The sequence below is a fragment of the Cryptomeria japonica genome, chromosome 8 (genome assembly GCF_030272615.1).
Source record: "Cryptomeria japonica chromosome 8, Sugi_1.0, whole genome shotgun sequence".
Lineage (NCBI taxonomy): Eukaryota > Viridiplantae > Streptophyta > Pinopsida > Cupressales > Cupressaceae > Cryptomeria > Cryptomeria japonica.
The window spans coordinates 508550500-508622588 of record NC_081412.1 but is presented as its reverse complement, the minus strand read 5'-3'; the positions used below and the strand labels follow the sequence as shown (position 1 = coordinate 508622588).

General features: G+C 32.4%; 4 protein-coding genes across 4 annotated transcripts; 1 reads left to right on the top strand and 3 right to left on the bottom strand.

The window, feature by feature from the left end:
- Nucleotides 1-7484: 7484 nt before the first annotated feature.
- Nucleotides 7485-8758, top strand: LOC131857754 (2-oxoglutarate-dependent dioxygenase DAO-like). The gene is made up of 4 exons (XM_059210467.1): nt 7485-7522; nt 7735-7995; nt 8087-8318; nt 8507-8758. Exons 1-4 carry the CDS (start codon nt 7485-7487, stop codon nt 8756-8758), a joined length of 783 nt encoding a protein of 260 aa, XP_059066450.1.
- A 39318-nt stretch (nt 8759-48076) lies between these two features.
- Nucleotides 48077-49244, bottom strand: LOC131057221 (jasmonate-induced oxygenase 1-like). The gene is made up of 3 exons (XM_059210466.1): nt 48841-49244; nt 48423-48696; nt 48077-48328 (listed from the first exon to the last, which is right to left on the bottom strand). Exons 1-3 carry the CDS (start codon nt 49242-49244, stop codon nt 48077-48079), a joined length of 930 nt encoding a protein of 309 aa, XP_059066449.1.
- Nucleotides 49245-52549: 3305 nt separating this feature from the next.
- LOC131057222 (2-oxoglutarate-dependent dioxygenase DAO-like) lies at nt 52550-53722 on the bottom strand. The gene is made up of 3 exons (XM_057991408.2): nt 53319-53722; nt 52897-53224; nt 52550-52801 (listed from the first exon to the last, which is right to left on the bottom strand). The coding sequence occupies exons 1-3, from the start codon at nt 53720-53722 to the stop codon at nt 52550-52552; spliced, it is 984 nt and encodes a 327-aa protein (XP_057847391.2).
- Nucleotides 53723-70482: 16760 nt separating this feature from the next.
- On the bottom strand, nt 70483-71149 carry LOC131057212 (2-oxoglutarate-dependent dioxygenase DAO-like). Its single transcript, XM_057991398.2, has 2 exons — nt 70829-71149; nt 70483-70734 (listed from the first exon to the last, which is right to left on the bottom strand). Exons 1-2 carry the CDS (start codon nt 71147-71149, stop codon nt 70483-70485), a joined length of 573 nt encoding a protein of 190 aa, XP_057847381.2.
- Nucleotides 71150-72089: the final 940 nt, after the last annotated feature.

The following is a 72089-nucleotide window of genomic DNA, read 5'->3' as shown; positions in this document are numbered from 1 at the left end:
TGCCCAATGTATGAACATAAGATAATACTTTAAGAAGATAGATTAACCAATATACAAATATAAGATAATGCTTTAATAAGATAAACAAAACACTATATGAACATACATGTAAAGCAAATAGTCTTGAACATCATAAGATAGAACAAAGATTAAAGTATAAGACATAAATCATTATGGGAAATTAGTCTAGTTACTAATAAAGATTAGATAATGTAAAAATAGGAAATAATTTACACATGAAGTAAAAGTAGGATTAAAAAAGGAAATCAAGTGAGAAAATATTAAACATGCCCTACAAGTGGGGTAATAGAATACATGCAGAAATTCACGGAAGTATAAGGATCTAAAGTGATAATAGGATCTAAAGTGATAATAGAATGCATGCACTAAAAGTGGGGTAATAGGATCTAAAGTGATAAATTACCCAATGTATGAACATAAGATAATACTTTAAGAAGATCGATTAACCAATATACAAACATAAGATAATGGTTTAATAAGATTAAAAAAACACTATATGAACATACATGTGAAGCAAATAGTCTTAAGAATCAGAAGATAGAACAAAGATTAAAGTATAAAACATAAGTCATTATGGGAAATTAGTCTAGTTACTAACAAAGATTAGATAATGTAAAAATAGGAGATAATTTACACATGAAGTAAAAGTACAATAAAAAAAGGAAATCAAGTGAGAAAATATTAAACATGCCCTACAAGTGGGGTAATAGAATACATGCACAAATTCACGGAACTATAAGGTTCTAAAGTGATAATAGGATCTAAAGTGATAAATTTCCCAATGTATGAACATAAGATAATACTTTAAGAAAATAGATTAACCAATATACAAACATAAGATAATGCTTTAATAAGATTAAAAAAAACACTATATGGACATACATGTGAAGCAAATAATGTTGAAGATCATAAGATAGAACAAAGATTAAAGTATAAGACATAAATCATTATGGGAAATTAGTCTAGTTACTAATAAAGATTAGATAATGTAAAAATAGGAGATAATTTACACATGAAGTAAAAGTAGGATTAAAAAAGAAAGTCAAGTGAGAAAATATTAAACATGCCCTACAAGTGGGGTAATAGAATACATGCAGAAATTCGTGGAAGTATAAGGATCTAAAGTGATAATAGGATCTAAAGTGATAATAGAATGCATGCCCTACAAGTGGGGTTATAGGATCTAAAGTGATAAATTTCCCAATGTATGAACATAAGATAATACTTTAAGAAGATAGATTAACCAATATACAAACATAAGATAATGGTTTAATAAGATAAAAAACCCACTATATCAAGATGCATGTGAAGCAAATAGTCTTGAAGATGATAAGATAGAACAAAGATTAAAGTATAAGACATAAATCATTGTGGGAAATTAGTCTAGTTACTAATAAAGATTAGATAATGTAAAAATAGGACATAATTTACACATGAAGTAAAAGTAGGATTAAAAAAGGAAATCAAGTGAGAAAATATTAAACATGCCCTACAAGTGGGGTAATATAATGCATGCACAAATTCGTGGAAGTATAAGGATCTAAAGTGATAATAGAATACATGCCCTACAAGTGGGGTAATATGATCTAAAGTTTTAAATTTCCCAATGTATGAACATAAGATAATACTTTAAGAAGATAGATTAACCAATATACAAACATAAGATAACGCTTTAATAAGATAAAAAAAACACTATATGAACATATATGTGAAGCAAATAGTCTTTAAGATCATAAGCTAGAACAAAGATTAAAGTATAAAACATAAATCATTATGGGAAATTAGTCTAGTTACTAATAAACATTAGATAATGTAAAAATAGGAGATAATTTACACATGAAGTAAAAGTAGGATTAAAAAAGGAAATCAAGTGAGAAAATATTAAACATGCCCTACAAGTGGGGTAATAGAATACATGCACAAATTCGTGGAAGTATATGGATCTAAAGTGATTAATAGGATCTAAAGTGATAATAGAATACATGCCCTAAAAGTGGGGTAATAGGATCTAAAGTGATAAATTGCCCAATGTATGAACATAAGATAATACTTTAAGAAGATAGATTAACCAATATACAAACATAAGATAATGCTTTAATAAGATTAAAAAAACACTATATGGACATACATGTGAAGCAAATAGTCTTGAAGATCATAAGATAGAACAAAGATTAAAGTATAAGACATAACATTATGGGAAATTAGTCTAGTTACTAATAAAGATTAGATAATGTAAAAATAGGAGATAATTTACACATGAAGTAAAAGTAAGATTAAAAAATAAAATCAAGTGAGAAAATATTAAACATGCGCTACAAGTGAGGTAATAGAATATGAAGTAAACATAAAAGATTAAATTATGTGATATCTAGTGATTTCTCTTTTATGTTATGTGTCACCTCAATGTGTACATTCACTTTGTTGGTTCATCATTATTTTCTTGCATATAGCTAACTATTGTATTGCATATTTGCACCTAGAGGATAGGGTAAGATTACTTGGGTAGATATCTACCTAGGTAGGAATCACATGTTCAACTCATACTCCCTACTTTGGTAGAGATGTGGATATATGTTACTCATCTTCCCAATTTTTTTGTAAGAGTTCTGTATAAATAAGATTTTATATATTAGAATTTTCCTAAAACATGTCTCAAAATGATTAAAACACTTGAATCAAGTTCAAAAACTAGGAATGTGAGATACATGAATGGATGTTGACAAGGATGGTTGTGAATAAAGATAATTTGAATGGATTATGGTATACTCCTAAGTGTAGGGTACTTTTTAAAAAAAATTATACATGATGCCAAGGTACTTGTCCAAGGTGTCATAAGAATGGTTTTCACCCATGAATAAAAAATTATGTTTACTTTTCTCTCTTTATTAATTTTAATGTAAGACCAAATCCTTTAGGTGTGGATATGTTAAATGATACACAAGATATTTAAAAGTTTTTAAAAATCCAATAATAGGACCAACTATGGACCTATTATGCAATGTCATGATGGCTTAATAGGTCCATAATTGGTCCTATCATACTAAGTAAACATGTCTAATTAGTATAGTTTAAGTGTTGGAGATGAATTAGATGATGAAGTTGGCAATTCAAGAAAATCATGTCATGTTGTGGCTTAATAGGTCATATTATGGACCTGTTATGCCATGATGGCATAATAGGTGGACTATTATGAAATGTCATGGCATAATAGGACCTATTATACCATAATAGGTCCTATTATGCCATAATAGGTCCTATTATGCCATAATAGGTCCTATTATGCCATAATAGGTCCTATTATGCCATAATAGGTCCTATTATTCCATGACATGATATAAGAGGACCAACTATGGATCCATTATGCAATGCCATGACATAATAGGACATATTATGCCATCATGGCATAATGTGTCCTATTATGCCATGACATGACATAATGTGTCCATAATTGGTCCTTTTATACCACCACATGATATAATAGGACCATAATAGGACCTTTATGCCATGACATGGCATAAACCTAAGCCTAAACTTTGATATCTAAAATTTGAAGAGTAATGTTAATTACTTATAAGGTTATACTAATAGTGGTAAGTTTTGTATTGCCTAATGAGGATTAAGAACAATTTTGGTACATATGTTCGGTTTTGTTTTGAATGAATTAAGAACAATTTTGGTACATATGTTCGGTTTTTTTTAAATTTCCTTTTCGTTTTTGTTTTTGTTTCGATTTTGTTTTCATTTTTATTTTTTTCGATTTCGTTTTCGTTTTTGTTTTTGTTTTGATTTTGTTTTCGTTTTTGTTTTTGTTTTGATTTCATTTTCGTTTTTTTTTTGTTTCGATTTCATTTTCATTTTTTTTTAAATTTCTATTTCGTTTTCGTTTTGATGTTTCTGAGATATCTAATTTGATATTTTGTTTTGTTAACTATCTAGGTTTGGTTTTGATTTGTAAATTTGTTGATTAGGGTTTAGGGATAACTATTGAATAATATTTTAGATCAAAATCAAGAATTTAAAAATATAAAAACTAATTTATTTATAGGCTACTTAAACAAAAAATTAAACTAATACAAAAAAAACTAAATAATACACAAAAAACAGGAAAAATATACAAGAAAATTATGAAATGTGAAAATAGATGACTGAATGTGTACTTGGGATAGTGGTGGAGGCTTGAAATCGAATCCACAGCATGGGGGCCCATTTTTATCTCCTCTTCTCAATTTACTGTCACGGTGAAAATGAAAAAATTCACCCAAAAAAGGGTAAAAATACAATTTAAAAATGGGGGCCCGTTTACTTTAGCTTCAAGCCCCAATCACCTTTCGGCTCAGGAGCCCGAACCATTAACGGGCCTACATTTTTTTGAAATGGGTAAAATATGGGGGCTGGTTTTGAGGAGCATGTTTTCCAATGCGCAGACTTCCGCGAATTTGTGACTCATTAGCTTGCACTTGCCCTACACATTCAAATGAAGTTGTATAATACTCATTCCTTTTTCAAGGCTTCAAAATGTATCAATTCTTCTCATGGCATGCTTGAAAGTGGACAAGGGTTTAGCTTATAATAAATAAGAAGAGGTGTGAGTCGATCAATAACATATCACAATGGGAGGTTAATATAAGAAGTAATAGGTAAAACAAATATTATTTCAAAATTTTAAATTATTCTTCATATTTTAGGAAGTGTCATAGAGAGTTTGATTAATAAGGAAAAAACACCATAATAAATTTGAAATTTAATAGGATTTCTTGAGAAATACAAAGAGGAAGTTTTGCTAAAAATGTAATTGTATGCTTTGTACTATTAAGAAAAATTAAGGAAGTATAAATAATTCTATATATTGTATACAAGAGTGATTTTAGTTAAGCCTAACACATTATAATAATATTTATACTATATACTTGCAATCTTCAAACCATCCACAAATCCTGACAAAGAATTGAAAAATTTGGTGTTGGTACTTTTGGAGAATCTAATGCAATGTCAAATTGATAGTGTAAAATAAGAAACACTGGAGGTTGGAGAAAATAGAGAATGGAGAATATTTATCATCTCAATCTAACTTCTCACTAAAAAATGATATACAACATGTGAAGCACCATGTCACATTTGTGTCCCTTCATGGAGTGAGTGCGCGCATTTGATATATCTACGTTAGTTCGAGTTCTTTGGTATAGTGTAGGAAGATTAGTTTAATAGCATCATAGGAAGGATATTGACACAATTGGAGAAGAAGTGGGCTCTTGGAGGAGAGTTTTTCTTAGTGTCCAACACTAGTAGAGGGATTTTGAGACACTTGGAGGAAATGTTGAAATTTGGACAAAATATATTCTCTTATTTTGCAAGGAGGATGGATAAAATTTATGTTGTATCATGTTATACGTATGCTTTTTGTAGGGTTTGCAATTAGGAGATCCACTATCAGAGTCAAATTTGTGGTTATTAGGTGCGTGACGAGGATTGACGAAGCTACTTCATCAAAGTTGACAAAAGGATTGTTGTGATCAACTCTTGTAGTAATTTCTTCTTTGTTTGTACAAGAATTGTATGGCTTTATATGCAAATAATTTTTAATGTAGATTATCCCATGAAAGTCAATATTATATTTTATGTTTTTAATATGACTATGTAACAATCATGTAATTGTGTTATATTTGTTCTAGATATCCAATTTTTCAACAAACCAATCATACCATATAGACATGTTGAGCTCATAAATTATATGGATGCCATTATGATAAAAATCTAAGAAACTTATATATATTTTTAGCCTACATCAACAAGAACCATGAAATGATTGATTTCTATAAAGGACAATTAAAATAAAAATCATGGTACTTGAATGTAATTATATTTCATCATTACCTTTTGCATCATAAAATAATCAATAAATACCCATAGGCCCCCATGATTTCTACAACATATCCCCAAGAAATCATAGTGATGATCTAGATCCTCTATAACCAATGACATAATTTCCAACTAGTATAATTGAATCGAGCTTATTGGAGATGAATATATCATACAATCTATCTTGATCAAATATGCCATAATTAAAAGATTAAATAGAAACTTCTTGAGAGTAAAAATCTAGAAGCATGTCAATTTTATTTTTGCTAATCTCATTACACAATAATCATCTATGGTCTCACCACTAAAGGTATGCACCAAATAGATATATTTGCTTGACATCATTATTAATGCATAATAGTAGAATGAAGTGATGGTTTCAATATAAGCAATATAGATAATAGACAATAAATATAACAATGTAAACATAACCATACATAATAGCTTATAATTGTATATGGTATCTAGTGCAACATAAGAGAGATACAAAGCTCCAACAAAAATATTGGGATGTGCTAACCATGCAATACTTAATGTCATCTTAAGATATAGTGAAACCATAACTACCTCCGTAGCTCATATGCCTCACAAGAATTCTCCACATTAAGAACATAAGATAGACCAAGAATGAACCTTGATACATTTTTAGATTGTGCTAACTATATTATCTACAATATCAAGATTATGATCAATGGTCCACTAGTGATCTAAAAATGGCCAACTACATAAAGGAAACGACCTTAATATTGAAAAAGTTAATGCCAACTACTCAATGGTGGAATATGGTTTGATTGTTGGGATAATAGTATCACATTATGATTCATAGATACAAGATCATTTAAAATATTAAATCAAAATGAAACAAAATTACATATTGAGCTCATTATTTTCAATATGTATACTATTAGCACATACAATAGATTACCTCATTAACCTTTTAGCACACATGAAAACTAACCATGATATGATTTATTAGTGTAAAGGACCCAAAACGAAAAGAAGAGAAGAAGAAGAAGAAAAAAAATGAATGTAAATAATGATAGCTAGATACCATTATATTCGATCTTATCCTCCTACACTATAAAATACTCATTATAGTACAAAACCAATTCTAGTAGAGATTCTCTACCAATTAATAAGTATCATCTAGATGCTCCGTAACCAATAGGGCAACTTTTTATTACCATAATCGAATAGATCATCATAGGAGGTATAGAATTAAGATATCTCCAAAAGGTAGTAATCCTAAGATCAAACAAACACTAACAAACCACAAGATTATTATAAAATCGGACCATATAGCAATCAGCACAACTAAACACTGACGACCATACATAACCCTAACGACCATAAAGGAATCGGCATCAAACAAACACTAAAGACCATACATAATCCTCCACAAGAATAGAAAGATTAACCAGAAGGCATGGCAATTGCAGATCCGGTAGAACAAGCCTAGATTCCCCACTTATCCAATGTATGATTGCTTCTTAAATTCCATCGCCTCAATAGCACCTAACGAAAATTTCAAGAAAACTGGTTAAACCATCTGTTCTTAGAGATAACCGTTCTCTTCAATTTTAGACGTAGTCATTATTTTTAACGAAATGTCGAAGCTACGCAAAAATACCATACCAGGGAGAACGTTATTAAATGGAAGGAACTTGAATATGAATTGATAAAGCACTGCCCATTCTTCTACCTTGTTATTGCAGCAACACACATAATGTCTTTACCCCTTGAAGCCACAGTATCTGAAGTGGTTCTTCCTCTCATCGACATTTCCAAATTTCCAAGAGACTTGGATACTCAGGAACTGGACTAACTTCAATATCATCCTGAGCTCGCCAAACTCAGAGAGGCCTGCAAAGAATGGGGATTTTTCCAACTTGTCAATCATGGAATTCCAGTAGATCTTCTACAAAAGGCTGAGAATGGTGGCCGGAATTTATTATCCATGCCTAACGAGGTCAAAGACAAAACCTCAGCTGGTAAGCCATTCGATACTTACTTCCGAAGAGGAAACTATGAGACCTTTCACCTTCGAGACTCGACCAGTCCAGGTTCCTTTGAGCAAATGTATGCAAAACTGTGCCCTGAAAAGAACCCCAATTTATGGTATATTATTCATCTTTCATTTTCCTTCCTCTAATGCCACTTGATTCGGCTATGTCTAATTATTTGAAATTCATGTATTATATTTTGGCAGCGAAGCGATGGCAGCATACGCTTCGTGTGTCTCAGATCTTGCACACAAAATCACAAAAATAATTCTTGCAGGCCTAGGATTGGATGCCCAGAATTTCTACCACAATTACTTTGAAAACTGTGCAAAAGTTTTGCGTATAAACGGTTATTCACTGGAAAACATGTCCATCGGGGAGGAGGCGCTTGTCTCCCATACAGATACTGGGTGCCTCACAATTCTTTATTCAGATGATGTAAGAGGTCTTCAGATTCGATCTGGTAAGGGTGAATGGTTCAACGTCAAACATCTGTCTCATTCATTTGTAGTCAATATGGGGGACTCCCTTAAGGCACGAAATTTTCTTTCCGCCTACCATTATAATTAATTATTTTCTTATTAGTAATGATAAGAGATAGAGATGAAAGATGATTATTTTTGCAGGCGTGGATTAATGGCCGCTACCGCAGCGCAGAGCATCGTGTTATTTGTACAGGTTGCAGAAAGCGCATGTCAATTGTCGTTCTCACCACTTTTCCTGAAGAGACGGAAATCTGGGCGCCTGAGGAGCTTGTGGACGACAACCACCCAAGGCGTTACAAGCCTTTCGTATTCTCAGATTTAATGCGTGAAAAACTTAGTAATAAAGGTGATAATGTAATAAGTAGTGCTCTTGAACGGTTCGCGGGTATATAAAGATTTGTGCGTTCCTGCGGTTTCGCAGTTTTGAGAACGCATTCATGTTGTAAATTGTGTGGTGGTTTTTAGCAACGATATTTAAAAGTCGTCTATTAAAATTAGCATACATATATTATATAATAATATGTATAAAATGTATCAAGAGATGTCAAGCAGATTATATTTCTATCAAAATTATTTCAGGTAAATTTTAATCTATTTTTTCGTATTATTGAAATTTTATTATTTTGTAGTCTATTATCAATTTAGATATTAAATATGATAATAATAATTTCATTATCTATCTTATTCTATTTTTCATTACCTATCTTTTATAATTTAGATATTGGATGAATCTCAAGAGATTCTATAATAAAGGAGGATAGATCATGTAAGAGATTGTGCTTGAACCATTAATCATTCTAGTGGTCACTTATTATAATCGAATTAACTTAATGGACGCTAAGATAATAAACTCAAATCAATTTTATAAAAGATAATTGTAAATGATCACATGCCTCTCTTCTTTGCATTCTGACTTCCACAAATATATAATTGTCCCAACTTTCTTTTTTTATGTACCCACACTCATTGAATCCTTTTGCAGTTGTAGAAGATGCTTCTCAGTGTAATAAATGATTTTTCGACTGTTTATGTAATAAAGAAGCCAAATATGCACATGACTAAAATTATATAAATGGCTAAAATGCAGTTTTCTATATAAAGAAATAAGAATACATGGCAGTTTAGTCACTCCCTAAAGTTGTATGCTTAATTTATTTGAGTTAAATGCTTTTTTTTTTTATAAATTGGACACAAATTGTGTAAAAAAATTTGCATTAAAAAGTGTGTGCTTAGGGAGTAGTTTTGTGGGTGAGACAATGTCAAGACTAGATCAATAACCACTTCTACTTTAAGGAAAAAGCCATATCTTTAAAGAAAGAATATTTCTAAATTTTAGTCCAATCTTAAACTTTTTTATTATAATTCTTTTTAGTTAAAATCAAAGTAATTTTTTAGTTTGGTTGAGTAAAAGAATTTTCAATAGAAATATTATTTTCATTTTTTATTGAGTTTATAGTGTCAATAGATATTCATTTTTATTTATAGGTTTGAATAATGAGATGTAAAGTTTAATTATGTGTGTGGTACTTGTATATTATATTAAACAATGTCCTAACATCGTAGGAAAATTGATGTTCATGTTTAGTGAGAAATAGTCTAGCACATATTTGGATCCATCTTTCTCAATTTTAAGAGATTATAAAAAATAAAGAAGAGGTAATTCTTGTTTTGAACAAAGTCTTTTCTAAAATGCTGTGTATTCATGTGATTGTGTCCTTGTGTTGATGAATTTTACTTTTTTCTCCTCCCTTAAGTGTTTGAGTCATAGGTCATGCTAAGTGCTAAACACAAGCACAAATGTCTAATTAGAATTAGCCAAACAATCTATATTATGAAATATAATGATGTTTATGAAAGGGAACTGATATTTGATGACCTATATTATTATATGGTCAACATGAACATCATCTGTGCACATGATATATTATTATAGCTAATATGTATTCAAGATACATTATTCAACCAACATCTATATTAATCTATGAATGTGGTGACCTCTTATTAAAGAGAGTGGTGGTAAGTTAAAACTCTACAATCAAGACTCCTAACTAGGCTTGATTTCATATGTATATACATGTGTATGTTTAACATATACAATAAGAAAACCCATTCCTTTTATGATTTGTAGTCAATGCCACTCATAGATGTATTAGACATGAATATTTATCAACATTATATACTTTAGGTGAACCGTAAGGTGTTTTAGGTACTAGTTCATTCTTGTATGAGAATAATATTTCTAGATCATTTTAGATTTGTTAAATAATGTTGAAATAATAAGGGAGCATTATGTTATATAATTGAGATACATATATTTATTATGTATACTTACATTTGTATATATGCAAATGGTTAAATGTTTACCCTATTTTCTAACTATTGACTTACTACTTGATTTCCATTACATATATGATTTGCATATACCACAATTAAATATGCATTCTTTCTTTTTCTTTTTAATATCTATATGTTTATGGTAAAAATGGAAACAACAATATAGAATGGCTAAAATGAATTCAACCACAAAGCACTACCCTAACAACAACAAAGATCCACCATAACATATGAAGATTAGCTAAGACAAATCCAAATCAACAAAATCACAAAGATTATATAATCACATGTCCAATAGGGTTTGAATCTCCATTCTTCCTATCTCCATTGATCTTGCTTGATATATTTGTTCTCAGAGTTTATGTGTGCACAAGAGCTCAAGAAAGAAAAAAAATGTGGTTGATAGCTTGATCACATATGAAAGTTCAAATGCTAGTCCAAGAGGCTTGATAATGAAGGAAACATCCTCTTATATAGAAGACACTGTAAGAAATGAAGGGATAAGATTAAGAGGTGTAAAAGATAAATGGTCGGCTAGGATTAGAGGGTAGGTAGAGAAAATAAGAAAATAATGAGGGGGTAGGTAGTGTAGGAATTAAGAGATGAATGCCATGTGTCATAGGTAGAAAAGGTTAATGAATTAATTAAATAAATAAAGATTCATTTAATTAATAGAAGAAGTGAGATTAATTAAATAAATAAAGTATTTATTTAATATAGGAAAAAAGGATAATTTAAATAAATAAAATTATTTATTTAAAAAAGAAATAAGGTTAGAAAAGGATAAATGAATTAATTAAATAAATAAGAATTTATTCAATTAATAGAATAATTAGGCTAGAATAATTAAATAAATAAAAATATTTATTTAATTAGACAGGACAATTTTAGGTGTCTACATTTTGCCTTTAAGACAATGTAGCTTGTCACATTGTTTCAATGAAGATAAGATGAACTAATACAAAGTTTCCCTAAGATGGGAATGATATGCCCCCTTGAGAGATTGGATGAAAATGTTTGAAAAGATTGCAGACAATCTCTCGATAAGAAAGAAAGGCGAGAAAGGACTGACCAGATAGGATAGAGTGACAGAGTCATGAGATAAAGAAGACTGACTTGGGAGACTAGGGCTAGGGTAATCTATAAGATAGACTATGAGGGAAAACATTCTCATTGTCATCCACACACCTAAGAGATCAGAGTGTAGAGAGAGTAAAGAGAAGTCAACATTGATGGCATTGGTGCACAGATTCGATCGCGTTTGCTGATATCAGAGGCCAACAGATGTAGGAGAGCCAATGAGTACCACAAAACCTCCTTGTACCTTGTTGCATTAATTGTTGTCATAAATGCATGCTAGGTAGGGTAATAAATGCACATTAGGCATGTCATAGAAATTTTCAAGTGGGGTAAAAGACGAGAAAATGCATCTACGTTGGTGCCAGGCACGTCTGGGTAGGTTAGGTGTGTCTGCATCGAGTGTAAACGTGTCTATGGTTCTAAAAGTGTCTATGCCAAATGTGAGCATGTTTGTGCAATGCAGGCACGTTTGCATAGGGTAGGCACGTATATGCATGACAGAGGCATGTCTGTGTGTTTCAGGCATACCTGTGGAATGTAGGAATGTCTGTGAAGTATGTAAGTTGGTTTGTGTCATGAATGCGTGTTTATGTCTTCAAGGTCAAATCAGCAGTTCTGTGATAAACATACGCTATCGATTGGATAAGTTGTTGAGAGGATACACTCAAATAGGTCCTCTAGGGAAGACTAGGATAACATATAGGGTTGGGATTCACAATTCTATGATAGAACATATGTTGCCAATCAGGAACCTACTCAAAACAATACACTCAAGAAGAGGCCCTAGGATAGGATAGAATGAGGCATTTTGTGATGAACAGGACGTACCATAGAAATTGACAGTTCTGTGATAGAACATATGTTGTAAATTTGATAAGATACTCAAGAGGATACACTCAAGTAGGTGCCCTAAAAAAAAGGATAAAAGCAACACTTTGTGATGAACAGGGAGTACTACTAGGCTAGAGTGCCATATGATAGATATAAGCACTAGGATAAAAAGAAGCACTTTGTGATGAACAGGGAGTACCACTAGGATAGAGTGTCATATGATAGATATAAGCACTAGGATAAAAAGTAACACTTTGTGATGAACAGGGAGTACTACTAGGATTGACACAGTTGAGTTGCTTGACTGCAGGAGGACCTATCAATGTTGGAGTCATGAAAGAGATTTCCTTCAACTTAGAGTTTGTGAGTAGAGCTGACATTCGAGGCTAGAGTAGCAGTTGAGGCTATGGGCTTTTGATACATTGTGTATGTGCCGAAGTTTTAGGTGAATATAGGATTGCTGACTACATTAACTGAGAGATGGCACTCAAAGACATGCACTTTTCATTTGCCAATGGGTGAGATGACAGTCACCTTAGAGGATATATACAGAATACTGAGGATACCGATCATTGGGGAGTTAGTTCCTTACGATCGAGAGGGAGATTGAGATGCACTAAGACAAGTGTTCCAGGATCCAAGACTAGGGATGAGGGTAGGACATGTGGCTTGGGACACCATGACAATGACAAGATTAGTACTACTGGTGGTGCTGGTAGGATTTATCAGTGGGTTCCTCTATCTGGATAGGGCAACACGAGGGTTGGCGGTGGGATGGGGGAGGACTCTGGAGACATTGGTGATTGAGCACACCAGGTTTGCATGTGGAGCATGTCTGTTGGCACACCTGTATTATGAGTTGCATTAGTTTGTATATCATGGATTAGTAGGATTGGGGTGAAAAGGATGGATTATTATGAATGGCTAACCAATATTAGGTAGATCAATAACAAGCCATGATGGGAATGGGTATGTTTATTATGAATGGATAGGTTGTGAGTGTGTGCAAAGTGAAGGAATGAGATTGAATCCTGAAGGAGGGAGGAGAAATGTCTCTACACATGGTGCCAGTAACCTGGTTTTCACCATGGTACTTGCCCAGGGTGCCACCAGAGTGGTTTCCACCATTGGACGAATTTATTTCTCTTTACTTTTCTTTTTTTTTTCAATTTTTTTTTTATTTTTTTAATTTTTATTTATTTTTATTTTTTTGTATTTTTGTATTTTTATTTATTTATTTTGTTTTGTATCACAAGCTGCCTGTTTACCAAGTTTTCACCAAGTAATGATTTTTTATTTTTATGATTTTTTTGGATTTTTGATATTTTGAATTTTTTTTTATTTTGATATATTTTTTGTATTTTTTTGTATTTTTGAATTAGGATATTTTGATGAGCTATGTGTAAAACCTGCGAAGGTGCATGTTGTTGATTGGATCTTCCAAAGGTTCTCTGTCTGGTTTTGAGCGCTAATATGCATCGGATCCATAGACTTTTGTAATGATGTAAGGACTAAGCCAATTTGGTTCGAACTTTCCCTTCTTCTCCCTGTCTTGCTGAATTTTAGGATTTTCCTTGAGAACTAAGTCACCCACCTCAAGTGTATGAGGCTTTACCTTATGATTGTAGCTGCATCATTCTTTGATTGAATGATGTGTAGCTCGATTGACTGTCTTCCTTGAAAAAGGAATTGAGATAGAATTACTAATGTACAGACTACGTTTTCCCATATGAATGTCACCTAAAGAAGTTTGGGCATCCTTGATAACAAAGTCCCTCGAGGAAGCTCCATTAAAGGTCCATGATGTATTGCCAGAAGGGAAAGATGTGTAGAACAAGTGGATGAGTTATGAAGGTTTATGACTGCAAAAAGAAGTGAAAGTAGGATGACATGATGGAGACTTAAGATCAAGAAGTATGTATTTTGACTTGAAAATGTAGAACTTTTGCCTCGAGTTATTTTGATATTAGGGAAGACCAACTCTTGTTCTTTTTTTTTATAGGATTTTTATCCTTGACTTTGATTTTTGTAGAGTCCAATAGCTTTTGATTTTGATTTGGACTAAAGGCCTTTTCTTTATTTTTGACTTTTGGATTTTTCTTTTCAAAGCTTAATTTTTTATCCCCAATGAGTAAGGGATTTTCTGATTCTTATTGATTCAAGTCTGGGAGAGGAGTGGAAATGGAATGAGTGGATGATATGGTAAATATATGTGAGTTCTCAAGAGGTCATTAACATAATCTTTTACAGTTATGTGAATAAGATCATGAAAGATAGTAGTCACGGCTCGTTGGTATGCAGCGCCTGCATTGTTTATACTGAAGGGCATGACATTATAGCAAAAAGTCCCCCAGGGACAAGTAAAGGTTGTTTTGTGTTGATCTTTGGATGGAATTTTTATTTTATTGTAGCCAGAGAATTCATCCATCAAAGATAACATCGCATGACCTACTGTGAGTTCTACAATCAAGTCGATGTTTGGCAATGGAAAGTCATCTTGAGGACAAGCTTTGTTGATGTCTCTGAAATTTGTACATATTCTGATGTTGCAATCTAGTTTACTGACTGGTACTAAGTTGGAGATCCATTCAGGATAATCAATTGGTCATATGAATCTGATATCCAACAATTTTTCAAGCTCCACCTTTACTAATAATGCCACTATGGATGCATCTTTCTTAATTTCTATTTCACTAGCTTTGCTCCTAGTTTAACTATCAAATGATGCATTACTAAATCCGGATCCAGTCCAGGCAAATTGGCATATGACCATGTAAAATTGATTTGTCGCTCTGTGAAGGAACTTATGAACTTCAATCTTTCTCTCTCTATCAGAGATTGTGCTAGGAATATGTTATGTCGAATCTCTTCTGTGTCGATGTTTGTTATGATCATTTCCTCTACTAACATGGATGAGTTTTCTTCATATGATGACGGGAGAATGTCGAGAATTCCATCTTCGGGTGCCTCAGAGAGGTTTTCACCCTCAAATATGTCCTTTCTTTTTACTTTTTTGGGGTCAAACAGTGCCACAATGTGGTTTTCACCATAAAACCCATGATTTGTTTTTATTTTCACATTTTTGAGATTGGAAGGCCCAACACCCTCACCACAATATGCCATGTTGTTGAGTTCTATAGTGTACCCTGCCTTATGGTCCCCAAGAGGAAGATCATCTTGTATGCCTAAATAGTTGATGAAGGCCTCATCATTTTGGAATGTGTTGAATTGTAAAGGTCCTTCATGGTCTCAGTCAATAAGTTGGTAGTGAACAAGGGGAAGGCCTTTGATGTTTTCAAAGTCAACGTGAGTAAGGGTGAAGATATAGTTATATTCACGTATGTCAAGGTAGTTGTCAAGGTCATCACTGACACTCTCCTCATCTATCTCGATCATGAATGAGTCCAAATTGTCACCACTAAAAGTGCATTCCAGAACGGGTGTCCTCATTCTTCATGATTTCAACCTAGAACCTGAAAACAAAGACTATGTGGGATCCTCAGGGGTTGTTTCTTGACTAATTTGAATTTTCTATGAAATTCCTCTTCTTCTGTGGGTTCACCTAGTTCTCTAAATGTCTCGGTGATTTCATAATCACTGGAGGATTTGTTTGAACTCCATTCCCATTCATTAGAGTCAGTGGAATAGCGGTTTTTTTGTTGATCATTGGAAATAATGATTTGCAATGCTTCTTCTGATTTTTGAGTGTTTACCCTGGAAGATATGAAGCCAAGCCCCTTTGACCGCTGATTTTTAAATATCAATTTTGGTTGCAAAGGTTGAGTGATACCTTCTTTTCTTAAGCCAAGAGGACTTTTACCATCATACCCAAACTTTTCTAGGATCTTGAATCCTTTGCCATATTTTTCACATGGTATCTTGATGTGATCTTGTGTATCATCTTCAAGGTCTTTGCAAAGCATTTTGTATAAGTCTTCTTCTTCCATTTCACCCCACTTTTGGAATATAGTAGGATCCGACTTCAGTGTAATGATAGATACCCATTTAGAAGGATGTGGTCGTCCATATTCTTTTGGTGAATTCCTAACTTGCCGCAAGCACATGGTTTGATTTAGGGTGTACTCACCCATGCCTTTGTCCTGATATTTCCCTTTAAGCTCACCTTTCTTTGATGTTGAAGGTTTTAATGATTCAGGGTCAATATATGCTGATGATGGGATAACCTCTCTATTAATTGGAATTATTCTCTCGGCTTTAGGCCTCAAATTATTGCAATGTATAAATGGATTAGTAACACCATTAACTGCTACTTTGACTTCACTATAAGGAAGCTTAATGCATTGATGGTATGTAGATGGGACTGCTCTCATCTCATGAATCCATGACATCCTAGCAATATGTTGTATGTGAGATCGAGGTCTAGGACTTGACAAGCCACATCCTTTGTAACCGGCCCTACTCTGAGAGGTAAGGTGGTTGTGCCCTTGGATGAACACTCCTCAACTAGCTAGATGTTGATTCACCTCACCTCTCAGTATCTTTGGGACTACTATTAATCCTAACAGTCCAATATTGTATGTGACCACTTGCTACTATTCAAGATAGGAGTTTCTATTCTAGTGACAATGCTCTTGCTATAAATTGTTCACCATATTGTAACTTCCTTAATCCATCTTTTAATTTGTTTTAGGTATCGCACTGAAAATTCTATACTTTCTTTAATCTTGTAGCTTACCAACACTAGACATTTATTTTTAATTATTTTCTCTTCCTAGATGGTATAAAAGTGGTCTCTGATCTTAGTTTGTTAGTTCAGTTTATATGGTGTGCTTTTTTTTTAATACAGTTGCATGTAATCTTGGGTTTGTTGTGTGATTAATATTAAAAAATTTGTGTATGATCTAATCAAGTTGATTTGAGTGATTAAGTTGAGGGGTAGTTTTACATGAAATATATGTATCTTTGATTGATGTATTTATGCCCATCTGGCTTGAAAAGATTGCATAGAAGATTTCCACATATAAGTTGCAACATATTTTGTATTCAATATTTTTTCCTACTTTGGAGTTTAATGTTGAAAGAAATTAATTTCTCCTAGTCCACATTTGAAGTAGTTGCAACTAAACTGCAATATCTATTCAAGTATGGTTTTAACATTTCCTAAATTTGTGTTTAATTTTCATCCACATTCTTTCACTTTTTGTCCATGTCTTGAGTCTAGTGGGTTGTAGTACTCCATTTGTATTTGGTTTCTTGAGTCTGAGTTTGAATTAAGTGATTTATAAATAAAGAGGCAATGCAATTTGTTCTTAACGAATCAATGAAATCTATTTTTGTATGTTGTAGTATTTCTCCACTGCTTTTAAATTTGTTATCAGAGCTAGCCTGTTCCAAACTCCTTCATGAGAGGGTCTACAATTATGAGATTGATATCAATGGAAACAAAAATAATTAATATGCTAGCTAGTGATATTCCCTCTTAGACTTTTGATTGTGCCAAATCTTTTAGGCAAGAAAAGAGAACTAGTCTCCTAGTAAGAGTGTGGAAATTAGAGGAACTATTGAAATGGCTAAGGGGAAGGTTTCTGAAGCCTCCCAGGATGCCACTATGATGCAGAGAAGTTGAAGAATATCAAACTTGAAGATGATCTAAGGAATGCATAGGAATTTATTCAAGGACTTCAGGAGAATCTTACAATAGCTCGACATAAAAGAAAAGAACTTCATGAGAGGGTGCATAATGATAAAGATGGAAAGGAAACTCTTAATGAACTTGTGAACAAGTTGAGACAAGAAAACAGTACTATGAAGAATGAAATGCAAGATATGACTATGAGGTTTTGTAGAGACATTGAAGATAGGAAGAAGAATGAAGATGACTTGACTAGGAGACTCAATGATGCTAGAAATGAAAAATCTAAGACTCACTCATGAAAATGATATGTCGAAGATAGACCTGATTCACATGTAACAAGATAAAACTAAACTTATGAGACGAAAGGGAATTCTATAAAATGAGTTAGTTATTGCAAATAAACACAACTTTAGAAAAATTCAAGAAAAGTTCAGAGGAATTTGATAATGTGCTGAAAAGTTGGAAACCTAATGGAGATACAAATGGACTTGGATTTGAAGTTGGAGAAAGTTCTGGTACTACAAACAATCATGATCACAGTAAACTGGTAAGACAACCTAATGCTTACAAATTTAATGGGAAATGCTTTATTGTAACAAGTATGGTGATAGAGAAAATCAATGTAGATCTAGAAACAATCAGAACATTAATGCACCCACTGGTCAATGTTCCAAATGCAACAAAGTTGGTCATAATTTAGAAAACTATAGAATGAATGTGAGATTTAATGTTTGTGGAAGATTTGGGCATTTATCTAATCAATGTAGAACACAAACCAACATAGGATATGGAAAGGATATTCAGAAGAATAATGTGACTTGGTATGCTTGTAACAAAATTGGACATATTGCAAAATTTTGTAGAAGCAAGACTTCACCGGCAAATAATAAAGGACCCAATTTGAAAGGCAAAGAAAAGGTAGATGAGGTAAAGCAAGAATTTTCAAAACAATGGATTAGGAAGATAGATCAGAATGTTGATGAGACTATTTCTTCACTAGAAGAACATAGTATTACTCCACCGGCAGGAGATTCTTCATCCAATCGAGAAGTAACCCTTTGGGGGTATTGCAGCAAATTGAATATCATGCAGATTACCCTTGGTTGATGGTGAGAAGATATATTTCTTCTTTACCGGTAGATGTGTTAAGTTTTCACTTAACCAACAACCATTTAATATGGTTGTTAAAATAAATTTCACTATAAATCATCGGTTTTCCCTCATTTTTGATTCACCGAGCATTCAAATTAGCAGAGAGCCCAAAATCTAAGTGAAGACATTCAAGGTGAAGGTGTGAAGTGATTTCTTTCAAGCATTCAGACATTATTAGGTAGCCAAAGGTATTTTTCAAATGGCTTCTTTTTCTGCTCCCTAATTTATTGTGAACCCTACTATTGTGGAAAACGTAAAATGCACTAGGCCTATGTTTAAAATTATTCCCAAAGTATCTAAGCAAGATGATTCCATAGGAGCATTTTTGAAGATTCCTAAAGGTGTAGCTTATGCTGAAGACCCTAGGATATATATTCATTGCAACATTCAAGAATTAGGTTCTAAGAAATTGTTGAAAATGTTTAGAACTGTAATTTGTGATGAAAATGGCACTGTCAAACCCGAGCACAAGATTGTGGAGACTTTAGGTTTTGTTGAAATATTGAACATCCCTGAATTTCCAAAAGAAGTAGTGAGAATTGTCCTAAGTAGGGCACATGGAGAATTTATATGGTTGGACTCTATTTGCAAATTCACCGAGCAAGAAATTAGGGCAGTAATAGGTTTACCCTGAACCAGCAACAAACCAGACAAAACAAAGAAGGTTCCTCACAACAAAGTAATGACCCTAACTGGAGCAACATCTGATAGTAGATCTCTAAGAGTAAATGACATCAAGGACATCAATGTGAGATTCATAAGTATGATACTTGGTTACAAGACTACACATGCAAATAGACTTAATTTAGTTTCTAGTCTTTGATTTAATAGTGCCTATGAAATGGTCAACAACAATGCAAAAATAGATGTGTGTGAATGGTTGAAGGATGAACTCATTGATAATTTGAAAAATATTAAAGGAGACAAAAAAGGGACATTTCATTTTGGTAATCTTTTAGTATGCTTAATGTTGTATTTCACAAAGGAAATTCCTCGTCTAGGACCAAAGACTTTGGATATGACATAATAGTAGGAAAACAATAATAGGAAGCTTTCACCAGCATGGGTACTGCAAAGGACAACAACATAACTCAATACTTTAAAAAATTTCAAGCTAAAATGAAAACCAAAGAAAGACTACTGTAGAGTGTAGTGGATAAATATGACAAAGAAATTTGTTTTGTCATCAAGAAGGATGAAACATGGATGGAAGTTTTACTTCCTAGAACTATATGGGTAACTGAAATGGGCTATAAGGTAGATCTCAACATAATTGAGACTTATGCAAAAGCTTTGTTAGATGCACCAAGAGAACCAACAAAAGAAGTTTTTGGTAGTACAGAAACAATTGAAAGTAATGTGAAAACAATGAAGCAAAGGAAGAAAAGAGAGAAATATATAAGAGATGCATCAAAGCAGGTAAAGTAAATTAAAGAAAATGTTATGAACATTACTGGTATAAAGGCTAGTGAGCTGGAAGGATTGCAACCAGAGGCACACTTTTCACTGGTTGGCACATCTTCTGACAGTGAGATACCAACTGAACTCAAAAGAGTTGAAAGGAAGAGATAACCTTCATCGGTACCCTCTCCTCCACCCAAAAGAAAAAGGACTTTAAGGAAGAACCAACAGGCAGTAAGGCAACCGGCTAAGAAACTAACTCCCAAGAAGAAACAGAAACAGGTCATACCTCCATTGGATAATTTGTTAAATGAAATAATTGATGATCGAAATTTGGCTAATGTGAGTAAACTATATAACACATTCAATGATTTAGACAAGGAAAGCATTGAAAATAGTATAATTTTACATCTGGACATATACAAGAAAGTTCTAATTGAAGTTGTGGATGACTTGCCTAAAGAACTATATAGAAGATTAGATTCAAGGAGGATTGCAGTAATAGAATTGGACAAGAAACTTAAAGTTGAAAAACTTCTAGATGTACATTCGGTTAACTCAAAAGAGGACATTGATGATGTGATTTGTGAGGCTAACAGATCCATTTTTTCTAGTGGTCGCCGACAAGTAAGTTTGATGGCAGCTAGAGTAAATGAGATTGCAGAGGAGATTACTGATAAATGAGATATCTTATTTGTGGAAATGGAAAAACAAGAGGAATTGAACCGACCAAAGAAAACATTCAAAGCGTATAAGAAGGATAAGGATAAAAGGAAAGGTAAAGTTGGTAGAATACCGAACATCAAGATAACTAACAACTTACCACCACCTTTGGTCATTGCACCAGTACATATTGATGATCCACCAGTTACTGACAGTGTAGGTATCACACATGATGACACTAATCCTGAATCTGAAATTCTATTTACCATGAATGTGGATACTCAGGAAGTGAACATTGTTGTGGATAAGGACAATACAGAGGTTAAGGATGATATTGTTGGCAGTGGCAACATTGCTGAGAAACCAACAGAGACTGTTGAGGTTGAGATCCCAACAGAGCAATCATTACAAATAGAGAAAAAATTGGATACTGGAATGAATGCTAAAGGTATAGATGTTGGCATAGAGAAACCTACTGAGACAGAGATATCGACAGTTGAGCACATAGAGAAAGCTACAAAAGCACATGTACATATTGAGGTAGTGAAACTGGTAATCACTGAGAACCCAAACCTTTAGTGATTGAAATGCAAACTCAGACTGATCCACTAGAGGATAATACAAGCAAAATGATTACAAATGTTGGAAGCACATAAATAATTAAGATAGTTGGTCAGACATCTGGTACTTCATTAAGTGAATTCAGGCCTACTAATTTAACAGAGGTACTTCTGGACTCTATCAAGAAGATAACTGACTGTAATGCATTGGCTTACAAAGAAATTCATGACACAATACCAATACTTAAATTGATTGCATCGAAATGTAATATAGATCATGTAAAGGATTCTTAAGGTAAATTGGACACATTGTCCAAATTCAGTACTGACAATGTAATAATGGTTGATAAGGTGAATGAGGACGCACTCAAAGAGAAAGTTGAAAAGGAAAATGATAAATTCTTTGAGGATACAATAAAGAAGTGCACAAAACACATAAATACACTATTACCGGTACTGAACACTACAATTTTGGAATACAAAGAGTTGTACACAGAAACATGTAAACCACATCTTTTGACATAGGACATAGAAAAGGAAATAAGCAAAGTACAGAAAGAAATAGATGACATAGCTGATAACATAATTGGTTCATCCGAACCTATATCAATTATTAAGTAGGAAATATCAGGTTTTGAGGAGAAATTGGAGAAATTTGAGAAAGACAAAGAAAGGATTAAGGCTAGTGCCAGAGAACTTAAGTATAAACTTGGTCCTAAGTTGGACAATCTAATCTCTCTGAGAAATAAAATCTCTAATGCATTACTTCAAGGAGAAAGATCACTGGAAGAGCACATGCATCATCTCACCGACACGATCCAATAGACTGAGGCAACCTTAAATGACAGCAATAGGTTCATGGAGAGTTTAAATTTGGTTTTGGCAAACATATTTCAAATTGTAACCAACCGGTTACAAACCTTGAGGTGAAATTTTTGCACTCGTTTGAGAATTTTTGACAACCTTTGTCATTCATGTCGAAGGGGGAGTAGTTGAAAGAGAAAAATGATTATTCAGAGGAGATCACTTGCTCAGGGGGAGCACATCTTTTTGGTAACTTTTTGGACTTCAGTTTTGGAACAATTTTTGGATTTTTCTCATGAGTGTTACCATCAATGCCAAAGGGGGAGATTATTGGCATTCTACAATCTTATGAGAATAGTTGGTGTTGTCATTGATGGCAACCATCTGGCAACATTCTAGCATTCATCTGGTAAGCCACTGCCAGCCACCAACATTGGCATAGACATCTACATACATCGACAAACACTTCACCGACACTGGCTAAAATACATACTGACACCCAAGGCAACAGGGAATAAACTTTTGTTTATTGTAAATATCTTTTGTAAAGCCGACATGGCATATTATAAGAGACTTATATATATGTATGAGATCTTATAGGTCATTTCAAGTGTATGAAGGTAGTATGAATGGAAGTATGAATTATGTAGAAGGTGATATAGTTGGCAGCAAAGGTTTTGGTTATAGAATGAGCTTAAACCGGTACTGAACCTAGCATAGTTGATGCTGATTTGAAGCAGTACATTGTATTGGATTTTATAATCCACTTTTGTAGTCAGTGTGACTCTTATTGAGTAGTAAGCTCTAGGCAATTGGCCTTCTTGGCATGTGGAGGCCCCTCATTGTAAGTAATATTTATTCACTGGCCAGTGAGTGAAAATTGTGGGTCACAAATCCCACTAAGGTTTTTCCTACACTGGGTTTCCTCGTTAAACATCTTGTGTTATGGCATGTTTTCTATGTTGTCTTTATTGTTCATGTTTACTGCATTAATTCTTATTTATCGGTACTCTGTTTTGGAATGCAAAGTTCTAAATAAGGTTAAATATTTTGTCGACTAGTTAGATACTGATTCAACCCCCCTCTCAGTATCTTTGGGACTGCCATTAATCCTAATAGTCCAAATATTGTATGTGACCACTTGCTACTATTCTAGAAAGGAGTTGATATTCTAGTGGCAATGCTCTTGCTATATATTGTTCACCATATTGTAACTTTCTTAATCCATCTTTTAAGTTGTTTTAGGTATTGCACTGAAAATTCTATACTTTTTTGAATCTCTTAGCTTACAAACATTAGACATTTATTTTTAATTCTTTTCTCTTTCTAGATGGTATAAAAGTGGTCTCTGATCTTAGTTTATTAGTTCAGTTTATATGATGTTCTTTTTTTTTTAATACAGTTGCATGTAATCTTGGGTTTGTTGTGTGATTAATATTAAAAAATTTGTGCATGATCTAATCAAGTTGATTTGAGTGATTAAGTTGAGGGGTAGTTTTACATAAAAGATATGTATCTCTGATTGATGTATTTATACCCATCTGGCTTGAAAAGATCACATAGAAGATTTCCACATATAAGTTGCAACATATTTTGTATTCAATATTTTTTCCTCCTTTGGAGTTTTAATGTTGAAAGAAAATAATTTCTCCTAGTCCACATTTGAAGTAGTTGCAACTAAACTGCAATATCTATTCAAGTATGGTTTTGGCATTTCCTAAATTTGTGTTTAATTTTCATCCACATTCTTTCACTTTTTGTCCACATCTTGAGTCTAGTGGGTTGTAGTGCTCCATTTGTATTTGGTTTCTTGAGTCTGAGTTTGAATTAAGTGATTATAAATAAAGAGGCAATGCAATTTGTTCTTTACGAATCAATGAAATCTATTTTTGTATGTTGTAGTATTGCTCCACTTCTTTTAAATTTGTTGTTAGAGCTAGCTTGGTCCAAACTCCTTCATGAGAGGGTCTATAATTATGAGATTGATATCAATGAAAATAAGAATAATTAATATGTTAGCTAGTGATATTCCCTCTTAGACTTTTGATTTTTCCAAAGCTTTTAGGCAAGAGAAGAGCACTAGTCTCCTAGTAAGAGTAAGTGGAAATTAGAGGAACTACTGAAATGGCTAAGGGGAAGGTTTCTCAAGCCTCCCAGGATGCCACTAAGAAGGGCCATGTTACCAAGGACCAAATTGGCTCTATATTACAATAGGTTTTGAAGAAGGTGAAGGCATTGATGTAGGGGGCAATAGAGACTATGAATAAGCCCTTATCTAAGGCAAGCAAAATGAGTAGTGTCTATTATATACAGTTCACTACTAGAGGATGTTTATTTTCTCTTTTAGTACTATTTATATGCTTGTTTATTTTTTTGTTTAGTAAAAGTGGATGGTCATTGTCTACAGATAATTCTTGTCAATATGAATCAATATTTATTAATCAATTTGATCTCATTTAATTAGTGTTTTATTTTTTATTTAGAGATAAGTGAAGATGAATCCCAAGTATGGATGTGTAGGTACTTGTAGACTAAATGATGTTTGTTAATGTTAATGTTGCCTATAGAAAATTGAAGGATAGTGTAAAGTAGAAAAAGTGCAGAGAAAGATTGAATATCTGCACATATAATGAGAATTTTATGGAAAAGATGAGTTTACTATTAAGGAGAAATCAATGAGTATGACTGGTCTAGTAGTTAGAAAAAAAAAAGTGAAATAAACTAAGAAATCAATAGGAATTTTGATGTTGTGAATTTGTATGTATGAGATGAAGCTTGGTAGATGTAAGTTGCATTGCAGTTGCAGAAGTCTACGTGAAGTTACAAAAAGAATCAGATTTTGAAGAGACTATTAGCAAACAGTTGAAGATATTAGGGGGAGCACAGCTATGTTACTATCGTCAAAATCAAAGCTCATTGAAGAAAAATAAAAAGGTCTGAAGACCACCAATTAAGAGTTTAAATAAAACTGCCACAATAGTTGAAGCTTAAGGGAGTGAAAGAAAACTATAATAAACATAAAGAGGTGAATGAAGATTTCAAGGTGTTGAAGCAATTTTTGAAGCCAAAGATGTATCAAGCATATTATTGAGAGCCTAAAGGCAAAGGAGTACTATTTGAAGTTAATGATTTGTGGTAGTCAAGGAAGGAAGAGATTAGACTTAGAGGTGGACACCAGCTATTTGAGCTTGTGAAAATATGAGTGAACTTGCTAATGGATAAGCAAATGATATGGTTGAATGTTGTATCATTTTATTTTCTAATTTTTTTGTAAGTAATATTTGAGGCCAGTAGAGCCCACAAAAAAGAAGTATCCTCAAGAACTAGTAGTGTGATTACATTTGAGGTGTGGTAGAAATTGAGGGGGAGCATTGGAAGAAATTAATTTCTCTTAGTCCACGTTTGTAGTAGTCACAACTGGACTATAGGATTCATTCAAGTTTAGTTTTGACATTTCCTATATTTATGTTTGATTGTCCTTCACATTCCATCAATTGATCTCTACGTCTTCAACCTAGTGGGTTGTAGTGCTCTATTTGTATTTGGTTTCTTGTGTCTAAATTTGAATTAAGTCTTCTATAAATAAAGAGGCAATGAAAACTATTATTAATTAGTCAATAAATTTTTTTTTTCTATGTTGTAGTATTGCTCCTCTTCTTTCATTTAAATCATCTAATTAGAATAGGAATTCATAGATCACTACAAGGCATTTCCTTTCTTTGCTATTGCATTATTTTTTATGCATGTCATGATTTTGGTGGTCTTCAAAGGTTTTGGATTGCAACTAGCTATGATTGACATCACCTACTTACAAGACATTTGCATTCAAGACATTACATGTAGGACGCACTTGCATGTGACATGAAGTTCATTAGAGGTAGGAATCTATTATAAGTGATTGTCATCCTTGGTGTCTAAAATGAAAATTCTACCTTGCTAGTTCTAGTGTAGGAATGTTTCTTTTCTCTTAGCACAACTCCTTGCTTTGTTGAGATTTTTTCTAAGATATAATAAAAGAAATGAAATCCCAATGATATGAAGTGGATATATTGCCTTAACCTAGAGTTTTAACAAAAATGCACACTTCTCCCACTTTGACCATGAGTCATTTTTTTGTGAGAGGCAACTTCATTGGGTTAATTGTTGTTTTCTCCAGGCCATGCTTTTTTAATTGAGATTTTTCTTGCACAAGTTATGTTTTCTCTGTTCAAGATCAAAGAAAGGCGTTTCTATTTTCTATGGAGGTTGCAAGTATTTTTTTTGTTCTTTCTTGGTTTGCTAATTCTTACACAAAGCTCAACATCATTTGAAGGTTCATGAAGATAGAGACTTGAAATTATTTTAGTCAAGGCTAGAGAAATATGCTGAAGGTAGCAATAAAAAATTTTAGGTAATTTTTTTGAGTAGGACAAAGGGTATTTGTAGAAGCTCGATAATATTTTGAGATTCTTGAGAGGATTATGAGTGATTGCACATAGGATATTGTAATCAAGGATGTGGAGAGGTGTTTGAGGTAGATATACTATTTCTATGAAGCTTGGCACAATATATGCAGGTTGTAATCTCTTAGAGACTTTCATTGATAGACTTTTTCTTTGCATGTCAAGATGTTTCCTTTGCATATGTGCTTTTTGATCGTTGCATGAGAGTATTTCATCCAAATTTGTTTTCCTCATTCCTATTTTTTTTAAATGGTAAGTTAAATTTGTCAACTATTAAAATAGGCAACACATGTAAATTCACAAAATAAATAAAGTGTTGAAATCAAGGGGAGGGGGTTTCTATATGTACATGGGGTATTGTAATCATGAGTTGATATAAAGTTTCACTTTTGGGATTTTTATCATTGTTTGGGATTTAATTTCATCTTTTTGTTGTCAAAGTAATCTTAGAGAACTATTTATCTTTGGACAAAGGTATTAAGAATCATTTCTGAGAGTAGAATCTACCTTCTTATGTCCTTAGACTCATTCCTTAAGCCAAGTGACTATTAATAAAATAAATTGTTATGGATGATACAAAAACACCTTTTTATCATCTTGTATGGGCACATCCTCATGGGATGATTAGTCTAATTGCCTCATCTACAATTGAGGATACTTCTTTAGTACTTGTTCATATATCAGAGTTTAGAGGTTGCTACTTCTTGAGCTTCCAATACATCATTGCAACAAGGTCAATCTTTCTCCTTGATATTAGTTATACTATTATAAGCTTCCTAACTACATGAGATTTTAGAGATTCTTCTTCTAGAACATTCAAAAAAAAATTCTGAGAAACATTATCACTCGGAGTAGTTGAACAAATATTCACAAAGTTCATCTTTGAGAGATTTTATTGTGCTGTGTCTATTACACTTCTATTTCATTTTCTTTGTTTTAGAAGGAAGTTTTTTCCATGGGTTTTTATTAATTTTTGAGTTATGATATTTTTCATTGTAATTGAGTACTAGATTAGGCCTTGTCACGAGGACCCAAATCTCTTCTTATTCACCTAGCTACACTTAGATAAATTAATAAAAACCCATGGAAAAAACCCAAAATGCCTCTTAGATAAATGACCATTAATGCAAATACTAATGATAAAGGTAATGATAAACAAAATTTATGGTTACGCATGACATGAACACTCCATTGAATTGATGAATTACTAGACAAAATTAAAAATAGATGGGACAAAGGGCTACCATTCACACATTGCAAAAAAGAGATGTGTAGGTAAATGTAGAAATCTCAACCAACAATCTTCACAAAGTCATTGATCAAGTACACACAATAATTTTTCATGCACAATAGATTTTTTTTTTTGAATCAAACCTATACAACAACATCATTTTCCTGCATGATCTTTATCACTTTATTAGTTGTTCACCTAACTTGATCCTACTCCTACATCTCTCGTAGACAATTTTGATTGGATTTTGAATATAGTATGAAGGAAAATCTATTGCCCCAAATCCATTAAGAAAGATTTTGTTTCAATTAGTCAATCAAAAATATAACTTAACAATAAGTGTATGACCTAATGCATAAGTTAACCTTATAGTAAGAAGATAACTACATAATTTTTAAAAGATCACACCACTATCAACAAAGAGGTATCACCATGAACACGCAAGGAGATCACACCTTTGGTAAATTGCAAGAAAAAGTAGAGATAAGATCCTCAAGAAAAATCAATGATCATTGTAGGAAGTTAGGACCCACACAAATATGATTTTAAATATCTTCACCGAAATAAAATAGATGTTCTAAAAACCCTAATAATAAATTCAAGATGCCACATAAAAACACCCACATACTAATGGCTTGATTGTGTTTGTGAAGAAATAAAGATGTACATGGCTTAAAAAGAAAATTTACATCATCCATCACACCATATTTAACCTTTGTAGGCTTTATGTATTGATAAATAAAGCATTGAATACAAGTCATCATGAATTGTAGCTCTAGGTTCAAATACCCTTCTTAATTATAATTCTCCTCCAAATAAGTACATGCAGAGAACCTACACATAGCCTATGTTAGATAGTTCAAAAAATCGAAAGACAACTGAGAGAGGAGGGGGTGAATCAGTTGTCACTAGATTACCAGAACCTTAAGAAATTAAAAATTTCATATCGAAATCCAAAGGATCAATACCAGAATGCATAAACCAATTATCAAGATAGCAGGTATATCAATTAAGTGCAAGAAATAATTAGAGAATAAATACCATCCACATGACACCAATATTTGTACGTGGAAAACTCGATAAAGGGAAAAAACCATGGTGGCAAGCCTACCCATAGTCAGATAATACTTCTGCAGTAAGTATGTGATTACAAATAGAGGAGCCTACACTTGGAGGAAGGCCAACAGCCTAGAGCATACTGCTCATCACAAAAGGAGTCTCACTGACTACATAAAAATCCAGCCTACAATCTGGAAGAGAGAATGAATTGCAATGATAGTATCTCCTATGCCTGAGTACAGTTCTGGTTAGGCTCAATACTAGAGGACTAAATCCTCTTACATAAACCTAACTTGATCATCAATGATCACCTAAATCCTCTGCATGAATGATTATTACATTATTCACTCCTTACATATTCTCATATCCCTGTTTATCCTCACACATGATCTATAATGAGATCTTACATCATATATATACAAATCCTTGACCATAAACAACAAGGTCGACCACTAGACAATAAATCAATTACATAATTACAAAAAATGTCATCTTGAGACCAAACAAATAATATGCAACCCATAAGACATCCTAGAAACACATCAAGAGGTGCAATCAACATGTTACATTAAGTTGGTCCATAACCTAGATAAATCGGGACCCAATTTAGGTCCACACACGCTAAAGAAATGATACCAATCAACCAAGTCTCAAACACAATCACCATCAGTATCCTGAATCTCTACTAGAAGCCACACCAACACCACTTATGCATAATATCAAAGATCTTCAACAAAGCTCTACTGGTGAAACCCTCACCGGAACAAGAAACCAAGCTCACTAGCATACAGGATAGCATCCAACCACTAGATCAAAACCACCTAGCTGAACATAAATCTAAGTAGCATATCTTAGCCAATTCTGAAAGACAAAACATACCGGAGCCTACTGGATCATCATGATCTAATCCAACCAAAAACCAAGCAACTTGCCGAGACCAGAAGGATACTGGTAAAGTAGCCAAAATAACTAGTGTTGACATCAATGACAAAACATCAATGCAAGACATAATCAATTCCTCCAAATGGCCAGCAATCTCCCCCTTTGGCATTGATGGCAACACTAGATGTGAAAACCATCCAAGTGCCAAGAAATACCAAAAAAATCTCCCACAAAAGAATATAGTAATGAAGTTCTAAAATTTTCCCCCCTAATGTATATATCCCTTAAGATTTTCACATGTATATCTCTCCCCCTTTGACATCAATGCCAAAAATCTGACAAAAATATTAGAGCAAAAACAAAAACCACTGAATGACAAAACTAAGTACTCCCCCTGAGTAGTAGCATTCCCACATCAATCCAGAATGAATAATATCTCTAATAATGCATACCGGACTAATGCCAAATAGCATCAATCAATTCTCCGCTAGAGGGGTAGAAACCCCTCATCTATCTCTGAGGTACTCAAATGATTCTTTAGGCAAAGGTTTACTGAAGATATCTACAATCTTCTCTTTAGTGTTCACATAAACTAGTCTAACCTTATCTTCTTCCACCTTCTCCTTCAAAAAGTTGTACTTGATAGATATGTGCTTTGTCTCAGAGTGAAATACCAGATTCTTTGATATGTCTATAGCAGTGGAGTTATCACAGTGAATAAACTACTGGTCCATTGCAATGCACTTTGATGTCCTTCAACATTTTCTTCATCCATAGAACTTGTGTACAATTAGTGGCAGCAACAACATACTCAACTTCAATAGTAGATAAAGAAGTACATGACTATTTCTTGTTGATTCATGAAACAAGTTTCTTTCCAAGAAAGAAATCTCCACCAGAAGTACTTTTCTGGTCATCAACATCACCAGCCCAATCTGCATCTATATATGCATATAAAGTAAAGCCATCATCCTTTGGGTACCACAAACCATATTTATATGTACCTTGTAAGTATCTAAAAATCATTTTCACCGCACTCATGATTTTCTCTAGGATCACTTTCATATCTTGATAAAATGAAAATAAAACATTCATTATATCAGGCCTAGTCTGAGTCAAATATAGCAGACCTCCAATCATAGACTTGTATTTTTTAGGACTTACTGGTGGAAATTAATCTTTCCTTGTCAATTTCTCACTTGTAACCATAGGATTACTTACCGGTTTAGAGTCTTCCATACCAAATTTCTTCAACAGATGAAAATACTTTTATTTGTCTGAGTAATCTGCAAACCTAAGAAAAATTTCATTGCCCCAATCATAGACATTTCAAATTCTTTCTCCATATTGCTAGAAAAATCCATGCACAACTTATCTTCACCTCCAAAAATAATGTCATCAACAAAAACCTCAATAACCAGTATATCATCATCAGTGACTTTATAATATAGATTACTGTCAGGATTACATTTATTAAAACCAAGCTTCAAAAGATATTTGTCTAACCTTGCATACCAAGCTCTAGGTGCCTATTTTAATCCATAGAAGGTTTCCTTTAACCTACAAACCATGTTTTTATTATCTGAAAGTGAAAAACCATTAGGTTGACCATTAGGTTGCTCAATATAAACTTCCTCATCAAGATCCCCATTCAAAAAGACACACTTAACATTCGTCTGATAAACCTTGTAGCTTTTATGTGCAGCATAGGCAAGAAATAATCTTACAACTTCAATCCTAGCTACAGGTACAAAAGTTTCACCATAATAAATTCCTTCCTTCTGAGAATATCCTTTACAAACCAATCTAGCTTTATTCCTTACAGCTTGTCCATCTTCATTTAATTTATTCCTAAAAATCCATTTAGTTCCAATAACATTCTTATTTTTAGGTTGGGGAACTAAAGTCCATATGTTATACTTTTCTATCCGATATAATTCTTCTTCCATAGCTTTCATCCAACTTTCATCTTTACATGGTTCAATTATTGATAGCGGTTCAACTTGAGAAATTAAACATACCTCATTAGTTGCCAATCTCCTTCTTGTCATCACTCCATTGTTCTTATACCCAATAATGTGATCTTCTGAATGATTCAACCTTACGTACCTAGGAGTCTTCTGACTCTCTCTTCCTCTTCTCGGTTCTTTAGTTACTGTTGAATTTTTTGATACTGCCGGAGTAACTAGTTCAACATTTTGTTCCAATAAAGGTGGTACCAGTTCAGTTATGATCGTTTCCACTATCGGTTCTTGCTCACAAATTCTAATTTAACTTTTATTCATCTCATCCACCTTGACATTAGCGCTCTCCACAATTCTCTACAATCTCTTGTTATAACATCTATATTCTTTGCTTTCATTAGAATAACCAAGAAATATTCCTTCATCATATTTAGGATCAAAGTTGCCAAAGAAATCATCTCTCTTGATATAACATTTACTACCAAAGATTCTAAAATACTTAACTATAGGTGTATTGCCAAACTATAATTCATAAGGTGTCTTACTAGTTTCTCCTTTGATATGTACCCTGTTGAATGTATATACTATTGTGTTCACTACTTCTCTCTAGTAGATATGAGGTAGATTAGCTTACATCATCATTGTTCTAGCAGCATCCAAGATCATTATGTTCTTCTTTTCCACAACTCCATTCTATTGGGGTGTCCAGGGAGCAGAAAATTGTCTCCTTATTGCCATGCTTCTCAAAAAAGTTATTAAACTCACCGCATGTGAATTCTCCACCATGATATGACCTTAAACATCTAATCTTCAATCTTGTCTCAGTTTCAACTTTATCTTTAAAGATTTTAAAATTTTCAAAAGCCTCATATTTCTCCCTTAGAAAAGTAACCCACATCATTTTAGAATAATCATCAATGATTAGCATAAAATATCTATCACCTTGAAAAATTTTATTTCTAGAAGGGCCACACATATAAGTATGAGGAAGATCAAGAACATCATTAGATTTGTGTTGTATAATCTTAAAAGAGGTCCTGACCTATTTTCCCATTTGACATTCCTTACATAGCGGATTATAGGGCTTCACAATCTTAGGTATATCTCTAACCACCTTAGTTGAACTGATCTTTACCATGCTCTCAAAATTCACATAACATAGCCTTTTATGCCATAGCCAACTCTCACCAATTTGTGCAATCAAACATGTCTTCTCACTAGAATTCAAATGAAATATATTACTTTTTGTCTGAGTACTGGTTGCAATCTCCAAATGAGATCTATTAATGATTTTGAATTTTCCATCCTTGAATTGTAATTGAAATCCCTTATCCACCAATTGTCCTACACTCAAAATATTATGCCTTAAAACTTCAACATAATAAACATTATCAGTATTGTGCTTACCATCTAATGATATAGTTCATTTTCCTTTGATTATACATGCTTTGTCATCTCCAAATCTTACCAGACCGCCATCAAATCATTACAAAGATAGAAACTTCCTTTTATCTCCAGTCATATGATGTGAACATCCACTTTCAATTTCCCATACATCCTTATCTTCAATTTTAGCAGCAAGTGCCTTCTCTTTAGGTACATTCTCTTCCAGTACCGAAACATCTTCTTTGATAGCCAGAAACACCGATCCCTTTCCAATTCGAGAACCACTAGTTGAGTCTTGTGTCGGTTCATCATCATAATTAGTCACACCATCCTCATCCATAATGTAGCATGATTTATCTCTATTTTTTCCTGTACTTATACTTGTTCTGATATCTATGGTTAGGCTGAAAATATCTTCTAGCTCTTTCTTCTAATCTTGAATTCCTTTAAGGACATCTAGGTGCAAAATGACCTATCTTATTACATGCAAAACATTTAAAAGGTAATTTTCCTTCATACTTACTTCCTACTGGTCCTTTAGGTACTCTTCTAGAAAATAGGGCTTCAATTTGCTCAAATTCTTCATATTCTCTCTTCATATCATCCAATTTCTTTGCATACAAATCTTTCCAATCTTGCTTGTCAGTTGATGATGTAGATACATGAAAAGTAGGTTCAGACTTCATAGCTCCAGAAGGTCCAAATTCTTCAAGCTCAAAAGTAGATAATTTGCCAACCAAGGCATCTCTATTGATAGAAATGTTAGCCATTTTTCTCAATTCATGAATTGTAGTAGCCTTCATCTTATAAGCCGGTGGTAAAGCTTTCAGAACCTTTGAAACTATTTCATCTTCACTCAAAGATTCACTACAATATTGAATTCCCATAATAATTTCATTTACCCTTTCCATGAATGTAGTAATCCTTTCATCTTCTTCCATCTTCAATTTTTCATATCTCACCTGGTAACCATCAAGTTTAGCAATCTTAACAGTAGGGTCACCTTCATTAAAAGTCTCCAACTTATCCCATATATCCTTTGTTGTTGATTTGTTAGTTAATCCCATTATTTGTTGATCAGAAAGTGCACACAAGAGGGCTTCTCTTTCTCTACAACCATTCTCAAGCTCCTTATCCAAGTTTTCTCAAGGAAGATTGCCAGATGTTGGATTAAAAGATGTTACACCATTCTTTGTGATTTTCCAAATCTCCTTACCAAGACATCCTAGATGAGTCTCCATTTGAATTTTCCATAATAAGTAATTTGTTCCATGAAGCCTAGGAATATCTCTCTGGAAGATAGTAGGAGACGAACTAGATGAACTTGAATTGTTAGTCACCATAGGATCTTCCTCAAGTAGTTAAGCTTCTGTAGAGAGAACCAAATCTCTGATACCAATTGTTAGACAATTCAAATAACTGGAAGACAAATGAGAGGGGGGGTTGAAACTATTGTCACCAGATTACCATAACCTTAAGAAATTAAAACTTTAATACCAGAATGCATAAACCAATTACCGAGATAGCAGATATATCAATTAAGTACAAGAAACAATTAGAGATTAAATACCATCCACATGACACCAATATTTGTATGTGGAAAACTTAGTAAAGGGAAAAACCATGGTGGGAAGCCTACCCACAGTCAGATAATACTTTTGCAATAAGTATGTGATTATAAATAAAGGGGCCTGCACTTGCAAGGAAGGCCAATAGACTAGAGCACACTACTCATCCTAAAAGGATTCTCACTGACTACATAAAAATCCATACTACAATCTGGAAGAGAGAATGAACTGCAATGATAGCATCTCATATGCCTAAGTACAGTTTTGGCTAAGCTCAATATCAGAGGACTAAATCCTCTTACATAGACCCAACTCGATCACCAATGATTGACTAAATCCTTTGCATAAATGATTATTACATTATTTTCTCCTTACATATTCTCATATCCCTTTTTATTCTCACACATGATCTACAATGAGATCTTACATCATATATATATAAACCCGTGACCATAAATAGTAAGATCGGCCACCAGACAATAAAGCAATTACATAATTACAAAATATGTCGGTCTAAGACCAAACAAATAATATCCAACCATAAGACATCCCAGAAACACATCAAGAGATCCAATCAATATGCTACCTTAAGTCGGTCTATAACCTAAACAAATCGGGATGTAATTTATGTCCACATGCGCTAAAGCAATGATCCCAATCAACCAAGTCTCAAACACGATCACTATCAGTATCCTGAATCTCTACTAGAAGCCGCACCAACACCTCTTATGCATAACATTAAAGATATTCAACAAAGCTCTGCCAGTGAAACCCTGACCAGAACAACAAACCAAGCTTACCAGCATACAAGATAACATCCAATCACCAAATAAAAACCAGTTGACTAAACATGAATCTGAGTAGCATATCTAAGGCAATTCCAAAAGCCAAAACATACTAGAGCCTACCGGATCATCATGATCTAATCCAACCCGAAAGCAAGCAACTTATCAGGACTAGAAGGATACCAGTAAAGCAGCCAAAACATCTAGTGTTGACATCAATGACAAAACATCAATGCAACACATAATCAATTCCTCCAAATGGCCAACAACCTATTCATGAGGCTCGCAAATTCCTTTAAATCAGCTAGAAATAAGATCCAAACCCTTTGCACAAATATATGGAGAAGATGCACCAAAAAGGAGAAATTGCATGCAACACATATTTTTAAAATAACTAAAAAAAATCTGACCACTTGTCAACTTCCAATAATGCTCTAATATCTAGTAGATTTTATGAAGATACTTTAGATTAATTGTCAAACCAATTGGGCAATGAAAGACTAGAGATCACACACCTTGCAAGTAATTTTGAAAATATATAATATTGCAAAGGAAAACATAATAGAGAAAGATAAAACAACCCTTTTATATATTTACTCACAATAGATGTATCAATATAATATTATAGAAGAAGATTCAACTTGACATGCATTTATAACATAACTAGATATAATTTGATTAGTTTTCAATACTTTGGAATACAAGACCAAACAATACCATTATAATCGATAGCATATTTTCCTTTGTTTATATTATGAGGCTCCCAAATTCCCAACCTTTCACATAAGAGATTTTATTCATTTACTTGACATGTTTCCTTTGAGCTAAAGCATTAGGTGTTTACTCTTACAACCTATCTATTGCCTATGATACCAAAATATATCCAGCACAAAAATACTTAGACTACAACACTGTTATTTGATTTGCATTTTTAGAATGAAAAATGTTAATGCATAAAAATAAAATTCCTGTCTTTAAACAAAGTAAATCTAATAATGCGAATGCTATCAACAATTCTAAAAGGAAAAACCTTCAACAGCACATATTTTCTCTTATCGGAAAATAGAACTTCACAACAACAATTACATTTTTGTAAACACCCTTATTTCTCTACAAACCTCCTATGACAAACATTTCTCTTCGCACTTAAATGATGGATTCTCACGCATCAGTCAAACAGGAAACAAAGAAATCCGTTGTATGGTGGGCAACCGAAGTGGTAGCTTAAATCAGCCTACAGAGTAAAAAAATTGCTGCCTCAACAAACATTTGTATCTCACCCAGGGACAACAAATCATTGATCAGCAATGGCTCACTTCTCAAAAAATTACAGACCAACACACATTCAATGGTTACTCAAGAGCGCACAATCATAGAGTCATCCACAATAATAATGAAAGTAATATAATAATCTGCAGATCGTATACATGATGAAGAATAGAGAATATATAAGAAATAATACTCCTTCAATAATTTCGTTGAATAAATGTTCAACATATATATAGGCTTAGTAAATATAACAGGAATAAAAAATTGAACTCTACAACTACTAAAACTAATAACCGATTATAAACAAATTTAGGCCATATCTTTAAACTAATAATAACATTTGTTCCAGTCTCAAAATTAGGCTTTCGACGGTAACTATCCAATGGATTACGAGTTGTGGCTCTGTCTTTAGCCTCGGTTGGCATGGATAATAAACCTCGGCTAACTTTCTCTACCTTCTCAAGAAGCTCTACTGAAATTCCATGGTTGACAAGACGGAAAAATCCCCATTTTATGCAGGCCTCTCTTAGTTTGTCGAGCATGGGATGATCTCTAAGGTGGGTAGGTTCTTCATCATCCAAATCTTGTTGAAATTTGGAGAAGTCGATTACGGCAAGATCGACATCAGATACAATGGGTTGAAGGTGAAATTGCAGCGAGGAAGACATTGATTATATTTCTGCAATAACAGAACAGAAGAAATCCAAGTGTTTTGTCATGTCACATTCAAGTTTCTTCCGTTTAATACGGTTCTCCAGAGATGGCATTTTAAGACCTAGCTTTGATATATGGTCCAAGAGAATCCTAGTCAAGTGATGTTGCATCGGGAAAATAAAAGAAATGAATGATTTAGGTTATTATTTCTTTAATAGGAGTTTTTTCAAACATACATATTTAGAATGTTACTATAAGTTTGCCAAAAAAATTACTAAGGGTGATCCCTAAGTTCTATATGTATAATTATTTTATAATACAGTTGTACTCTATTAGAGGTATAATGTAACAAGTTTTACATCATGATATTACTAAATGTGTTTTCTTATGTTTTAATTTAAACAAACATATGTTGAAACCTTACCTTCACACATATGATGTTATCAACAAAACAAAACATCATGGTGCAAATAAATGATGAGAGGAAAAGGTGCATGATGACATAAAATTGCAACGCATGCCAAAACATAAACACCTAGAAAAGACATATATGGACATCAAGGCAACACATCAACAATGATGAGACATGAAGGAGATAGAGCCTCTACGTAGCCAATGTATAGCTTTAGACTTACTACATTGACACAAATGATGGAAGGAACTAAAGTCCTTTCTTAAGTTTAACCTGTTTACATCCATTACTATGAATGGACACCCAAGAAATGGAACCAGCACTTACAAACCTTGACAAGAGCAACCATGAGTGGTTGATCATAGGGAGATGTGACCATTCACCTATGCCTCACTAGAGAATAATTAGGCACCACCAAGGGTATGAATAAATAAATGTCTGCCAACTCCTAATTCCTGGCAATATTCTAGTCCAAAGTCTAGGGAGGGTGGGAGTGTCTAGAATTACCAAAGCCTTCCATATTCTCTTTAACTTGGTTAACAATGGAAAATGAAAGAGCATCCAAGTGAGTCTTGTGGTCTCTAAAGATTCTGCTACTGTATTCTTTTCTTAAACTCCAGTTCATATGGAGGAAGACTTGCAACCAGAGTTCACAGATGAGAGGATAGGAGAACGAGAGAGTATAGCTAGAAGAGACCAACTTAGGGTCCAAGTGCCACACCTAGGAAACCAATAATAAACTATTAATCCTCTATTTGACAAACCAAGAAAAGGGACAATAGAATGTAAAATTTATAAAAATGTTTAAATATAAAAGAAGTTCCAGAAAAAATATTCATAAATTAAATATTTTTTAAAAATTAATATTTTTCTTAAAACATTAAATGAAAGACATTTCAATGACCAAACCATCATTAAAAAGAAATCATATAATAGATAGGGGTGAGCATCAAATTTTTGGCGCATTCCCTTTCCTTCCTATGTCATTCTTTTTTATTTATGTCACAAGTTTGGTGGTCTTCAAGGTTGTTGGATTGAGCTTTTCGTTGGTTGAGTTCTCCTTGTAAGTTTGTAACTGGCTACAACTGACATCACCTACTTAAAAGATATTTGCATGCTACATGAACCTTGTTAGAGGCGTGAATCTACTTTAAGCGATTGTCCTTCTCGGTGTCTTAAAAAGAAACTAGACCTCGCTAGATCCAGCGTGGGAGGAAATTCCTTCGGTTGGCAGCTTTTTTTGCATTAATGACTTGGAAATAAGGTGCTTAAGAAGTTTTTTTTTAAGGAAATTGTTCATTTTCTTAGCATAACTCCTTGCTTTGTCATGAGATTTTTCTGAGTTATAAAGAAAGTAATAAAATCCAAACAATAAGAAGTGGACCTATTGAATTGACCTATAGCTACAATAAAAGGCACAGTTCTCCCACTTTGACCACGAGTCATTCTTTCTGAGAGGCAATTTGGTTGGGTTGATTGTTATTTTCTCTACGCCATGATTTTCGAATTGAAATTTTCTTTGCAAAAGCTGTGTCTTCTTCGTTCAAAATCAGGGAAAGGCATTTCTACTCGCTATGGAGGTTGCGAGTTAATTTTCTCATCGTTTATTGGTTTGAAGGTGCATGAAGATAGAGACTTGCAATTTTTTCAATCCACATTGGAAAAATCTTTTAAAGGTAACTATAAACATCTTAAAGTATTTTTTTTGAGCAGGACAAGGGGCGTCTGTAGAAGGTTAGCTCGATAAGTTTGAGAGATGCTTGAAAAGCTTGTGAGTGACCACATGCAGAAAATTACATCCCGGCGATTGAGTAGAGGTCGTGGGAAACCACATGAGGTTTTGTGTGGAGGTGCAATTCACTCTGACAAGCTGAGACACCACTGCAGGCCATTGTATGCAGGTCATGTTTACATTTGACATTTTTTTATGTTGATTTATTGTTGTGTATAAGAAGCCTTTAATTTTGCATTGAAAGGACACGAAAAGATATTTGAGGTACATCTACTATATCTGTGAAGCTGGGCATACTATGTGCAGGTTGTGATCTCCGAGAGACCGCCATTGATAGAATTTGTCTTTTGAATTATTATTATTATTATTATTATTATTATTATGTTTGATTAGATTGACCCAAGATCTTCCCCATCTTATGGAAGGCCAAGAGTCACAACTTAGAATTCCACTTTAGATGTCCCTATTGGAAACTGAACTTGGGTCTCCACAATGAGAACCCAGTGTTTTAACCAGTTAATCTTAACCCCATGGACCTAATTTAAAAAATTCTTTACAGAACACTAATTTTTTTTATAATACTAAAAAAATGCCTTACAATAACAGTTATCCCATTCCTAAACACCTTTATGTCTCTTGAAAAAATGTAGACTTATCTTTTTAAATACAACACCTTATTACTCCATTTAATAACATAATACAACTTATTACTCCAAAGAAGATTAAAAAAAATACCGTTTTACAAAATAAACTTTCTTTATCTTACCATAACTACATATGAATTATTTGTTGCAGATTATAAATCAAAGCCGTCATTCTTTCACACTTACTTCCTCTTCCAAATTCAATTACAGGTACCAATTCCAATTATCAATAACAACTGGCCAATGAGACTACCGCACATTTTTTCCCTAACAGTATAAATGTTTTATACATTAAGGAAAACCTCATTATACGAACACTACCAAATGCTCAAAATTTATCTCAAAATTTATAAAATTTCAAATTGAACAAATTCTGCTTCCCAGTCTACCTTCATATACCATTTGACGACTCGAGCCGTACTTTAACAAAAAGATAAACTATAGTAGAGAAAACATCTTCTCATTCATTGATCACGGTTTGCCAAAAAACTGACTTACTCTCGCTGCTTTTATCACCTTAAGATTGAATGTGTCGTTGTAATGTCACACAGGGCTTCATAAGTCGGGCAACGCATAAACTATCATAGAACACTTAGAGTAGAGATACTCTAATGTCACACTATGCTTCTTAAGTCACGCAACACATACACTATTAAGACAAGGAATAAACAAACCTCCTATGACAAACGCTTCTCTTCCAACACACGACCTTTTCCTTGTTGTTTATATAGATCTTGAATGACATAAAGACTGCTTTACATGCACTTACATGAAGGATTCTCATGCAGCAGTCAAGCCAACAAGAAATCCGTTCCATGGCGGCCAGGCGAAGTCGCACCTTAAAGCATCCTACAAAATAGTAAATTTGCTGCATCAACAAATATTTATACCTCACCAAGTGACAACAAATCAGTGATCAGCAATGGCTTAGTTCTCAACAAATTACAGACCAACACACATTGACTGGCTACTCAAGAGCACACAATCATAGTTTCATTCGCGCCTTACCTCCAACCAACACTGATCAGATACCAACATAAGGAATATAGAATAATAATAATGAGAGTAAAATAATAATTTGTAGATCGTCTACATAATAAACAATGGAGAATATGTAAGACATAAAACTTCTCCAATAATTTCGGTGAATATATGTTCTACATATATATAGACTTAGTAAATTTAACAGAATAAAAAGTTGAATTCTGCAACTACTAAAACTAATAGCCAATTGTAAACTAATTTTGATTATGATTATCCTTCAAAATATGACACTGCACGAACACACTATTTTTTTATATGCCGGCAAATCGTTCGAGAGCACTAGCTTTCTCTTTGTCTTCTTGATTAGTTCGAATCTCATGTACGAATTACGAGAGGAGGAAAGGCTTTTAACGACTTGGGTTGTCGTTGTCCACAAGTTCCTCAGGCGCCCAGATTTCTGTCTCCATTGGAAATGAAGTAAAATACATTATCTCAGAGTTAGAATAAGTAAAAATTATAGGTAAATATAATATTTTAATGTATTATTCAAACTCTGAGATCAAGCTCAAGGTTACCCTTTAAGGCCCCATCAAAGTTAATTTAATACCATCATTTCCTTGGCTTGGACCACTCCACCACCTTCATCTTAAAAAATAAAAAATAATGTTGTTCTAATTTAAAAATTATTTAATAAATATGGTGAAATACTTTCTTGAATTTCAGATTAGCCCAAGCAAGCTGATTAACAAATTTTTTAATCATTAAATTAAATTAGGATTATGCTCTTAGGAAAAATATATATCTTCATTAAAGAAACAATGCTAGCTAGGTGAGACTGATATATCTATATTAATTGCTTAAAAAATGCAAAAGTATGAAAGTTGCATGACACGTCGTGAACCAATCTTTGGTTTGTAAGATGCACATATTAATAGATATCCTATCTTTATTAGAGACAATTGTTTGTACAAGTTTAACAAATCATTGAAATCGCCAATGATGGAACTATTCTTTTGTATTTTGAAGATGTAATGTTTTGTTATGATGTATTTTCACGCCTATACATAATGTTCACTTGGTTTAATAGCTAAATGTAATTTTCTCTTTTAATTAAGATCGTAGATCTAAGTTTGTATATATTATTAATATTATTTTTATTATTAATGTTAGTTATAGGTTGATTATTAAATAATTATACATTGAGTATAATATATATTTCTAAATACATATTATCTATTAGATATGGTGTGCACAATATTATTCATAGTATCTTACTTTAAATAAGACAACCATTTACGACAATTTTAAAGATAATATAATTAAGATACAAAAATTATTTCTTATAATCTTAAGCTTTAGTTGATTTTGATTTTCATATAATATTTAGTCAAAGTAATTAGTATTTAGAATTATGAATTGAAGTTGATGCTTTTACAAAATGATTTGAGTAAATTAATGTTTATATCAAATTTATGATTTTAAATTAATATTAATCCAAAATAAGCACATATACTTTGGGTCTTTGTGGTCACAAAAATATTACATGCGGTGTATGGTGCAATAGAATCCTAATCAAGTGATGATGCATCGGGAAAAGAAAATGAATAATATAGGTTAGTATTTTTCTAATAGGACTTTGTCAAACATACATAATTAGAATACTACTATAGGTTGCAAAATATTTACAAAAGGTGACCCCTAAGTTCCACATGCATAGTTATAATTATTTTTATAATATATTTATAATGTATTGTAGGTGTAATGCAACAAGTTTTACGTCAAGATAATAGTGAATGTATTTTGTTATGGTTTAATTCAAATAAATGCAATGAAGCTTCACCCTCACACACATGATGTTATCAACATAACAAAAGATCATGGTCCAAATAGATGATGACACTAAAAGGTGCACGATGACATAAAATTAAAATGATGCCAACACCTAAACATCTAGAAAATAATTACATGGACATCAAGGAAACAAGTCAACGATGATGAGACATGAAGGAGATAGAGCCTTTATGTATAACTAATGATATAGAATGGTAGACTCACTACATTGACACAAATGATGGAGGAAAACCAAGTGCATACTAAAGCTAACCCTTTTTACATCCATGACTATTAATGAATACCCAAGGAATGCACTCAACACCCACAAACTTTGATAAGAGCAACCATGAATGGTTAATCATAAGAAAATGTGACCATTCACCTAAGTATGACTAGAGAATAATTAGGAACAACCACAGATATGAATACATAAAAAATTGTCACAAAAAACTAGAAATAAATTATAATTCCAAGTTAATAAGATATTTGTCTTAAGAATACATGTCATAGATAAAATGTGCAAGATGAAACATATCAATATTCATTTATAGTTTCTTATTTGTGCTGAATGTAAAAATTAAATATCCAGTCACACACACATCCAATTTAAAACAATGAGGAAATACGAATAATAGTATTAATATCTATATATACATATGCATATATCATGATGTATAAAATTATTAATCGATAATTTGCATTGAAAAATTAATTTAGGACTCTTGATAATCACAACATTTTATTTTAAATTATTTTTCAATTTCAAAGAAAATTATAACCTTTATAATGTTATAAAGCATACAAAAAATCCTAAACCTAGATGAATCACACTATTATGTAAATAAAAGTTACATAAATAATTACCAATTTTTTATTCAATATCAAAGGTTCACAAAAATCTTATATATTACAAATTTGTCAAATATGAAAAAGTTTAATAAATCATGATATATTGACAAAGGATAAATGATATCTATAAGTGTTTTGAAAGATTATGTCTATATTCCTATTTTATATCCTTTTAATTATCAATATAACCTACTTATATCGGACCTTTGCACCCACAATTCTATACTAGAAGACAAACATGTGGTATTAAACATAAGTAAGCTTTACGCACAACACACAAGACAAAACATGGATTGTGAATACAAATCAGAATCAAACATTCCCACTAACAGAAGGAGGGAGAATATAGAAATTGGAGGAGTGAAATAATACATGTTTTTACTTTTCTTTATCAACTACATCATAATAATTTACGATCTATCTTAATTAGAGACAACTCTTCGTACAAGTTTAACAAATCATTGAAATTCCTAACGATTTAACTATTCCGTTTTGTATTTAACATATGGTAACTGATGAATTTTCATGACTATTTTTAAATTTCACATAATTTAATAGTTAAAATTAAATTTTTTAATTAAAAATAGGAACCTATTACAATTGTCTTAATCCAATTAGTTAATCTCAAATTTAGTTTTAATACAACATTTTCTTAACAATTTTATTAACTATTTATCTATTAAATAACTATACATTGACTATAACATATCTTAAATGGATATTATCTATTAGACAAGTTGCAATATCTTCCATAGTATGTCATTTTATAAGGAACTAGTATTTGAGGCAACTATAAAAATACTATAATTAGGACACAATAACTATTTGTTAAAATGATAAAGTGTAGTTGGCTTTAATTGTCATAAAGTATATTTACACAAAGTAATTAGTATTTAGAATCATGAATTCAAACTATGCTTTTACAATACAATTTGAGTAAATTAACGTTTATATAAAATTTATGATTTCAAATTAATATTAATTCAAACTAATGGTATATGCTTTAGATCTTTGTGGTCAAAAAAAACTTGTGTTGTATGCTACAAGATATTCCTAGTCATGTGATATTTTTTTATTACGAAACAAATAGGTTTTAAAGGGACCTAAAACCCTTTAATAGAGAACTACATCAAAATGTTGCAAGAAGATAAACAATTCCACAGCATCCCCAAAGACAACACAAAACTAGCACAAAACCAATAACTAGGAAAGAGAGAGACAACAAAAGGACAAAAACTAGTACAAGTTTTTAAGGGCCTTAGTTGACTATGTTTCCAGTTGAGTCATGTTTAGGGAAATATTTTTCAGCTTTTGAATGTCCTGATTAGTATATTTCTTCTTTAGGTTAGTTGTGGTTCTCTTGCATGGTCCCACTATATCCTCTATCATTTTATCAAGCGTATCCACATCCATAGTAGCTCGTTCCTAGTGATTTGCTTCAAGCTTTCCAAGCATGGTATTTATACTCTCAACTGAGCTCTTAACCACTTTCTGACTAAAGGTAACAAGAGATATCAAGTTTTCATTAACTTTTTCAAATTTGATCTCCATCTTACTCAATCTACCTTTAAAATCTCTCTTGAGTTTTTACTCTAGCTAAGTAATCTTCCAGTCATAATCTTTCTTCATATCACTAATTGTTCCCACAATCTTTTGTATTGAATTAACAATTGCCTTTCTCTAATCCACTATTCATTGTTCATTAGTTTGAGAGTCTTGTTTATTGCATGACATCATATAGCCACAACATCATTAGGATTCTCCCTTTCCATGTTGATGAAAAGGAAATTGGCTTTGAGCTCTTTTATGAAGGGGGGTGTACCACTACGCTTGGGAACCTAGATAGATTTATCTAGGAGAGACTGTTGAGAAGGAAGAGAATATGAATGTGAAGTGGACATAGGGTATGGTTTGTCCCATTGAACTTGGTGTCCACTATTCAAAGAAGACCCAGAATTAGACTTTGAACCTTCCAGCTCCATGTTCCATTATTTTTCGTCTTAGGAAAGACTGATATGTTCCTCTTGCTCAAAATCACTCAAAACCTTAGGAACCCTAGCCGAGGGGGAGGGTAGGGTTTTGATGTGTTCATAAATGAGGAAAGTCAAACCACCATGCAAAACTGGGGAATTCTTTTTTCTATGGTCCTTTATGCTAGCATTAATTGAAGCCATCAGAAAGTAGGGGAACAAAATTTTATCTTTATGCCTAAAATGATTGAGAAAATCAAAATCATGCCTACAGGCCCTAGTAAATATATCATCTACAGTTACATACTTTATCAAAACCACCAAAACAATGCATCATATGGATTTGATGTTACCCGTATCCTAGCTTCTTTTGTCAATTTTTGCGAGCTTTGTCCTCTCCTTCTCATTTTTGGGGAATTTAATGTCTTTAGCATCAACCATTTTCTTGTTCCTATAAAACTTTGCCCCTTTCTTTGAAAGAACTGTGACTTCTGCAATAAGTTTCTCATCAATTTCCACCACTCTTCCTTCAATTTAAATTTTTCCATCCTTCAAGCCCTTTGTAAATTTCTTAGTAACATTTGCATGGGCACCATGTATTCTTTCGATGAAGAGAGTGAGCCCTCCCCGATCAAAAATATGCACAATTGTTTTGTTTTTCTTGAGCTCTTTGCAATTCAAAGCCTCCACGCTCTTCCTTTCTCCACCCATGGAATTAGTAATAGCAATATTGAGGAAGGTCAAATAGCTTTAAAGAAAGCTACAAAGAACCCAGAAAGCATGTGACCTACACAGAAGTAATGCCAAAATGACACAATTAATAATTGGAATGCGAGGAATCAAAATAGGGCATTGTGTGATCATTTAAAATCTATCCCCCCTAGGTCAAAACAAATAACATGAAGGCCTTTATTTCAGTTGAAAGATTATCACCTAGCCCCCATACATTTTCATCATTGGTACTAACTCCAAGGTTAGCAAAGTGGTTAGCCAACCCATTGGCTTCTCGATAGACATGAGAAATATTATTGTTTTGAAAACTTTTTAATAAACCTCTTGCTCTCTCAATCAAACATTTTATATTTCGTGAGGGGTTATGCTTACCCAATAGATATTGGATAATATTATTAGAGTCCCCTTCTAGCCATACACAAATATATGGAAAAAACATATCAGAAAGGAAAAATTGCATACAACACATTTTTAAAATAAATAAATAAAACCTGATCATCTACAAACTTCCAATAATGCCCTAATATCTTGTAGATTTTACAAAGATACATTAGATTAATTGTCAAGCCAATTAGATCACATACCCTAGATGTTATACAAAACATATAATATCGCAAAAACATAATAGAGAAAGATAAAACAACCCTTTTAAAGAGTACAGAATAATAATGAAAGTAAAATAATAATTTGCAGATCAAATACATGGAGAATACATAAGACATAAAACTTGTGCAGTAATTTCGGTGAATAAAAGTTCTACACATATAGACTTAGTAAATATAACAGAATAAAAAGTTGAATTCTGAAACTACTAAATCTAATGACCAGTTATAAACTAATTTTGATGTTAATTATCCTTGGAAAGGCAAACTGCGCGAACACACTATTTTTTATTTATACGCCGGCAATTCGTTCGACAGCAGTAGCTTTCTCTCTGTCTTCTTGATTATGTCGAATCTCATGTAGGAGTTGCGAGACGAGGAAAGGCTTGTAACGCCTTGGGTTGTTGTTGTCCACAAGTTCCTGAGGAGCCCAGATTTCTGTCTCCATTTGAAATGAAGTGAAAAACCCAATAGACATACGATCCATCCACCCTTTCCAAACAACGCGATGCTCTGCACTGCGGTATCTACCATTACTCCACGCCTGCACTCATATTCACCATTCATAATTCTCTTTTGGCGTACAGGAATAATGATCACATTAAATGATAATTGGAGGCAAAGAGAAAATTCCATACCTTGAGTGAGTCCCCAAGATTGACAACAAATGAATGAGACACAGGTTTGACGCTGAACCATTTGCCCTCCTGAGATCGAATTTCAAGCCCTTCCACATCATCTTGGTAAAGTATTGTGAGGCACCCGGGATCTGCATGAGATCCCAGAGTCTCCTCACCTATACTTTTTTGGTGCGATGAGTACCCATTTAACCTCAATCTTGAGATGCACTTTCCAAAGTGAGAACGGTAGAGGGCAACGGCATCCAATCCAAGGCTTGCAACAATTATTTTACTGATTTTTTGCGCGAGATTTGAGGCACATAAATCCTAGGCTACCATCGTCTCGCTGCCAAACGATAAGAAAGGAATTCAAATAATGAGACATAGGCTAACGAGATAACTTTAGAGGAAGGAAAAGCGGACATGAAAAACATACCTGAAACTGTGATTCCCTTCAGGCCATATCTTTAAACACATTTGTTCTAGAGATTCTGATTTACAGGAGTCGAGAAGACTGAATGTCTCAAAATTATTCTTTCGATGGTAACTATCGAAAGGATTAGAGGTTGTGGCTCTCTCTTTAGCCTCGGTTGGCATGGACAATAAACCTCGGCTAACGTTCTGTGCCTTGTCCAGAAGCTCTACTGAAATTCCATGGTTGACCAGGCGGAAAAATCCCCATTCTATGCAGGCCTCTCTTAGTTTGGCGAGCATGGGATGATCTCCCAGGTGGCTTAGTTCTTCATCATCCAACTCTTGTGGAAATTTGGAGAGGTCGATTACGGGAAGATCGACATCAGATACAATGGGTTCAAGGGGAAATTGGAGAGAGGGAGACATTGATTATATTGCTGCAACAGCAGAACAGAAGAATTCCAAGTGTTTTATCATTCCATATTCAGGTTTGTTCCTTTTAAAACGGCTCTCCTGAGATGGCATTTTAAGACCTAGCTTGGACATATCGCTGAAAACAATTGCTAAAGAAACAATGCAAGATAGGCTGGACTGATATATCTATATTAATTGCTTAAAAAATGCAAAAAACATCGTGAACCAATCTTTGGTTTGTTCACTTAGTTTAATAGCTAAATTTATTTTTTCCTTTTATTTAAGAGCGTAGGTTTAGATTTGAGTTTCTATTTACTATTATTATAGTTGATGTTATTAAATGGTTGACTATTAAATAAGTATATATTGAGTAATATTATTTATTAGATATGTCGTTTACAATATCTTTCATAATATCTTATTTTAAATAATTTAGAGATTACATCAACTATTCATTGAGCTATATGATCTAAGGAAGATTAGATAGTTGGCTACGATTTTAACTACAAACTATTGATTAATGGTGCATTTTCTATTATCACATCCTTCCATTCTAACTTAGAGATTACATCAATTATTAATTCATAAGGAGATCAATTTGTTGGAAGATCATTCATAGTGTAATTTGACTTAACATATATAGTGCTAGTTTTAGTGGGATATATTACCTATTAGGCTACCTTTTAGATCCTATTAAATAAAGTAAAAATTAGTGTACACAATTGATTTAATTTTTATGTTTCAATCCATAGGATTAAGACAGTTATAGTCATCATATTTTTTCCAAAGTATTAGCCTTGTTTATATATTCAGTGGTTTTTATCATTATACAAAAGATATGATCTTGGATGCATTGAATAAATTATTTTAATAATATAACATTTTTATTTTTTATCTCTTGTGTGGAAGGTTATTTTGGTTGTAGATAATTGTTGGTTTCTCTAGATTTCATTATCAAATATTACATGCTATCAAATCTATATATATCAAATTTCCTTCCAATTTTTTAAATAGGTTTCAATCTATGTATTTTACTCCTTTACCATGTTTTTGAAATAATCACTTGGAATATGTAACCTAAAATGGCCTTCTAACAAGGATGCAACCCTACATCATTGCATCTTTTATCATTATTTTTAATTTGAACTTAATCAAATATATTTTTATGAACAAGGTTTATCACATGACTAGTTTTTATCTAAGTCAATTTCTTTCTTGTTTACATTAGTTTACTTAAGACATTAAATTTTAGTGTTTCATTTGAAAAAATAATATAAATTTCATGATTATAATCAATACTATTTTTTATCCTATTTTATATACAATAATTTCTATCATTATATATATTGTATCATCTTGTTTGCATTTAATCAATTGTTTGATAACATAACATTCCCTTGGTTCTCTCTTGTGAAATTTTATTTTTGTTATAGATGATATTTTGGATCATGTAGACCTCACTATCTAATTTACCATATGGGATATACTCAAACCATTAGATTAATATCTTTAAGACCTTCCATTTCATAAAACAACTACTCAATAATCTATATGAGATTTGTCATATATATTATACATTTTTTTCTTAGTGAAATAAAAGAATAGAATTATAGATTATCTTATTTTCATATGTTAGGCTACTTATTATTATTAAGGAGTTAAAACACTAGTAAATTTTGTTAAGGGGGGAAGATATATAAATGAGTCAGAATAGTGACAAAACATTTTATATTGAAGTGTATAAGATTTTAGTGACTTTTACACAATTGAAAGGGTTTTTATACATAATCATGGTAATGATCATGAGTATTGTTGACCCCTATTTTCAAGGTACAAAGCTAATTGTGGTCTTAGACCAACCCAATCCAAGATTGAAGAAATTTATGGTCTCCTCAAATAAAAATAAAAATTTTATGCATATGACATACATAAAAGTACGATATTCCCAGGTCATTTTTTTCATCCCTTAGAGTCTCATATCAGACACTATAATAATGTACCAAGTGTTAATTACATATAATTACTCATATTTTTAATATCATAAATTTTCATGATTGATTCTAATTACATAAAAATTTCATATCAATAAATTTAATATCACTAACTTTTGCACTAATTCATTTCATGACCCATTACATTTTTTAAAGTTTAAAGATCTCATTATCATTCTAACTTATCATCATTAGTTATTTAGATATCTATCTATTTTCCTTCAAACTATTAAAAAAAATAATCAATCCAATCAATATGATTTGATAAAGGCATAAGGCAGTAGGAAACATTCCTTCACTATCATAGAAATACTGAAAAAAACTCACTTTGTTAGTGTAGATACATAAAATGTTTTATTGTAGCTGCCACAATTTCTAATATTTCAGGTTTTGGATTTACACAATCTAGACATAAATACAAATTTGAGGATTAGGGCTATAGAATAAGAATTAATCCAAAAAACTCAAATGCAATTCAGTATTCTAGAAAGCACATCCATCGTAGTCTACCTATTTCATGTATTTGATTTCAAATTTTAGTAACAATCCATTGCCATTATCTTAAAATCTCTTCATCTCAAGTTTCAATATATACATTTATTCCTTTTTTATTTTGTTTGTTTGTCTGATACATACTTCTAAGCAAAACTCATTTATCTATGTTTGGTCATCATTATGTTAGTAGATTATTAAGGCTCAATATTTTTAATGTAGTTGTATAAACTCATTCTTATTTGAAATGTTTAGGCACACAACTAGAGAATGAAGGGTTTAGATTCATAATTGTAAAATATTTACATACCTAACTATTAGAGTGATGTAGCTTTCCTAGACCAATTATATATATTACTATTTTCTCTATATAATTATAAAAAAATAGAAATTTATCTCTAATTTTTCTCTCAATCTAAATTTATCATTTATGAAATTGTGAATCTAAACCCCTTCTTTATTTTGTTTACTTACATGCTTCGACATCTTGGAACTCAAAATTTATGAAATTGTATACACAAAATCCTAGAAACCATTTTCAAATTTAAAACCAAGATAACAATTTTTTTTTTAATACAAGGAAGAGTTCAACACATTTAATCCTATTTAAGTTTTCGATTGATCAAATCTTAAATTATCAAATAAAGAACCGATATTTCATAATTGATACACATGCACAGATTTGCAATTTAGTTTTATCCAGAAAACAGGGATGTCACGTTTTCCAGCACCTGATACTGAAATGGTACTGAACGTGCAAGATTCTAAGATCACACCTATCATTTCTGAACAGCCAAGCTAAACTAACACAACACCGCCCGAACGCTCTATTTTTTATATGCCGGCGAATCGTTCGAGAGCTGTAGCTTTTTCTTTGTCTTCTGTATTCGTTCTTATTTCACGTCTGAATTGGGAGAATATGAAAGGCTTGTAACGCCTTGGATTGTCCTTGTCCACAAGTTCCTCAGGCGCCCAGATTTCTGTCTCCATTGGAAATGAATTAAAAAAGGCAATCGACATTCGATCTATCCACCCTTTACAAACAACGCGATGATCTGCGCTGTGGTGTCTGCCATTACTCCACGCCTGTACTCATATTCACCATTCATCCTTAATATTTTTTTGCCTTGCAGGAATAATAAGCATCTTTAATGATATTTCGTGTGGAGAAAATTTCATACCTTGAGAGAGTCCCCCAGATTGATAACAAATGAATGAGAGAGAGGTTTGACGTTGAACCACTTGCCCTCCTTGGATCGAATCTCAAGGCCTCCCACATCATCTTGGTAAAGTATTGTGACGCACCCGGGATCTTTATGAGACATCATGGTCTCCTCCCCGATAATTTTTTGTTGCGACGAATAGCCATTTATCCGCATTCTTGATGTGCACTTTGCGATGTGAGAGTGATAGAAGGCCTCGGCATCCAACCCCAGGCTTGCCAGAATTATTTTTGTTATATTTTGGGCAAGATTTGAGACACGCAAACTGTACGTTACCATAGTCTCGCTGCGAAATAAATCATAAAGGGATTCAAATAATGAGAAATAGGCTAATAAGATAGCTTAAGAGGAAGGAATAGACTAAGACATCAATAACATACCAGTAACTTAGATTCCCTTCTGGCCATATCTTTGAGCATATTTGCTCTAAAGATTCTGATTTCGAAGGTTCGACAATATTGAATGTCTCATGGTTGGGACCTCGATAGTAACTATCGAATGGACTAGAAGTTGTAGCCCTGTCTTTAACGTCGTTTGGCATGGACAATAAATCTCGGTTAACATTCTGAACCTTATCCAGAAGCTCTACTGAAACTCCATGGTTGACAAGACGGAAATATCCCCATTCTGTGCAGGCCTCTCTTAGTCTGGCGAGGATGGGATAATCTTGAAGGTGGCTCAGTTCTTCACCATCCAAATCTTGTGGAAATTTTGAGAAGTCGATTACGGGAAGATCAACTTCAGATACAATGGCTTCAAGGGAACATTGCAGCGAGGAAGACATTATTTATATTGCTGCGATATCAGAACAGAAAAACCTCAAAGAGTTTTCTCACTCCGTATTCAAGTTTCCTTGTTTTAATGTATGTTCAGGTGTAGCTAGGACATATCGCTGTAAAAAATGGACGTCTCTACGACGGAATCATCCGATAAGCTAAAGAAACAAATTGCAGATATAGACGGAGCAGATATATCCAAAGTAATTGCTTAAAAATTGCAAGAACGACGAAAATGCATAGAACATTGCGAATTAGTCTTGGTTTGTCAGCTATATTGTAATAATCGACGAAATCATTGATTGTAGACAACTTTTCATACAAGTTAATAAATCGTTGAAATCGGCAACGATGTAACCATTTTCTTTGGTATTTACCACATGGCACTGTAATGTTGCGATGCATTTTAAAGCCTATTCTTAATTGAATTTAAATTTTTGTTTTTCATTAAAATAAGAGGGTTCCTTTTTGACACAATCAAATTTTATTAGAAATGAAAGTAGACTAACAAATATTAAAAAACAATCAAATTGTCTAAATCTAAACAATACTTGATCCACTCTTATGTTGCTTCACATCTAAAGGTTTTATGTGAGGATGGGAGACCAACTTAGGAAGATCTTTCTTCTTCTTTGTATATTGTAATATGGAGCGACAATCAAGTATGCAAGAAAATTCAAATTCAGAATTTTAAGATGCATTTGAATGGATATATTATTTATATAAAAGAAATTTCAAATGGATTGGCAAGGTGATTGATTCTCAAGTGATTAAGTGAACAAAGGGAAATGAATATGTGGAGCATCTCATCTGATGGAAAAGACGACCAACAAATAAAGCTTCTTGGATACAAGGTTTTGAATTATTTTGAGTATGGGATACCCATTATCAAATCACTTGAATGTTCATGATTTTTAGTTTCATGAAATATTTCACTTACCTAATGTATCTGGTGTAAGAGCATCTTGGTTCACAAGAAATCTTATGTCACCTATAAATATTTCAAATTTGTTTTTTATTTGGCTTTCCATTTTCGTTATGTTTCTTAATTGGTTTTAGTTTGCATTTGGAAAATTTGTACAACTCAAAATTTGGCTACATGATGAAGGAAATTGGATTATTTATAAAGAACTAGAAACTTGGTTTTAACACATTCTCAAGTTTGTGAACTTAAAAGTTCACTGATAGAGGAATTTTTCGATATAAGAGAATTTTTTTTAAGTATGTGAGTAATGGTATGGCAAATAACAAGAAAAGATAATTAAATGTGTGTTTATAGGTACAATAGGGTCCAATCTATGGGTTTAGGTGAAAATGGTTGCAAAAAATGATTGAGGAATGAGTCAAATTCAATAGAATAATAGGTTATCTATTGGTATGCAATTGTAATAATTCATTCTATGATATTAGGTCAAAAGTAATATTAAAATTTGAATGTCACATGACCTTAAAATGATTAAAAAAATATTGTGTTTATGTCTATTGTTTGTTCTACATACAAAATCATGGTATCACTCACACATGCACACACAATTTCAATAATAATAGATGATTTTTTTAGCAAAGGGGGTTAATTAATAGCATTATCCCCAAATTAATAGGTGATTTACTTTCAGAGGTGTGGACAATCTTATGCAATATTTTAATTAAAGCATGTATTTTGGAATATTATATTAAAATGATGAATTACAGGTTACAAGTTCAATTTTAGTCATGAAGTAAATGAATTGTTGAATACACTCACTATTTACCTATTACTATATCACATGGTTACACATTGACTTATCTTTTTTAAGTAAAAATATATATAGGACAACTAAAACATTTAAAATAATCACAAAAAAATGATGGGTTGATAAGCCTAAAAAAAATATTAATTATTCTAAATAATTTTTGTTGAGAAATTAAGTAAGACAACATGTTTTTCAAAATATACCAAAGTATCTTGAATAAACAAATTTCCTTAAGATAGGTTGTAGCATAGAATTAACAAACAAACTCTAATTTTTTTATTGGTATGTCTCATCATACAATATCAATTAAAAATAATATAAGTATAAATAAGTGTTTGTAATAGGAAAATATTCATAGATATTATGGTTTCGAAGTCTAGAAAACGAACTATTAATATACAGATTATCATATATTCAAATTTAAATTATGAAAAGAAATAAGAAAATTAATTAGAATAAATTTAAGTAAATAGAAATGTAATATAATGTTATATTCTAAATAATAATAATGCTATAATCATTATATAACACAAGGTTTTATATAAACAAATTCTTTCACAATATTAAAAAAAAATATAATTAATTGCTAATTATCTTAATATTTAACCTTAGTTTATCTAAGACTATTTAGATACCTGTCACCATCGAAATTCTTTAATTATTACAGTAAAATAAGTATAAAGCCAGTGACAACAATCACCTATAATAAGTTAAAAAAAGAATAGGCCGTAGACAACAATAGAAAAGACCAAGCTATAAAAGTTAAATATATTATGAAAAATAATAATAATGTGACTTTGTTGAGGAGTGTTGGTTTGGTTGATGGATATTTTATATTTATTTAAAAAGTGACTTTGTGCATAAATACACTGCGACAGGACAGGAATCCTAACGTGGCATACAGATAAATAATTGAGGAACACGACTAAAAAATACTACTAATTAATGAACTAGTGCGGTCGACAGCTAGGAAAACATTTTAATTTATTTTATTTTCGCTACATTCAATCATAAAAGTTAATGTGTCGAGCTAACAAATCATTTTCCTTTATGACATCAAGTTTGTCAACTTAAAAGTTGAATGATAGAGGAGTTTTTCGACATAAGAGAAAATTTATGAAGTATGCGAGTAATGGTATGGTAAACAACAAGAAAAGATAACCAAATGTGTGTTTAGAGGTACAATAGGATCAAATTTATTATATGAAAATAGGTCAAAAGTAATATGAAAATTTGAATATCATTAAAATTTGAATATCACACCACCTTAAAATGATTACCGAAATCTTATGTTTATGTCTATTGTTTGTTCTACATACAAAATTATGGTATCACTCACACACACACACACACAATTTGAATACTAATAGATGATTTTTTTTAGCAAAGAGGGTTCATTAATAACATTCTCCCAAAATTAATAGGTGATTTACTCTGGGAGGTGTGGACGAACTTATGCAATAATTTTTTTTTTTATTGATAATAGGTCGAGGTTGGAAATGAAATGAGATGGAGAAAACAAAGCTTATTTGGTGACCCCTGTCATACCTGGATAATGCCTCAAAAATCTTGTTAGTCTTTATGTAAATCTTTTTGTAAACTAACCAAGCTAAGCTGGACAAATTATTTTAGTAGAATTATTTTGAACAATAACCTGCCACATGCTTTTGAAATTTGGTTGCATTATACCAACATAATAATGTGTCTACCATTTTTTAGATAACATAATAGTCAGAAAATAAGACTGTGATTCATAACAGTTCCTAGCTCTATATCATAGATCATATAATATAAAGGATTCAAAACTCAGTCCTTCATACCCATTTAACCTACCTACCTATTGTCAATTTGTAATTTTAGAACAATAAACAATCAACTAGCCATCACACTATACAATGGACAAACAAAACTTGTGAGAAGTATATATCATCTAACTTCAACATAAAGCTATTCTGCAATCCGACTATCTTATTCAATATTTTAATTAAAGCATGTGTTTTGAAATCTTAAATTAAAATGACGAATTATAGTTTAAGAATACAATTTTAGTCATGAACTAAATGAATTGTTGAATACACTCACTATTTACATATTACTATATAACATGGTTACACACTTTGACTTATCTTTTTTAAGTAAAAAGATATATAGGATAGCTAAAACATTTATAATTTAATAAATTTTTAAAATAATCACAAAAAATGATGGGTTGATAAGCCTATTTTTTTAAAAATAATTCTAAACAGTTTGTTGAGAAATTAAGTAAGACAACATGTTTATTAAAACATATCAAAGTATCTTGAATAAACAAATTTCTTGCAAGACAGTTGGTAGCATAGAATTAACAAACAAACTCTAATTTTTTTTATTGGAAATGTCTCATCATACAGTATCAATTAAAAAGAATATAAGTATAAATAACTATTTGTAATAGGAAAATATTCATAGATATTATGATTTGGAAGTCTAGAAAATCAACTATTGATATACGAATTATTATATGTTCAAATTTTTATTATGAAAAAAATAAGAAAACTAATTATAAAAAATTCAAGTAAATAGAAGTGTGATATAATTTTATATTCTCTACAAAGAAATAATGTTAAAGTCATAATCTAACACAAGATTTTACATAAAATTTTTTTTTAACAATATTTAAAAAATATATTTAATTACTGATTATCTTAATCATTCACAATATATTGATATATGCATCATTTATATTTAACCTTAATTTATCTAAGACTATTTAGATACCTACCGGTCATCATCAAAATTCTTTAATTATTACAATAAAATAAGTATAAAACCATTGACAACAATCACCTATAATAAGTAAAAAAAAGAATAGGGCATAGACCAAAATAGTAGAGACCAAGCTATAAAAGTTAAATATATTATTAAAATTAATAATAATGTGACTTTGTGGAGGAGTGTCGGTTTGGTTTATCGATATTTTATATTTATTTAGAAAGTGTCTTTGTGCATAAATACACTGCGGCAGGACAAGAATCCTGACGTGGCATCCGGATAAATAATCGACGAACACCACTAAAAAATACTACTAGTTAATAGAGAGTCGCCTACGTTGATAACAAAGGAAGAAGATATGGGCTTCACATTTAACAATCAAATTTGATGTCATAAAGGAAAACAATTTGTGAAATCGACACATTAATTATTATGATTGACCAAATAAAAATGAATTAAAATGTTTTCCTGGTTGTCGATCGTGTTAGTTCATTAACTAGTACTGTATTTTTTTGGATTCGATTGCATATATTTTTTCATCAACATTTCGAATCACACTCCGTGATTCATCATTTGATCCTTGTTAACATAAATATAAATATATTTTTATGGGTGCACTTGTAGACATGAACGAACCGCATATTCCGCAGCGCAGAGCACTAGGTAGTTTTCAAAGGGTGGACGGATCGGCTGTCTATCGCTTGGTTTGTACACTTTCCTTATGATAAAGAAATATGGGCTCCAGCAGAGTTAGTTGACGACAATCATCCACGATATTACACACCATAAAGGAATAAATTTTGTGAATTTGATTGACACTTTCGCTGCCATACCCATGGTTTGATAATTGGAATTTTCAATAAAATAATATGATATGTATATTTCGTTGATACCATCTAATAAACTAAATATGGTGGCTTGTGTTTCTAGTCTAGTTGTAGTTAATATTTATTCTTAATTGTTGAATAATTTGATAGATAAGAAAGGTCATATGGGCAATACATCTTATTCCAATATAGAGATAGAGGTTATTCGATGCAAATTTAATATTTTTAAGTAAAATACATTAAGATCTATTCATAATTGTAATCCACATGTCTTTTAGAATTCAAATATTATTTCACATATTTAATGGAAGGATAACATCGAGTAAACTCATCTAGCTGGAACAACATCTAATAAAATCAAATTTATTTTTCCCTAAAATGACCCTAGGGATATCTTATGATGCCACCAAGAAATCAGGGGTTGGTCACAATGTAGGGACATTTCTAGATTGTAGACATGACAACAACATCTCAGAGGACAAGTTGGAGCACTAGACTAAAGACAAACAAGAAATCCTCTAAGTTTGTTGTACATTGTAAGAACTTTGTCCAAGGAATTATAGAAAGCCGATGGGAGGAAGAGAATGGTACCTCAACTCACCTTGCAACCTATAGATTCTTGAGAATTTGTTCACTCATTTGCTCCCTTTTACTCCCATGTTTGCAAATCTAGCATATTCTATTATAGCTTTATTTTTGTTGTGTAGGGCAAGGAGAGCATTTTCTATGGGAAAGCTCTTATATATTTTTTTTCATTTTTGGAATCTTTCTAAAGACTTATTTCTTTCTTTTTCTTTTTCTTCTTGTTAGAAGCAATACAACATATTAGATAAAATCTATAAGTGACTTGAATTCGAAGCTATAGATTTGCATAAATTTTGCATTTTGTTCATGGTATGTCCCTCTTTATTTTATGTTTCCATTTCCTAGACTTCTATGAATTCCATCTCTTCTATCCAAGGTGATACAAGGCTCACCTCAACACAAAATCTTACACATATCCCAAAATCTCCTTCTATTTTATCATCCATTATCACAAAGGTTTTGATTTTACTATCGATTTCTATCAAGGCATACAATTGTATTCACTAGGTGTTTACAACCATAAGCGAATTTATTCACACGTTTTGCAATCCAATATTAATTTGGATACAATTCTAGTGATGAGTTTGATGATTTTATCCATCCTCTATTCCTTTGGCTTGAGACAATTATGATGAGTGACAACTTGTATTTAGTGCATAAACCTCACTCCACCACTTTGAAATTTTTTATATGTATACAAAATTAGTTGTACAGGAAATTGATCGGTTAATAGAAGATTGATGGTAACTCTCTAGCAATTCAAGAAATGAGAGAAACTTATATAATGATGTAGGAAAGAGAATGCTTAACACTAAATAGTATTTACAAGACTCAAATTAAACAAAACAAATTTGGATAAGCATATAATATGTTAGCATGGATTAAAAAGACAAAGAAAATAAATCCTACTATCATTTAAAACATATACATTGTCTATTGAATACAAGAATAAAATATTTCATAGATGTATTAATACACGAAATGGGTGCATTTATTCCACAAAATAAGTTTACCAATAAAATAACTCATAATAAGTTAAAATGAATACACCTCAAATTAAATGGATGCACCAAGGATTGAATAGGACTTCTAATGAAGGAAAAGTAAGTATTGTTTTGTAGAAAACAATTAGGAGTTCTAAAAGCCTACAAATAAACATTAACATAATCTATAACCTTAAGAGTTCGATATAGCATAGCCCTATAACAGGTTCCAAAATCAATTCTACTCCATGTTGCCACTACCTATGATTGAGCTAATTAATGTGAAGAACAAAAGAAATCCTACATGAAAAATATTATTCAACAAAGACGTTCACCCCATGTAGATCTTAGTTTATGTTATTATCTTAGGATCCAATTTATCCATATATCATGTTAGGACATGATTTGTCTATTGAATAATTAAATTTATTTTAGGATTGAGCAAAGAGTTAAATATTATTTTTCTCAAGAAGTTATAGAAATCTTCACATTCCTAGCTTCTATTTAATAACATGAAAGAAGTCATCTTTAATCAATCTCTTCATCATTTCTATAATTGATTTCATTAGTTTTAAATACATTATATTTTTGACATATGATCAAAGTACTTATTTTAATCTTTTATACAACATATGACATAAGAATCATCCCTTCCTCATCATCCCTCAACTTCAGCTCTAAACATGAAACATAGCTCAAACACATCTATTTTTCCTTAGATTTTTTACCATGTAATTGATTGTACTATCAACATATATAATCACCTAGCAAATCTAGTAATGTCACAAATGTTACAATTAATTTTTTTTGCCAGTAAATAACATAGCCTGAGTAATTGTATTATGCAAAATTTAGCACAGAAGTATAAAGCAGACATGGTCTAGGAAAACATTTAGCTAAATTTAGCACCAAGTAATTCTTAAAGGCAATTAACTAAAAGGTTGATAAGACTCATATCCCAAAAACTTCTCAATAGATTCTACATACATCATAAGAACTAAAATAAAATTATCAAAGTAGTTTATAAGTTTAAAACTAAAAATATCATTTGCCCAATTCCAATCAAAGGCAGGAGCTTAGATTGGAGGATGGACAACCTCAACTCCGAGCACTCCCCCTACCTCACAGTCGGCCCCTACCTCTGCCACCGCCTCTTCCTTCACCATTCCACCCTTGGCCATTAGCCACTTGTGTTGCACCTCAGTCAACCTCGCTTGTAGGTGGACCATCATGCTCCAATTATGGTTCAAAAAATTCATTCATTATGGAAAAATCTCTAAATTCATCCTCTCTATCTTGGTTTTTAGGTTCATCCCCCAAAAAATTCCATTTTAGGTTCCTGTATGCCATTGTTGCAAAGGCCCTATGCCGCATAAGATTCGGGCCTTTGAAGTCAAGGAGGAAGGGTAACAATTAATGGTTTCTTCGAGCACAGAAAAAAGAATCAGATTCCTAGGCCGTGATAGCCCAATCTCATGTAGAGCATGTTGAAGAATTGAATCCAAGCCTACAAACAATTCTTCATCGAACAAATGGTAGGCTAGAGCCATTACCTCCATTTTGGGAACATGGTTATCTAGCAATGAAGCCACAAATCTTGAAGAGATACAACATTATCCCTTGGGTATTCCTTCCTTTGCAGGTGATTGTGATACAAGATTAATTTAACTACCAAAATGACCATCAATTATGTGCTATGGAGAAGCCTTTTTAGCCTTTGATTAGGAATTTAAGAGACTTGATGGGTCAAGCAAGCAAGGGAAGCTGGAGTGTCCACTCCGAAGCAAGATGTAGGGTCTGGGAATGCCCTTACTATAAAACCAAAATGATCAACCATGATTATAGTGAGATGGAGGAAAATATTCTCACTCATAGGGAAATAGTAGTCGAGATTAAAGGAGTGTAGTTTGAGGAAGAATGAATAGCAAGATAAAGCCCAGATTCAAAATAACACCATGATAAGGAAAACTTTCATTAATAACTGTACCCAACATTCTCTCTCCTTCCTACCATCTTTTATGAGTTTCCTTTATTAACTAGGCTTGGGAGAAAAGGCAACACTTATTCTTTTTTCCAAGATTCGGTTTTTAGAAGAAGACCCCATAATCATGCCATGTCGCCAGTTCAAGCTCCTCAATCTTTTAAAAGATGCATCCTTTCAATCTTTCAAGAATATTTACTAGATTATGATGACCTCATCAAACCTCCTTGGAACATACCACTACCAAACTATTTAATGATTTCTACCAAAGTAACCACCCAAATGATCTAGTTTCCTTCATTTTAACTAAACATCTTCCAAAATTTATCAGATGTCTCATCATTTGGCTGGAACTATTAATTTAAGAAAACACCAAGTTGGCTAAAAGTAACTTCAGACTCCATCTTAGTTGCTCCAACTAAACCTTTGTGTTGGCAGGTAGGTGGCTTATTAATGATATCTTTCTATTATTACAGACTTTAACTAGTCACTTTGTTTACAATTTAAATTTGAAATTCTCATTTATTTTTAATTTTGAAAAGGACACCACAAACCAAAGGTAGGATTGATGGCCAAAATAAATGCCTATCATATAATATTTTGACATATACTTTGAAACCAAGAAAGTATTCATACCAAATGGTTCATGTTGCGAAGGCACAATAAAGAGAAAGATTAACTGTTGTCACTAGAGATGCTATCCGATTAAATCTTTGAAGTTATTGAATGTTTAAATATTCATCCCAACAAATGAGAACAATCCCATCTGATGCTTCCTTGGATATAGCATATGCTTCTATATTAGCTTCCTTGTAGATCACACCTGCAATCGCTTCCCTGTTGACGCAGACTACTCACATTCCTGATTATCAAAATTCCCGTGGGAACTCTGAGAGGGGGTACTATTAGTTGCTACCACTCTGCCACATCCTCTAGCTTGACCTCTACAATGACCTCTTCCATGTGCTCTTAGCATCCTACTAGACAACACAACGACACGAATGAGATAGGCTAACGATAAAAGTTATGCACACACTACAAGAAACACACAGCAAACGAACCCTAGAACACTGAGAGAACCCAATGTTTGAACATGGGCTCTGATATCAAGTGTCATGCCTCGCCATGAGGCCCAAAGGACACAATATCCAAGAACAAGAAAATGCGAGAACTTTTTTTTTGAAATCAATTAATATAACATAAACAAATGCCAAAATAAGTTAAACCAAATACATAATGAATCAATTAACAGATGTACACAAGGCCCCATAACGATGCTACACAAGGTTATACATCATTTCATATAATTACAAGGAACTGATATAAATTACATTACAAAAAGGTACATGGATACAAGATTCTCATCACAATGCTTGAGAATTACATTGACAAAATGACAAATCCACATTATACAAATCAACAAATTCCCATGTGGGGAAGTATACATGAATTTGGTACAAAACAATATTCTTTGAATCTTCTCCTAGCCACCACGAACAAGAAGCTGAAAGGGCCAAACTCAATGGGTACGAAAAGTACTCCACCCAACCATGTGGCACCAATAAGGTCCACCCCCCGTGCTAGGAGGTATCTATCAGACCCTCTAGGCAGAAGAAAGACATACCAGGGTACCAACATGACTCACCAAGGAACCAACATATCAATACTATCAAGGAATCAATTAAACTTAACAAGCAAGATGCTCACAAGAGAACATCACAGAAGACACATAAATAACAAATAAATAGCAGAGAACACTTAGATAACAACTTAACATCAGAGACTCAATCACTTTCACAAGAAGGGCAACAAGCATGAGGAAATCTACCACTTCTGAAAACTCAACAACACACGGAAGGACAAAGATGAGGGTTACCACTAGGTTGCAGGGGAAGAGAGTCATCACTAGGATGTCATGGATTACCCTCGTAGATCTTCACTAGGTCGCGGCCCCCATCCTTGGTTACCTTGGTGACCTCTCCTGACCCTCGGTCCTGATACATTCACTAGTGGACCACACCAACCTTTCGAGGAGACAAGGTTGGTGGAAACCATTCCATGCCCTTATCCATTTACCCTCAATCCTGTACGAGCGTTTGTGGATAAGGAGGCATCATAGAAGAATCTTATTTAGTGTGATCAAACTAGCCACCCAAGTTCATTAATTAGGTTATCATTTGATTACAAAAATTCTATTGGGTTACCCTGGTGACCACTTTGGGTCCCAGACCCCAATAGAAGCCACTCCCTGTACCTGCACCTATGATTCAAAATAATCTCAAGGCCATGATATCCAAGACACAAAGTGACAAGACTCCAACCTTAGCAAGACTTAACCCACTTGCTAGAAAATGATAAGTATCTAGATGGTTCAAGGCAATAGGGATAGGGTATCACGCAAAACACCAATCTCTCAACACACCAAGGCAAGGAGAAATCACACGCAAGGAGGACTCAATGGTGCCTTAACCTATAGACTCGACATAATTGAGCACCCCTCAGTGATAGACCAGTGCAAGGCAATACCATGTTAATACAAAACTAAGCATTAAGATTACAATTATACATCAACACTATAGAGATCAATTAACATCTATACCATTATGAACTCAAATTCAAAATTAACTATCCATTATTTCAATTTTCCAAACAACATTATAGAGTCTATTTTCATAATCCAAATTTAACTTTAATTAATCTTTAACCAAGTTCAATTCATTAACTATTTCTTTAATTCTAATATAATGCATTTGAATGATAAGACAATCAATTCATTTTCATCTAATAACAGAAACGTCGTATATTAATACCATTTTGAAAACATGATTTTACTACATATCAAATGTCAAAAGAGATTCAAAATTTCAAACATGATATATATATATACAAAATTAAATTATACCATGTCATGATTTAATATTTATTTATCTATAAACCAAATTACACCTTAACACGACATATATAAACCAATTTGTACTTATCATGAATATATATATATATATATATAAACCAAAGCATACCATCGAAAAATGAAACCATAAAAAGAAGCATCGAAATTTAATTACAATGTCTGCGGGTTAATTCAAGAGCACGGGAAGGGAAGTCGTGGGGTTGTGGGTACCCCCACCTCACGGTAATGGGGAGGGATTCCCCACAGACATAGGTCTCCCCATGACTGTGGTAGTGAGCCCACCCACTGCGTGAGTGGCTCCCCAAAAATACATTGCAACCGCAGTATGCAGGAAGAACAACACCTTGACACAGACCAACGATATTCGCAAGCATTTCATAAATTGCAGATAAATAAAAAATAACATATATATATAGTTACAAAACAATACATTTACATGGATAAAATAATCCAATCTTCTCCAAAAACAAATAAAAATCGATTTCACAGAGATCTAACCCCCTGTTCCCATGCAGCTGCTTAAGTGTATTATCTGCTTAAATTTAAGCAGCTGATGTGTCCCCATGCAAATTTTTATTTAGGGGAATTGGATAATTGGAATCTCTCCCTATTTTAGTGGAGCAGCTACTGCTTAGAAATTAAAAATAAGCTTTGAAAAAAAGGGGGGGCTAAAAATAAGCAGCAACTGCTTATTGAGAAAAATGATATGTGGCTCCACAAATTTCTTTCCCTCCTTTTTATTTGCCTCCAATATTTTCTCCTAAATTTACTCCAAAAGTATTACATACATTTTTTCATCTAAAACTAAAATTTAAGGTAATTGGTTCAAAGATGAGTAAAATTAAATATCCATGGGGCCACCAGCTATATAAATTGCTCCTAAAGTTATTGAGTAGTGGCTGCTAACAAAAACAAGCTTAGCAGCCGCATGGGGACCTGCCCTAAGAGGCAAACATATTGAATCATTCGAATATCAAATTTCAAAACCAAACTACAAAAAAAAAAAATTTGTGATCCAAGAAATATAAAATTCGATTAGCCAACCCCCAATTACAAGATAAATCCATTACATTGCACGTTTTCAATAAAAGAGAAATTGTAAATTTTATTCGATTTAAACAAAATAATAGCATGCAAGAGAAGAAAATATCAAATCCTTACCTTATTCGATATTAAGGAACGGAGAAGAAGACTGAAAATTTCCAAGGGATGCATGGCACAATCCAAAATCTAAGAGCTTCAACAAGCTTCGACCCAAACTTCCAAAACAAATCCCCCAAATTTTTTTTGAAAACCCCAAGACCAAGAGAAAAAATGAAAAATACAAAGCAAGAGCATTCAGGCAACCACTAGCTTTTTTCAAAATGTAACTACTGACATGCAGATTCCTCCATTAATTAAAAATATTAATTATTTTATTTATTAGTTTGTAACTCCCACTCACATGCAAATATTCTAATTTAATATTAATTCTTTTCTTTAAAAATTAATTTGAAATAAAAAATTAAAAAAAATTGTAATTTAATAATATATTACTAGTGTAATGAAAATACTAAATTGAAAAGTTTATAATTTATTATTCAATTAATCCTTCCAATTTATAAAATAATCTAGGCCCTCAAGTTACTAAATGAATAAATCAAATGAAGAAAATATAAATAATAATAATTAATTGATCTTGAAACAGACAAATATTATTTTTGAATTAATTAAATAATTTAAATCTTAATTTTCCACCAATTTCCAAATTTTTTTAATTAATTAATTAACCACATCCCAAATAAGATGAGGGGCTAAAATAATAATTATTTCTCAATATTACTAACTATAAGCAAGAGCAACAATTATACGACAATTCAAAACACAGAGTACTAATATAAGGTAATAACTGACAAGACTTGACCAAAAACAGACTAGGGTGCCCGATGGGGGTTTGACTGATATATGCTTGTCCACTTTACCATTGGGTTAGAGAGCACACTTAGACCTGAAAATTCAGGTGGAGTCGATGTTCGGTACATGCAGTTGCATAAACAAACCATCGAGAATATATATATATATATATATATATATATATATATATATATATATATATATCTATATATATATATATATGAACCACAAAATAACATACCATGAGTAGGGAATAGAAGCGAGGTAGCATGCCCATAGAGAGAAATGCGATGCTTTTCCCTCTCACCCAAGCACATCAAACATGGAAACAGTGCACATCAAATTAGTATACATCGATAAATATTAAGAACTCATAGATAGACTAATGAAATATCATGTATGAATAACATCTAATAATCACATCATAAATTTCATCATATGTTTGCATCGAAGACAATACTATACAAACACTAAACACAACCACATAACAACATTAGAGATGAATGATCAAAGAAGATGTAAATCTACGAACATCAAGATAAAATTCTAACCATCCACATAACATGAAACATTATAGTCATATAGAAATCTAGGAAGCATAGACATGCAGCACACACCAAGACCAAAATCAACCAACACCAGAATAAGGTTTGAACCACATGGAACACAAATCACAAAGTCTACCAAACCAAAAGAGGGAGGGGCACTACAATATATTCAATTGTTTTATCATTATACAAAATATACGATCTTAGATGCATTGAATAAATTATTTTTACAATATATCAATTTTATTGGTTATCTCTTGTGTGGAAGGTTATTTTGGTTATAGATAATTGTTGGCTCCTCTGGATTTCATTATCAAATATTGCATGCTATCAAAGCTATATATATGAAATTTCCTTCCAATTTTTTAAATAGATTTCAATCTAAGTATTTTACTCCTTTACCATATTTTTGAAAGAATCAATTATAATATGTAACCTAACATGACCTTCTAACAAGGATGCAACCCTACATCCTTGCATCTTTTATCATTATTTTTAATTTGAACTTAATCAAATGTATTTTTAATGAACAAGGTTTATTAGATGACCAGTTTTTATACAAGTCAATTTCTTTCTTATTTACATTATTTTACTTTAAACAATAAATTTTGGTGTCTCATTTGAAAAAATTAATATAAATTTCATGATTATAATCAATCCAATTTTTTATCCTTTTTTATATACAATTATTTCTATCATTATATATATTGTATCATCTTGTTTCCATTTAATCAATTGTTTGATAACATAACATTCCCTCAATTGATAACATAACATTCCCTTGCTTCTCTATCTTGTGAATTTTTTTTTTATTATAGATGATATTTTGGATCATGTGGAGTTCACTATCTAGTGTAGCATATGGGATATACTCAAACCATCAGATTAAAATGATAATATCTTCAAGGCCTTCCATTTCATAAAATAACCACTCAATAATCTATATGAGATTTTTCATATATATTATATTTTTTCCCTCAACAAAATAAGAGAATAGAATTATTAATTATCTCATTTTCAGATGTAAGGCTACTTATTAGTATTAAGGAACTAAAACACTAGTAAATTTTTTTAAGAAGAGAAAATATATAAATGAGAGAAAATAGAGAGAAAACATTTTATATTGAAGTGTATAAGATTTTAGTGAATTTTACACCGTTGAAAGGGTTCTTATACATAATCATGTTAATGGTCATATGAGTATTCATGACCCCTATTTTCAAGGTACAAAGCTAATTATGGTGTTAGACCAACTCAATCCAAGATTTAAAAATAAAAGTATAAATTTTATGCATATGACATACATAAAACTACAATATTCCCAGATCATTTTGTTCATCTCTTAGAGTCACATATCACACACTATAATATTGTACCGAGTGTTAATTACATATAATTACTCATCTTTTTTATATCATAAATTTTCATGATCGATTCTAATTACACAAAAAATTCTTATCAATAAATTTAATATCACTAACTCTTACACTAGATCATTTCATGACCTGTTACATTTTTTTCAAGTTTAAAGATCTCATTATCATTCTAACTTATCACTGTTATCTATTTAGATATCTATCTATTTTCCTTCAAACTATTAAAAAAATAATCAATCTGATCAATATGATTTGATAAAAGCATAGCGCAGTAGGAAAGATTCCTTCACTATCATAGAAAGATTTAACATTATTTATAAAACTGAAAACACCTCACTTTGATATTGTAGATACATAAAATGTTTTATTGTAGCAATTCCTAACAATTCGTTGCCATTATCATAAAGTCTCTTCATCTCAAGTTTCAATCTATACATTTATTCCCTTTTTATTTCATTTCTTTGTCAAATCTAATAAGATACATATTTCTAAACAAAGCCCATTTATCTATGTTTTGTCATCATTATCTTAATAAATTGTTAAGGTTCAATATTTTTAAAGTAGTTGTGTAAATTCATTCTTATTTGAAATGTTTAGACACACAACTAGAGAATGAAAGGTTTAGATTCATAATTGTAAAATATTTATATATCTAACTATTAGAATGATGTAGCTTTCGTATACCAATTTTATATATTACTATTTTCTCTATATAATTATAAAAAATTAGAAATTTATCTCTAATTTTTAAAGAAAATCTGAACTTATCATTTATGAAATTGTTGTTCTAATCCCCCTTCTTTATTTGCTTCACTTACATGCTTCGTGATCGAACTCAAAATTTAAGAAATTGTATAGACAAAATCTTAGAAACCATTTTCAAATTTAAAACCAAGATAACAAATTTTTTTAATAAAAGAAGATATCAACACATTTAATCCTACTTATGTTTTCGATTGATCAAATCTAAAATTATCATATAAAGAACCGATATTTCATAATTTATACTTTGATACACATGCACAGATTTGCAATTTAGTTTTATCCAGAAAACAGCGATGTTACGTTTTCCAGCACCTGATACTGAAATGGTACTGAACGTGCACGATTCTAAGATCATACCTATCATTTCTGAACAGCCAAGCTAAACTAACACAACACCACCCGAAAGATCTATTTTTTACATGCCGGCGAATCGTTCGAGAGCTGTAGCTTTTTCTCTGTCATCTGTATTCGTTCTTATTTCACGTCTGAATTGGGAGAATATGAAAGCCTTGTAACGCCTTGGATTGTCCTTGTCCACAAGTTCCTCAGGCGCCCAGATTTCTGTCTCCATTGGAAATGAATTAAAAAAGGCAATAGACATTCGATCTATCCACCCTTTACAAACAACACGATGATCTGCGCTGTGGTATCTGCCATTAGTCCACGCCTGTACTCATATTCACCATTCATGCTTAATATTTTTTGTCTTGCAGGAATAATAAACATCTTTAATGATATTTCGTGTGGAGAAAATTTCATACCTTGAGAGAGTCCCCCAGATTGATAACAAATGAATGAGAGAGAGGTTTGACGTTGAACCACTTGCCATCCTTGGATCGAATCTCAAGGCCTCCCACATCATCTTGGTAAAGTATTGTGAGGCACCCGGTATCTGCATGAGATCTCAGAGTCTCCTCCCCGATATTTTTTTGTTGCGATGAATACCTATTTATCCGCATTCTTGATGTGCACTTTGCGAAGTGAGAGTGGTAGAACGCCTTGGCATCCAACCCCAGGCTTGCCAGGATTATTTTTGTGATATTTTGGGCAAGATTTGAGAGACGCAAACTGTAAGTTACCATAGTCTCGCTGCGAAATAAATCATAAAGGAATTCAAATAATAAGAAATAGGCTAATGAGATAGTTTAAGAGGAAGGAATAGACTAGGACATCAATAACATACCAGTAACTTAGATTCCCTTCTGGCCATATCTTTGAGCACATTTGCTCCAAAGATTCTGGTTTCGAGGGTTCGACAAAATTGAATGTCTCATGGTTGGGACCTCAATAGTAACTATCCAATGGACTAGAAGTTGTGGCTCTGTCTTTAAATTCGTTTGGCATGGAAAATAAATCTCGGTTAACATTCTGAACCTTATCCAGAAGCTCTACTGAAATTCCATGGTTCACAAGACGGAAAAATCCCCATTCTGTGCAGGCCTCTCTTAGTCTGGCGAGCATGGGAAAATCTTGAGGGTGGCTCAGTTCTTCACCATCCAAGTCTTGTGGAAATTTTGAGAAGTCGATTACGGGAAGATCAACTTGAGATACAATGTCTCCAAGGGAAAATTGCAGCGAGGAAGACATTATTTATATTGCTGTTATATCAGAACAGAAGAATCTCAAAGAGTTTTCTCACTCCATATTCAAGTGACGAACGCAATGAGGTATTGGAATAAATGGATTAAAATACAGGTCCGAGATAACGTAAGGGAGTAGATGTGTTTTAGGATGAGCGAGAGCCCATTTACCAAGATGATAGAAACTATTAATTTATTGCATGTCATACTTATCTTGGCTTTCAATTCTTCTTTTTGTTTGTTTAGTTTATTGATGATCTGAAGAGATTCTTTTCAACATAATTTCCTCTCATTTTAACTTGTATGTTTGTATGGGTACAATCTCTTTGGGCGAGGCTAGATTATTATTTTCTCTTTTTAATTTGAATTTATATATTTTTAAGATAGTCTCTTTAAAATATAATTGTCATATTGTTAATGTTTTGAGTATTAGAGGTTGAAT

What these genes read in the sequence shown, in the direction of transcription:
- LOC131857754 (XM_059210467.1), top strand. Translation starts at nt 7,485, where the DNA reads ATGTCGAAGCTACGCAAAAATACCATACCAGGGAGAAC. An exon ending in AATACCATACCAGGGAGAAC is followed by an intron (nt 7,523 to 7,734) that starts GTTATTAAATGG and finishes CGCCAAACTCAG; the next exon opens with AGAGGCCTGCAAAGAATGGG. An exon ending in CAATTCTTTATTCAGATGAT is followed by an intron (nt 8,319 to 8,506) that starts GTAAGAGGTCTT and finishes TTATTTTTGCAG; the next exon opens with GCGTGGATTAATGGCCGCTA.
- LOC131057221 (XM_059210466.1), bottom strand. Translation starts at nt 49,244, where the DNA reads ATGTCTCCCTCTCTCCAATTTCCCCTTGAACCCATTGTATCTGATGTC. An exon ending in GAAGGGAATCACAGTTTCAG is followed by an intron (nt 48,697 to 48,840) that starts GTATGTTTTTCA and finishes GCAAAAAATCAG; the next exon opens with TAAAATAATTGTTGCAAGCC. An exon ending in ATCTTGGGGACTCACTCAAG is followed by an intron (nt 48,329 to 48,422) that starts GTATGGAATTTT and finishes ATATGAGTGCAG; the next exon opens with GCGTGGAGTAATGGTAGATA.
- LOC131057222 (XM_057991408.2), bottom strand. Translation starts at nt 53,722, where the DNA reads ATGTCTTCCTCGCTGCAATGTTCCCTTGAAGCCATTGTATCTGAAGTT. An exon ending in GAAGGGAATCTAAGTTACTG is followed by an intron (nt 53,225 to 53,318) that starts GTATGTTATTGA and finishes TTTATTTCGCAG; the next exon opens with CGAGACTATGGTAACGTACA. An exon ending in ATCTGGGGGACTCTCTCAAG is followed by an intron (nt 52,802 to 52,896) that starts GTATGAAATTTT and finishes ATATGAGTACAG; the next exon opens with GCGTGGAGTAATGGCAGACA.
- LOC131057212 (XM_057991398.2), bottom strand. Translation starts at nt 71,149, where the DNA reads ATGGTAACTTACAGTTTGCGTCTCTCAAATCTTGCCCAAAATATCACA. An exon ending in ATCTGGGGGACTCTCTCAAG is followed by an intron (nt 70,735 to 70,828) that starts GTATGAAATTTT and finishes ATATGAGTACAG; the next exon opens with GCGTGGACTAATGGCAGATA.